The following is a 67,279-nucleotide window of genomic DNA, read 5'->3' as shown; positions in this document are numbered from 1 at the left end:
ACGAAAGAACTGTAACATCGGATGTACCAAAACAGGTACTTCACATCTGACAAACAGGCAAAATGTTCCCTGCGCTGCGGTGATTGTCGTCTATTGATGCGTTACATAATCGTTTCTCGTTCATTATTTTGTGCATACATTAGGCCGTACATTTTCTCGATTAAATTGTTTTACACTTGTCATTTGTTCTCTTGTGGAGTGTTGTTTCATTGGAAATCATACATTGTACTACATCTTCTTTTTTTAAAGTTAATTTTTTAAACCATTGCACCTTTACATGGAACAAATTAAAAAGGGACTAAAAATTAAAAAAAAATCCAAATACACACGGTTTAATTTTGTATCTTTCGGACCTCGTTGTGGACAAATTCAAAAACGAGGTTTAAAATCAAAAACTTAGTTCACATTAGATTCATCATATAAAAGAACACCATGAATTCAAGACTTTTTAAAAGCAATTTATACAAAGTATTGTTTGGGCCGTTCTTTTCTAAAAGGCTAGGACTTTAAACCTTAGAATAAATCCCAACCTTCCTTTTTTTGGTATGGAACCTTGTTGTATAATTTCAAAGAGAATCAAAGACTTTTACTAAATTTGTTGTATTGAAACCAGAAAATCCTACTTGATGGTCCCTTTTTCCTCAACGGCTAGTTACATAAACCCAAAAATTATTCCCAACCTTATTTCCTTTGTTATAGAACCTAGTGTTCAATTTCCTATAGATCCATACCCTTATACCGAAGTTATCTCCTGGAAATCAAATGTCTTCGGACGATGACAACGTCACAACATTGTACGGCCGCAAAAATATTGCGGTAGCATGCACGGATTTCTACAGCATGTTTATTCATTTGATTTATTGAAATAATTGATAAAAGGATTTCTTGTCACTAAATTGTTCATCTTCTCGCTTCTGTTCGCTTCTTGTCGGTTCATGTCATTAACTAGTTAAATATCTTCAATTATACATGCGTTCTATGGAATCTATTTTATAAACATCCAGTATATAAAGTTTCTAATGACGGTAATAGAATAAAAAATTATCACAAATAAAGGAAGATACCAAAACATTCGTTGAAACACGAGCAACGTTTGTAATTGTCTTTCAAGTCTATGTCTACAGTTGTTTCTCAGTGTTCGTTTCATAAAATGATGTCCGAACGCTATTTTGCAAACTTGCAACTGATTAAGCTTCCAAATCCTAGGTACTTTATTCATATGATTTGTACCATGTGACTTTGGCCCATTTAATTAAATTACTTCCCTTAGTTGTAAATAGAAAATATAAGTTATATCAAATTTGCGGATAATCAAGTCCTTTTCCGTCCTGGATCTAAAACTAATGTGTCTTTGAAAACTTCCTTCCATTATTTACATAAATTAATTATGTGAAATTATAAGGAAAAATGCTTAAAATTTGATTTTTTTTACGTGTAACAGGAGGGTCGGGTGTCTATGCGTCACCGTTCCCTCGTGAGTACTTATGTGAACCTGGAATCGCCAACAAAATCCAACACCAACAACCTTTGACCTTAAACCAGTGTAAATGTAATTTATTCCATTTATGGGTCATTTTCAAAAAATGTCGAATTTTCAGTACACCCATGCTAAAATTTGTATTTCTAATGGAAATTTCAGTTGTAATGGTTTAAATGAAAGCTTGTCGGATTTGTGATTCAGAACATTAATAATAAACACACCTTACATCTATTTTGATAAGATTAAACTGCATTTAAGTCTGATTTTGGGGGTATTTGTGTGCGTACATTGTCAGAAAAACACATTTCAAATGATTTTTTTCCGATTTTCTGATCGCCTTGATATCTGCAAAAGGGACTTTTTAAGAACCTTAATTATAATTCTAACGAAAAATCGTAGCTTCTTTATCATTGTATGTAACAGATTATCTACAAACTAAATTCAATCAGCGTACAGGAGGTTCATGTCTATCCTGTTACCGCTACTTAAGGTAGCACAATACAAAGATTTTTGTACTTCCAATCACTAACCTTTAAAATGCTGTAACTTTCTTATGAATGCATAGAAAATAATAAAAGAGGTATATATAGATAGATAAAAGATTAATCTTTTAAATGAATGCAATATTTTTATTATGCAATTATTATGTAATCAATTATTATCTAATTAATGGCAAAATCTGGGTAAGTTCACTTGAATGAATTTAGCTCTATCATCTCTTTAACTATACAGAAAATCTTAACGGAATCTTAATCGACACATCATGTGCTTCAAAAGAGTGTCTCAGATTGTCTCTATGGTGTTCCATTCTCTCATAAATCTCTAATTAGTGTAAACATCCTAACCACATAAAAGAAGATAATGTTCAATTAGATGTAAAATTTGTTCTATACATTCTATCTGAAATCTGAGACACCCTTTTGTAGATAATGGCCATAGGAACAACATATAATAAAATCATCCCTCTAGGGATACCTATGCAGAAGCTAATTTCATTTGAAAGTGGAAATTTGGTGAAAAATATTTTAGACACAGTTAACATTATAATTGGTTACATAATTGTTGCATAATACTAACATTGCATTTATTTGAAAGAGTAATCTGTTAGCTATCCAAAATTACCACTTTTATAAATTTTCAAGTATTATTAAGAAAGTTATAGCATTTTAAAACTTGGGAGTTGGAGTTATAAAATCTTTGTATTGTGCTACCTTAAATCAGTCGTTAAATTATTCTCCCTATGAATATTGAACCAGTCAGTGTTGATTTCAAAAATGCAAAGTAATCTTTACATTTAAAACGCCTCGTTTCTTGAACGACAGTGTAGAGAAAAGAAATTTCAAGACATTTAGTGAAAAAAATAGAGCGTACTTTTTTTAATGTCTGCTGTTACCAACTATTTTGATTAATTACACTAACAGTATGGTTGTAAAAAGTGCAATAACGTGTTGGAAACCAAATTCACAATAGAAAACCATAATCACTTCATCAAAGGGAGTAGTTATTTCACAACAGCAATCAAAAACGAAGAAATTTGTCTATCCTGTTATGTCTATCCTGTTACTATGGTTGCTATGGTTACAGTAACAGGATAGACAATTATAGACAAAAATGTCGTTAAATTTTTTATCTTAACATGTAGGTAGAAAACGAATGTAATATTAAAATGTTTGAACTCATCTTAAGGTTATAACGTCTTAATCTTCCCAATTAAGCATTTGCAGGTGCAATACTGATATCGGTAACAGGATAGACAAAAAGGTAACAGGATAGACTTTTATATAGTGATATATCAGAAACGTACGTTCCTGTTACCAACGAAATAAAGAGAAAAGTAAATTAACTTATGAGGGATTTACTTGATGTTGGGTTTATTTGAAAGGTTGAAAAAAGGCCGAACAATATAAATTGCTATCTTAGACTTGCATTACTGGTGGTAATTTTTACAACCTTTGAAAACCAATTTTTAGAGCCATTTTTCAGTACAACCTAGAAAATTGGCAATTAATCTATTATTTTACAGAATGAATATATATAGAAGTTTATTATCTTGAAAACCATCTAATTGGTAACGTAAAACAAGCTTAACATTTTATCTAAACCTTTTCTTAATAACCCAAAATTTCTTTTGAAAATGGTAACAGGATAGACAAAATATTGTACCACCGATCAAAAAATGTTTCAATATATTCTTGTATGACATCATTAAGATTGCATCTTTTAATATGTTGTTCTTAAAGTACTGTTTGGTTTGATTTGCTTATGTAGAGGGTTGTTTGAATAAGTAACTTTTAATAAATTTTTCAATTTCAAAATTCGACATTTTTTGAAAATGACCCTTATAACCCAAAATACTGTTAACGACGGATGCCTTTTATATTGGTCTCAATGGCAAATATATACCACAAACTTCTGAGTTAGCAATTCAGGTTTCTCGTTCGTTCCTCTGGGAGATTGTGTTTTGGTAGAGAAGACTCAAGATTTATTAAGTTCAGATACTTTATATAGAAATAACATCAATCAACATGTAACAATTAACAAGTGTAAACAAGATCCAAAATCAGTATAATTCAGTGGCGGATCCAGAACTTTTCCTAAGGGGGGGGCCCACTCCAGTCATGCTTCAATGATTTCCTATATAATCAACCAAATTTTTCCCACGAAAGGGGGGGGGGCCCGGGCCCCCCAGGCCCCCCCCCTGGATCCGCCTATGTAATTATATCAAAAAGGCAAAGAAAACTATAAACAGTTTTCTTCAATTTAACTTCAATAAATCGGTACTTTGTTTACAACAAAAATAGAGCACCAAACAACAAAATATGCAAAAATAAACTTATTTCTTTCTTTAAATTGAATTTATATAAAAAGAAGTGTAGTAGCTATCTAAATATTAGTGTTGAAATATCGGAACAGTCAACACCCTCTCTACGGAAAGTCGAGTGCACCGCGACACGTGGATGAATATGGCTAATCTATTTATAAATTAACATCGCAAAATTACTAAATAAATCTAAAATCAGAAGAACACACTGCGGTGAACGATTGAAAAGTTTTACCAAAATAAAATTCTACATTTTTATCTTAAACTTAACCAGTCTACTTAGAAAGGGAACAATATTTAATCAAACTTTTAGTAACTGACAAAATCTCGGCTATATATATAGAGAGAGGAGAGAGAAGTAGACCTTACTCAAGTCACTGGCCAAGAGACAAACTTAACTTCGAAACGGCCGCTTTTATACCACCGTTGACCAATCAAATTAATTATTCAAATTTATTTTCCTTAACCCATAATTAGCCAATGAAAATCGCGGTATCAGACATCATTCGGAATCAGTGCCAAAATGGATGACATAATAACATTTGAAGATTTCCAAAATGAAATATCGGAACTATCTACTTAAAACACAATTTACACCCAAAAATATGTAAGACAAAGTTAAACTAGATGGTAAGTGACAACGTCTCTCCCTCTTGTGTGAACACGAACTATAAAATTTAAATTATATACGAAAAACCGGCAAAAGTTATTTTTACAGGCAATTTTATCAAAACAATTAATTTGTATAATCCAATTATACACTCCTCCCCACTTAGATCAAATTATCTGTTATAAAATTAAAGATAATTTTATCAACTTATATATATATATTTCCAGATTAAAGGTTATATAAGACAAAGTCTTTGACTTTACTTTAAAGTTTCAATTTATCTTCTATAGCACCTATCAATATAACATTAAAACAAAACAATATAAAACATGTAAAATGGCAATCTCAAAACATTCAAAACAAAAATGGCAATTATTAAAATCTCAAAATGTTCAAATAAGGATAATAGCAATTTCCAAAACATAAAATTGGGAATTTCCAAAACATAGAAATGGCAATTTCAAAACATTCAAAACAAAAATGGCAATTATTAAAATCTCAAAATGTTCAAATAAGGATAATAGCAATTTCCAAACATAAAATTGACAATTTCCAAAACTTTAAAAAAATGGCAATTTTCAAAACACTCAAAACAAAAATGGTAATTATCAAAAAATAAAATTATTCAAAACTATAACAAAAATATCAAATTATAAAATAAACATGTATAAAACGCAAAATCAAACAAAGTTCACAATAAGTCCATATAACAATATCACAGTCGCAGGTACATTACACAATACGCTACACCACAGTCACTTGTATTCTGGGCACCATCCAGGCTTGGCCTTCAACTGTAACCTAGGTCCCAATCCCGGTACATCAAAAATGTACGCCACTTTGTCTCGAGGGACTGTAATGGCACCTACCAAATTTGGGAATTCCACTTTATGTTCAGCGGCATACAGTTCACGATGGCGACGTGCCGCTTCTCGTGCCTCCACATTAACACGGGGTTTTGCCTGTCGTGGCAAAACATCACCTGGATCCCGGTAATGCATGTTTGGCAGCTGCTCTGGTTGCACCTTACAAAGTATGGTATTTGTGTCTTCGACAGACAGGTGATGAAAGAATCTAAGGTGGCGGGTCAATTCACACCTTCTGCCGAATCTTGACTGGCATATTGAACACTGGTATATGGGGACAATTGGGATGTGTTTTGCCTTCCAGTGTTTGATGTAAATAGAAAGAGATGAAAAGATAGGAGTTTCACACCCCTCTACTTCACATCTCATTCCCTCTGGTAGCCAGTATTCCCTTTTCTTTATGTTAAAACTAACTGCTGTTAATTGAGCTTGTGCCATTTTGAAAAACTGAAAAATATAACACTTAAATATAATTAAAAAAATCAAGATTTACATGCATTTAACATTATCTTAATAAACATATCTATTTACTTAATCAGTTTTTTTTTAGGAGGCAATACATCTCCGGGAGATGCATAATTATCATTAATTATATTCCTAACAGTAACTTGAGCGAATTTATTTGCCAGTTGAGCGCCATTTAGTTTATGAACAAATCGAAAATGTCTATTGAGAAGGCACTTTCTATTGAATGTCATATTACAAATTTCACATTCACTAATTGAAATGTACTGTGTGTGTATCTTTTTCCAATGCTTAATATATGCACGATATGAGGTATATATATGCGTGTTACATGATGGCACATTGCAAGCCATTCCTTCAACAGGCCATGGTTGTCGGAGATCATCATCTAGTCTCATCATTTCATAATCCTGAACTTCTAATTCGTCCATTTCGATTTTCTACAAAAATTTATTTAGATATTTATTTCTCAATGTGTGTGTTGTATTTCAGGTTTGTAAACAGCAAAATAAAAGCTTAAAATCGCATTATTTCATCTTCATTATCTGTTTATATAACAAAAATAGACTAGACACCCTTACTCTATTTTCAGAAGTGCTATTTAAGTCTTCCATTGACATCTATTCCTATCCATATAACTGTTTATACTTTATACATGGATAAATCCTCTAATATTCTTATGTGCAAATTTCAAAATTAGACTGAAAACCCCTACTTTATCTTTCGGAAGTTTCATTTAAGTCTTAATATGACATCTAACCTATGAAAATTATACACTTTCCTTTATTCTATTTTTTTTTCTTTGGAAAATAAGCCTATTACTGTTGAGTTCACATTTCGGAAGTTATCACCCCTACTTGAAAACTGTATACCTAATTGTTTCACACAGAAAAATATATTTAAAAAAAGAAAATCTATCTCCTATCTAAGTTTAATTTATTGTATCGCATATACGACAAATACAAATAAAATATAAAAGAGTCATGATAAATGCTAGTACTAAAATTTAATTCCTGCCTTCATTTAATTCACTCTATTTATAGTATGTATTTTTTTCCCTATAATTCTCGCATTATTTACTTTACTCAATGTCACCCTTACCTAACGATATTTTTTGTTATCTGTGAATTACTTTGTTGACATATTACTGTATTAACATTTTTACATATGAACTATACACAAGACATATATCTGAACTTATCACTTAAAAAAAATATATATATACAATCTCTCCTGCTCTCTATAATGACGGAGAATACTTAAGTGGCTTATGTACTGTACGACCGCAGCGTGTTCTTCTAGGCGGCGTGACCGGTTCAACCGTGAACTCTCTTTCATTAAAAGAATTATCAAGAATGGGGTTACCAATTTCATTAATTTCTTCGTCTTCAAAATCGTCGGGTAAGAAATCTAACGTTTGCGTATCATCATAAACAGGCTCGTTTTCAACTTGTTCATCTTGAACTTGCCAGATTTCAGGTATTTCCCTCCCATTATAGGGTTTCAAATGATCGACATGGACAACAATATCTTTACTTTTAGGATCCCTTTGAATTTGATAAGTCACTGAAGTTATTTTTCTTTTAATTAGATATGGTCCTATCCAACCTAACCCAAATTTTATATTAGCACGAGGTGGGTACCATCGCCAAGCAAATTCCCCTTCAGAAAAACTACGCGGTTTTACACCGCGGTCATAGTGTTTCTTCTGACGGTTATCTGCTTTCTTTAAATTTTCATTAGCAAATGAATAGGTAAGGTCAAGGGTATATTTTAACCACTCTATATACTGAACAGGACATGTTTCACTTTTATTTTGTGTAGGGACTCCTGCAATTATATCAATGGGACATTGCATGTCACGACCAAACATCAATTTTTGTGGAGAAACTCCTATACTGTCCTGAATTGTAGCCCGAAAAGCCATCAAAAGATAGGGAATATGATCGTCCCAGTCATTTCTGTTTAAATTTGCGAAAATAGACAACATCTGTTTTAAAGTTCTATTCATACGTTCGACGAGACCATCAGACTGAGGCCTATATGGGCAAGTACGGGTCTTTTCTATTCCAAAGAGAGAACACAAATTTGCAAATAAATCAGATTCAAATTCACGACCTTGGTCAGAATGTATTTGACTTGGTAAACCAAAACGACAGAAAAATTGGGTAGCTAATTTATCTGCTACGGTTAAAGCGTTATGCCTTACAACAGGATAAACCTCTGTCCATTTTGTGAAATAATCCTGAACTACTATCATATACTCGTTGCCATCTTGAGTAATAGGACAAGGACAAACAATATCAATTCCAATTCTATCAAAAGGGGAACCTACTAAAGACTGTTGTAGAGGGGCCTTGCCTATACCGGGTCCCCGTTTACATCTTGCACATAAATTGCACTGTTTAAGCTATGTCAGAAGACATTCCAGGCCAATAAAAACGACGTCTTATAGAGTCTAAAGTTTTATCTCGACCCACATGTCCTGCGGTTCGTTTTTCATGTAATTCACTGAAAATCTTATCCCTCATTTCTTTGGGAGCAACTAAAACTAACTTTTCTTCCCCGAATGAAACTGGTAGATTAAAAGACCATTTCTTATTTCTATAGACTCCCATTGACTCCACAAAACCCTACATTCATATGATGCATCTTCAATATAATGTTTTGGGGGCTTATTATCGAACAAAGATTTCAAATCTAAAATTTTCTTAATATTTGGGTCTCTATTTTGCATTTCAGCAATTTGTTCATGTGTCCAAAAAGCCAACCAGTTACAAAACAAATTTTCATTTTGACTATTTTCGGTTTCCTCTGAAATATCTAAATCCTGTACTGAAGCATGTGGGTCTTCCATATTTTCTTGTGTGGCCATCAGTGGGGTCACAAAGAATGAAGATTTTGCATCTTCTCTTAATATATTTGACACCAATAAGCTTTCATTAGTACAATCAGGACAATCGGTCCTGACACATTTTCTGTGAGGACGCCGGGACAACCCATCAGCATTACTATGAAGGCTTCCTTTTCTGTGTTCTAAAGCATAATCAAAAGTTTCTAGGATAGTTATCCATCTAGCCAAAATTCCTTCTGGAAATTTTTAAGCCATATCAAAGAGGCATGGTCAGTTCGAACTTTAAAAGGTCTTCCCCACAAATAATGGCGGAAATGTTTAACAAAAGAAACAATTGCCAAAAGCTCTTTGTAAGTTGTACAGTATTTTCTCTGTACATTATTTAAAGTTTTACTGGCATAGGCAATGACTTTTTCTTCGCCATTTTGAATTTGGGATAAAACAGCCCCTATTCCGTTGTCACAAGCATCTGTGTCAAGAACAAATTTACCCTCCATATTTGGGTAAGCTAAAATTGGAGAAGAAATTAATTTCTGTTTTAACTTTTCAAATGCATGACTACATTTATCTGAAAACAAAAATTTCTTGTTTTTCTTTGTCAATTCTGTTAAAGGGGAAGCTATTTCTGAAAAATTTTCAATGAACTTTCTATAAAAACCCGCTAGCCCCAGGAAACTTCGGACTTCTCTTATATTTGTCGGTTCTGGCCAATGTTTAACTGCCTGTATTTTAGTAGGGTCACAGGAAATACCATCCCCGGAAACTAGATGCCCCAAAAATAATACTTGATGCTGAAACAGGGAACACTTTGAAAGTTTGAGTTTGAGATTTGCCTGCCTAAACCTTTCAAAAACTAATTTGACATTCTGCAAAGCCTTTTCAAATGTAGCACCGTAAATAATAACATCATCCAAATAACATAGACAATATTCCCATTGATATCCTCTTAAAACCAATTCCATCAACCTTTCGAAAGTAGCTGGAGCATTACATAAACCAAAACTTAGGACTTTAAATTCAAAAAGACCTTTATGGGACGAAAAAGCTGTTTTCTCCCTACTTTTTGGCTCGACTTCGCATTGCCAATAACCTGACGTTAAATCGACGGTTGTGAACCAATTATTACCTCCTAACGTATCCAAGGAAGTGTCTATTCTTGGCAAAGGATAGGCATCTTTTTTCGTAACAGAATTTATGGATCTATAGTCCAGACAGAAGCGCCATGCAAGCTTTCCTGAGGGATCAGAAGGGTCGGTCTTTTTAGCAACCAAAAGTATGGGTGAGGACCAAGGACTATTACTGGGTTGAATTATGTCTTCATCTAACATTTTCTGAATTTCCGTTTCAATTATTTCTTTCTGAAACATTGGTACCCTTCGCGGTGGTATTTTAATCGGCTTAGCATCGCCCGTGTCTATAGTATGCTGAACTAAATCTGTACGCCCAAGTTTTCCATCCGGTCCGGTAAAAATATCCCGATATTCCAACACTAATCCCTTAACTTCATTTTTCTGTGCCTCAGTTAATTTTGAAGATGTCTTATCAATTAAAGGTTGCAAATGCTTTGGCAGATCAACTTGTGATTCTATTTTATCTATAGAATTGACTTCCGGCCATTGTTTAATATAGTCAACTTTTTCTAAAACGCCTAATGTGGTTTTACGTCTAAGTTTAATTGGTTTGTTAGACAAATTAATTACGTTTACACACAGCTTAGTTTCTGGTTTACTTAATAAAGTCCTAGCAATAAATAAACCTTCCTTTTGTAATCTTTTACAAGGTTCTAACACACTCAAATTTTTATCTATCAACTCAGGAGTGGGAACTTCAAGTGTTATTTCAGACTTAGGGGGAATAACTGTTTCACTATTTAATCTAACAAAAAAACAAGAGTTATGTTCCTGTTTATATAGTTTAACTTTATGACCTGACAAGACCATTTCAGGTTTCGCAATTAGAACTTGTGTATCATTTATTTCTAAAAAATCCATACCAAGTATCCCTGAAATTTCATGAATCCCGGCTACTATGAATTCATGTTCAAACACTTTACTTGACATAATAAATTTCAAAGTTATTTTTCCCAAAATTTCAATATTGCTTCCATCAGCAGCTGATAGAGTTGTTTTAACTCTTTGTAACTTTGAAGGAGCAATCCCCATTTTATCAAAGATAGTTTTTGAGAGTATACTAGCTACTGATCCTGTATCAACTAAAATTTTAAAAGTAACTTTTTGACATTTGGCTGTAGCAAATAAACAATTTTGCTGTATTGCACTACTTCTAATTGGAGGCCTTTCTGTTTCAATTTCATTTTCAAGGTTTTCGGCTGAATCTTTGGCCCTAAGTCCAGCCCCTAATCGTTTCCCTTATCATTTGAACCTGTCTGGTCATTAAAATCAGTTACTTTATTAGTTGTCCTACAGTATTTTGCAAGATGTCCCCACCTGTTACAATTAACACAGTGAGTAGCTGGTGCAGCACAATTTCTATAATGATGACCAAATTTGTCACAATTTTGACATTCTGTTTCTTTTCTACAGAATTTAGCAAAATGTCCTTCTTTGCCACATTTATAACAAGTAACTTGATTGGGGTAATTTCTTGTTTTTCCTACTGTCAAATTGTCTAATTTATCAGACATTTTCCCAAAACAACTACTAATTACTTCAGTCAAATCTTTAATTTCATTTTGAGGACATGCTGACATTTCTTTCCTACTATTGTCAGTTTTCTCTTTATTTTGTTTATTTCTATTTATATTATTGACTGGCAGAGACAGAGGATTATCATCTTTTGGCTTTCGCGGCGGATTCATTTGTGCACCGGTAAATGCTTCAAATTCCACAGCACAAGCAATAGCAGCTTCTAATGTTTGTGGATGTGCAAATTGCACATGTTTTTCCATTTCTACGTTGGATAACCCGTTTATAAACTGATTTATCACTAACTGTTCTAATACAGTGTTATATTCTCCTTCGGGATAAGCCAAACGAACTAATCGTCGTAACGCGTAACCAAAATCGGCTAATGATTCTCCTCGCTTGCGTATCCGCGATCTAAACTCACATCGGTACGCGGTAACCCTTTCTTTTGGATTAAATCTCTGAGCTAAAACAGATTTTAAGCTATCGTAACTTTTAACCAATTCGGGTTTTAAATCCCCTAATAACTTCTGTGCAGTTCCGCGAAGACTCATTGAAAGTTGTTGAGCCTTTTCATGTTCCGTCCAACGGTTCCAAGAAGCACATTGTTCAAAGTGTACAATGAAATCTTTCCAGTCTACCGAACGGCCATCAAATTTTTCAGGCTCTTTCTCACGTCGCGTAATAGAAGTAGCACGTAAACCACCAGTGTATACCTGTGGTACATATGTAGCGGGTCTAGGTGGACCATAAATAGGCATATGATGTGATAAATCACGTTGAAAAGGTTCCCGTGAATATGCATACTGAGAAGGTGCATTACGATTGTAATTAAACAGCGGATCGAATCGCGGTAGTGGAGAATGTCTATCTTGATAACGACCAGTTGGTTCATATACTTGCGACTGTTGATTATTGTAATCTTGACCTATATCATACATGTCCGTATCGACTTGTCTACGCGGTTGTCTAGCAGCAGAACTTGTATGAATTCGTGTACTCGGAGCTTCATTCTCTCTACTTAATCGAAAATAATTTTCATTTTCGGCTCTCGGTCTAGGACTCGGAGCTACATTCTCTCTACTAAATCGAAAATAATTTTCATTTTCGGCTCTTGGTCTAGGACTCGGAGCTACATTCTCTCTACTAAATCGAAAATAATTTTCATTTTCGGCTCTCGGTCTAGGACTAGATGTCCTTAAAAAAGGTTCATGCAAACCTGTACTTTCAAAATACTGAGGGGGTCTATACGGTTCCCTTGACGGATATAAATCAGCTCTTTCACGATTACCCGCAATAGGAGACAGGTTCTCGGCTTTCCGACTAGTCTCATCATCCTGTCTTTTTCTAAAATTTAACTTTGGAGAACTATCTATATTACGATATTCACCATACCGTGGCTCGTCGACAGATATCTCAATTTCGGATCCGCTTTTTGCATGAGAACGACCATCAAAATCAGGGAGGCTATTTGCTAACCTTTGCGGACCTGCAGAAGGTATCTCTATCGTAATCGGGCTTAATGAATCAATTGGACTTTTAGGATCCATATGTTCGGCTCGTACTCTTTCAAAATCAAATTCTGATAACCGATAATCATGAGGTGGAACAAAGCTAACGTGTCTCCTATCATTGGTTCGTAATCTACGTAATACGGGGCTCTCAAAACTATGTACATCTATGTTTTCTTCAGATAGATAACCTGCATAATCTCTGTCAGCCATTGTCCTAATTTATTTAATTTTAATTTACAGAAATTATAAATTTAATTTATTCTTTTTACTTTTTAAATTAAAAAAATATACAAATTATCCTAGTCTTCTCTACAAATTTGAATCACATATCTCCCCACATTGGCCACCAAAAATGTAACAGGAGGGTCGGGTGTCTATGCGTCACCGTTCCCTCGTGAGTACTTATGTGAACCTGGAATCGCCAACAAAATCCAACACTAACAACCTTTGACCTTAAACCAGTGTAAATGTAATTTATTCCATTTATAACCCAAAATACTGTTAACGACGGATGCCTTTTATATTGGTCTCAATGGCAAATATATACCACAAACTTCTGAGTTAGCAATTCAGGTTTCTCGTTCGTTCCTAAGGGAGATTGTGTTTTGGTAGAGAAGACTCAAGATTTATTAAGTTCAGATACTTTATATAGAAATAACATCAATCAACATGTAACAATTAACAAGTGTAAACAAGATCCAAAATCAGTATAATTATATCAAAAGGGCAAAGAAAACTATAAACAGTTTTCTTCAATTTAACTTCAATAAATCGGTACTTTGTTTACAACAAAAATAGAGCACCAAACAACAAAATATGCAAAAATAAACTTATTTCTTTCTTTAAATTGAATTTATATAAAAAGAAGTGTAGTAGCTATCTAAATATTAGTGTTGAAATATCGGAACACCCTCTCTACGGAAAGTCGAGTTCACCGCGACACGTGGATGAATATGGCTAATCTATTTATAAATTAACATCGCAAAATTACTAAATAAATCTAGAATCAGAAGAACACACTGCGGTGAACGATTGAAAAGTTTTACCAAAATAAAATTCTACATTTTTATCTTAAACTAAACCAGTCTACATAGAAAGGGAACAATATTTAATCAAACTTTTAGTAACTGACAAAATCTCGGCTATATATATAGAGAGAGGAGAGAGAAGTAGACCTTACTCAAGTCCCTGGCCAAGAGACAAACTTAACTTCGAAACGGCCGCTTTTATACCACCGTTGACCAATCAAATTAATTATTCAAATTTATTTTCCTTAACCCATAATTAGCCAATGAAAATCGCGGTATCAGACATCATTCGGAATCAGTGCCAAAATGGATAACATAATAACATTTGAAGATTTCCAAAATGAAATATCGGATCTACTTAAAAACACAATTTACACCCAAAAATATGTAAGACAAAGTTAAACTAGATGGTAAGTGACAACGTCTCTCCCTCTTGTGTGAACACGAACTATAAAATTTAAATTATATACGAAAAACCGGCAAAAGTTATTTTTACAGGCAATTTTATCAAAACAATTAATTTGTATAATCCAATTCCGCTACACTCGAAATGGGAAGGATTACATCCAAACGTTTTTAAAAGCATTTGGTCGACAACTTAAAGATTCAGGTAAGATAAAAGTTATGAAACCTGAAAATTTAACCATCAAGGTGTTTCCCTATATGTCGACAAATCATGAACAGTATCGTCTTGTATGATCTTTATTTCTATTTTGAATTTTGCTTTATAACGATTTTTCGTTATTTTATATAGCAATTAAAGATGTATAATACTATTACGTTTCCGATTTTTAAGCTAAAGCGGTCGAAATTTTCTAAATAGACAAAATAATGATCATTTGTACACGGACAGACGCAAAAAAACATGCAAAATTCACCTTTATGCACACAGATTATTGATTCTACATAGAGAATGGCATATCACCGTTTATATTCAAAGAGCTTGTATAAACCTATTGTAATGGTTGTCGTCATGATAAGACAAAATGGCCGCTATGCAAATTTGCAAAGAACCCCAAATTTTGCCATATGCTGTGCACACATTGGTGTTGAGATGAGGCATTGAAGTATACAATTGTTAACTACGGAAATGGTAACGAAAACACTCCCGGAAACGATTTCTTTCTTTAGACATGTAAAGTGGATTTCATAATTTAAAGTCTTATTCTAGCAAAAAAGTTTGGAAATCAAGTTTGATATCAATACACAATCTTGTGCAAAATTTTATTTAAAAACTTACCCAAGAAAATGAAATACTGATGAAAGTCATTTATAATCCTTATCATCTGATTAAAATTGAAACATGCAGTCACTATTTATTGTAATGGTTATTGGGTTGTGGATTGTAAACTAGTGTTTGTGTGGTTCGTTCTATCAATAAAGTTTGAGTTCTTCAGACGTTTTTATTAGCCAAGCTTTTGTTGATATCTGCTAATTGTGGTGCCAAATAGGACCCAAGTTACTAAAGAAGAGACAAAGGCATCACACTGGTGTCAGAAGTAGTGATTGTTATGAATGTATTCGGCTGAGAAGTTTGGAAATTCATCGGAAAGTTGTCAGTTTGGCAATCCAGAAGCGGATCCCCGTCAAACACATTCCAAACATAAAAATTTTCCGATATAAAGATCGTATGATTTTCATACTCTTAACTACTGAAATTGTTTAAATTTTACAAAAGATTAGCTTTCAAAACGGTTGCAACAATTGATCGGTTTTAATGGAAAGTCGCATACAAGAAAAACTTGAAGATGATGTATCGGACTTGGAAGAGATAAGTGTGATTGATGTAAATCTACCACATAATTAAAACCGAGGACACAGGATCCAGACTCAGGTGGTAATGTGAATAAGAACGATAAGCTATCCCAGGAATTGGTTGCCGTAAAGAGATCTCATTATTTAAAGATAATACCATTAGTTCATTTGATAAGACTAAAAAGAGTTTGGATTCAGGCATCAACGTAAACGAAAAGATGATGAAAGATTCAACAATACAAGAAGCAGAATCAGAATATAAGGAGGTTATATGACCTGATTAGGGGACACAAAGTCCAGTCTCATGTGGTATTCTGACTGATGTCAACTTAACCAAGAATGCAATGGATTTCACTGATGCCATAAATACAGTTTACAATAAAGACCGATAATAGTTCAGATTCCAGTGAGTCGAGGACACAGGCTCCGGGCTCACATGAGACTCATCAGATGACCAAAGACGGACACACACCTAAAACCATAAGAAAGGGACGAAAATTGTTCCAAATATTGCGTTTCAAAGATAGACATTAAACATCAGTGCAAGGCAGGACCATCTAATCCAGTGGTTTTCGTTAGTTGATGTGTAACATATTTGTTTATCGTTCATTTTATTGTATATAAATTAGACCGTGCTCATCGAAGAAGGCCATAAGTACGGTGACATATAGTTGTAAATGTCTGTGTCATTTGGTCTTTTGTGAAGAGTTTTTCTATTGACAATCATACCACATCTTCTTTTTTTTATATTTAGATTTAAATATACTGTTTTGTAGACTGTTGTTCGTGTCTTCGTAGTGTATTTTCTGTGTAGGCCTTTGTGATGGTAATGTCTCCTCGATTTTCCTGGTTTTGAATGATTGGTATCTTCTATCTCCTTTTATAGAACACATTTGTAAACATTGGGGTCAGTAAATCTATCTAATTCACATCAAACCTTTTTGTAACTTGATCATAGATAAATATTTCGTTGGTTTTCCAGCGAATAAAACTGCCATTTCTCGTTTTCATTGAACACTATGACCATATTTATATTAATTTATTGTGAATTTAAATGACTCAGTTTCGTTAGCTTAGTTATGATAATGACAAAAAATAAAGATATGACCCTGATAGATAGTCTTATTCTAACCAATTGTCATCGGCTTGACAATTATTACTGGATTTCATACAGTATGAAAGGTTTTGACTACTCCATGTGGTTAGTATTTTGGGAACCAGATTATAAACTGACATTTTACAATTATAGCCACTTCAAAATTTCAGAACATTTAATTTATAGATACTATTTTTTTATCATCGATATAGGCATGTTAAAAATCTATATTTAATTCCCCCAAAAAAAACAATTCTGACATAGTGCGCATCAATGTCTTTTTATCAAAATCCATAGTATAAATTATTGTTTAGCTTAAAAATAAATTTTAGTCAAAGTACAAACTGAAATTTGTAAAAGCACTTTTTGGACAACCAATACAATTAGTACACAGTCAAAATTCAAATTATTATTTGTTCAAAATTAAAAAAGTACACAACATATATATATGGTTGGTAGATTCTTATAGAGTATATATATATGAAAAAAATGTTGATGGTAAATTCAGATGGGTGCTTGACTTTTAAACACAACTGTCTGGTGGTCTTTGTTTGAATCAAGTATGACAAAAGGTCCATATTTTTTTTTATCAAATTATAATCTCATATTGCAGATATTTTAAATACTAATTTTTGACATAATAGTATCAAACATTAATTCATACAAAAATATTTTTTCTCATAATACAAACACTAACTTGTATTTGTTTTCTGTAAATTTCACTATATTAAACAAGTAGAACCACAACACATTCATTGAATTGCGCTTCTTTATGTTACTGATCATGCTGATAGGAAAAAATAAAAGTTTAGTTTAAACATATTTCATTGTCTAAATAACTAAATAAATAGGATTGGATACAAGTTATAAAATCTTAACATAATCCTCTCCAAAATAAGTATAATATACAAACATTCAAGATGACATAAATTAAATAATATGAAAATGATATACTAAAATATATTATGTTTAAACAATAACATTTGGGTACGAGTACATTTTGAATACAGTAATATTGATTAAAGAGTCGTTCGTATGGCGTGTACAAGCTTCCTGTATGTATATATCTGAAAACGATTGTGTTATGATCAACACTAATTTCGTCTGTTCCAAATAAAACATATTCTATGAAAAAATAACAATAAAGTGTCAACCCCAACACTTGATAAGATATTAAAATGAATATTGCAGATGAATAAACCATTGTATATCATCACAATATCATCCTTAAACAAAATATCTTTTCGGATATTTTTCATTGCCAAATTTTTTTACTGCATTGTTAAATACTCAGGAATTATATTCTCTAAGTTTTCTTTGATATATTAATCTCTACTCTGGAATGTTCATTAATGACAACAAGTATGCCATTGTGTCCATTTTTATTGGCAATTTGTATGGGTGAGATACCAATAGTGTTACATTTATTATAATCTGACCCCTTCTCTAACAGCATTCTTACAATATCTATATGATTTTTCTTACAAGCTATATACAATAAGATTCTCCAGAATCTTCACACTTATTAATGTCTGCCTTTCTGTCAAGTAATATTTTAACTAACTCTATGTGATTATTATAACAAGCCACATACAATGGAGATACTCCAACATCTGTACACTTATTAATGTCTGCCTTTCTGACAAGTAATATTTTAACTACCTCTATGTGATTATTATAACAAGCCACATGCAATGGAGATATTCCAACATCTCTACACTTATTAATGTCTGCCTTTCTGTCAAGTAATATTTTAACTACCTCTATGTGATTATTATAACAAGCCACATACAATGGAGATTCTCCAGAATCTTCACACTTATTAATGTCTGCCTCTCTTTCAAGTAATATTTTAACTAACTCTATGTGATTATTATAACAAGCCACATACTCCAACATCTGTACACTTATTAATGTTTGCCTTTCTGTCAAGTAATATTTTAACTACCTCTGTGTGATTATTATAACAAGCCACATACAATGGAGATCTTCCACCATCTCTACACTTATTAATGTCTGCCTTTCTGTCAAGTAATATTTTAACTACCTCTATGTGATTTTATAACAAGCCACATACAATGGAGATATTCCAACATCTGTACACTTATTAATGTCTGCCTTTCTGTCGAGTAATATTTTAACTACCTCTATGTGATTATTATAACAAGCCACATACAATGGAGATGCTCCACCATCTCTACACTTATTAATGTCTGCCTTTCTGTCAAGTAATATTTTAACTACCTCTAAGTGATTATTCTGACAAGCAACATACAATGGAGATGCTCCAACATCTATACACTTATTAATGTCTGCCTTTCTGTCAAGTAATATTTTAACTACCTCTATGTGATTATTCTGACAAGCAACACACATCTGAGATGCTCCAACATCTGTACACTTATTAATGTCTGCCTTTCTGTCAAGTAATATTTTAACTACCTCTATGTGATTATTATAACAAGCCACATACAATGGAGATGCTCCAACATCTATACACTTATTAATGTCAGCCTTTCTGTCAAGTAATATATTAACTACCTCTATGTGATTATTCTGACAAGCAACATGCAAAGGAGATGCTCCAACATCTGTACACTTATTAATGTCAGCCTTTCTGTCAAGTAATATCTTAACTACTTCTATATGATTATTATAACAAGCAATATACAAAGGAGATACTCCAGAATTGTCACACTTATTAATGTCAACTCCATGATTAATACACCACTGAATCAAATAAATATCATCAATAACACAACATTTAAATAGTACAGTACATTTGTCATCAACATCACAGGTAAGAGCTAACTGTCTCTGGAAGGAACTATCAAGTGTATTCAAATAACGAAGAAATCTTCGTCTAAAGGTTGGCATCTCCATATTGATGTTATTGAACACCATATGCACTCTACCTATAGACCAGTCATCAATCATTCTCTGTATGTACATCTGGTGGTATTGAGGTGGTACAATAGTGATAAACTGATTCATTTCATCTCCTAATTCTAGCAAAAATCTCTGCATAATAACAAACGGGTGCGCATTCTTGATCAAACATTGGATCATTTTTTGTCCAAAATAGTATACAAGTAAATCAAATAATGTATCATGTTTTGTTTTAAATATACCTTGTTCTTTCTTAATGAATGTATGTTCAAGTGTATTTAGTTCATCAAGTAGAAACAGTCGTGATGTTCCTCTAGCCAGTCTACTCGCCTCACAAGTATTCTTTATTCTCTTTGTTTTTTCTTCGTTTATCTCCTCGGTCAACCATTCCTCCTTCAACGTGTTGTTGAACATAACACACAAAGCCAAGCAACAGAATTTTCCATTATGTCCGTTTTTATCAAGCTTGTCAATTTCAGCCGTGTAAACAGAAAACGGATTTTTAAAGAAATCTGTAATATTGAGTTCCGGATTATTTTTATACAATTCACAAAGAAGTGGAAAACAATCATATAAATCACAGAACTGAATTATTTCAGAAGCTTTTGTCTCCAGATATAATTCTGCTATAGACTGTTTCTCTGTTTGTAATAAACACATATCTTCACTTAATAGGCTACATACACATGTTCTAAATATTGATAAAGATTCAAACTTTCTATCTTGGTAAACTTGTAAACGACATGCAACAATAATTTTTGTTCGTTTATTTTGCAGCATTACTTTTACATGTTCAATTACTGGTTCCCAACTGTCAAGGTCTAACTGGTTTATGGAATAAGTTCCACAGAAGTCATCAATAACAAACAGTGTTTTCTGATTGGGATTACAAAACCGAAGAATGTCATTTGGATTAGTTACTATGAGTATACTGTAACCTTCTTCTTTCATTTTTAATGCCACATGTCGTAGAGTACATGTCTTCCCAACACCAGAACTAGCTGTAATTGTTACACAACTTCTTTCCAGAACACATTCAAATACAGCTTCCATAGCTCTGGTTTCAACTAAAGAATCCCGGTTATTCTGCCATTCATCCAACATCTTATTGATCAGCTCTGAAAAAACATAAGAAAATTGAATCATAAACATATAATCAGCTTAATTACTATATTAAAAAGTAAAATCACAAAAGTACTGCATCCGAGGAAAATTCTAAAAGTCCCGTATCAAATGACAAAACCAAAAGCTCAAACACATCTAACGAATGGATAACAACTGTTATATTTCTGACTTGATTATACAAATTATCACGTCCACTTTATTGGAAGTATTTGTATTTTATACATCTGATTAGATAATAGATATAGGAAGATGTGGTATGACTGCCAATGAGGCCACTCTCCATCCAAATAACAATTTATAAAAGTAAACCATTATAGGTCAATGTAAAGCCTTTTTCAACTGATTTTTATAGTCCGTTCTTATGTTGTACTGTTACAGCATTGTCCCAGATTAGGGGAGGATTGGGATCCCGCAAACATGTTTAACCCTGCCACACTATGTATGAATATGTCTGTCCCAAGTCAGGAGCATGTAATTCAGTGGTTGTCGTTTGTTTATGTGTTACATATATGTTTTTCGTTCATTTTTTTGTACATATATTAAGCCGTAAGTTTTTCGTTTAAACTGTTTTACATTGTCATTGCTGTGCCTTTTATAGCTGAATAAGCGGCATGGGCTTTGTTCATTGTTGAAGGTCGTACGGTGACCTATAATTGTTAACTTCTGTGTCATTTGGTCTCTTGTGAAGAGTTTACTCATTAGCATTCATACCACATCTTCTTTGTTATATTTGTAACAAAATTGTTAACAAAAGATAACACAAAGTAGAAAGAAACATTTGACACTACTCATCGGCTGTGTCAATATCCCTAATACGCCTCAAAGTGAGGAACTCAAAAGTAGTTTTATATCACAAGTCTCTGTGCAGTGGCAGCAAATATGGGATGGTTCCAATTTGATTAAAATTGTGGACGCAGGGGTTTTACCAGCTTTCCTGGAATATCCTTTATCCTAAAGACGTAATCTTTATGATATTTCAAATGACAATGTGTCCTTGCTTGTTCAATTACACTTCCAGTTACTTATTTGCCTAGAGAGAATTTAATTTCTCTGTTTACGTTTTGTGCCAGTCCTTAACTATCAAAGAATCATCTATCGAAACAAAATCAAATTCACCAATTGTACAAAAAAATGAGATTGCGCTTTTGAACGAAAAAAGACAGAAAAATGTCGACGTGCTCATTCTACAAGAGCCTTGGGCTCATCTCAAGCAAGAAGAAAAATGATAGAAAATGGAAAAAAAAAATTTTTTTAATGTATAGTGTTGTGTTATTTAAATCTGTGACGAAAAAACAGTACAGAAAGATTCCTCATCTGTGCATAGCTTAGAAATCTAATGAAATTACAGAAAGATTCTTCATCTGTGCAAAGCTTAGAAATCTCCTAATGAAATTTCCAATTACGTAAGTATTATGAATTAATATAAAGGTGTTCTCAAATTTTAATTTTATGATAGAATAATACTTGCGTAATTGACTCTTACCGATCGGCCCTTTCGAATCTTTTTTGACGAACACTTTCCAATCAAATCATTGCACTCACTATGTCAATAGTTAAATTATCACAACCGTAGCAAATTGGTAGCATGCATACACCTCGCCAAAAGTTAAGCAACACCTAAATGTTTTTGCTTCTATTTTTTGTTTTAAAATTAAATATTATACGGCTTTGTTTCCAAATATTTCGTTAATCTATTGGTAATCGACAGGCAAGAATTCAAGTATAAATTCTATTCCTAAATACCTTAAAAAACAGATTTTCTAAAGCTTCATACAATTTGTTTCCTTGCAAGTTTCGTGCAATGAAATGTAACTGTTTACCGCGGACTAAAATGTGCCAGTTTACGTGCCCGTAGACCAGTCAAAAGACCATTGCTGACGAGTAGGTATCGTCAAGCTCGACATCAGTGGTCAAATTGTCACCGCAATTGGACTTTGAGACGGTGGCGTCAAGTCCATTGGTTTGACGAGATCAGATTTCTCCTACATCATATTTATGTGCGCATGCGCGTATGGCGTCCTCGAAATTTATACAGAATACAGGAAATAGCACATCATTGGAACTACAGCGTTTGGAGTTGGAGGTTTGGCAGTTTAGGAATGCTTTTAATTCGACTGCAAAATTGACCTTTATGTTCTGGATGGGACTAGAGTAGGTCAAAAATATCGTGATAACATCAGCCGGGATATCGTTGTGCCATATTTTGACAATCACCATATTACAACTAGACCAACCTTTATTTTCGATAATGCTAAGCCACAGAAAGCAGGTATGGTTTCAGATTATTTACGGTAGGAAGTAATGACACCATTCCTTGGCTACCCATGTCACCGGATATGTATCTCATTGAGCATACCTGGGATGATATTGGTCGAAAAATCAACAACAGGGTTCCAGCTAGTAAGAATTAACAGTAATTACGAGCAGCCTTGATTAAAGAATGGCAAAGAATTCCTGCTAGAACATTACGACGCTTAGCTCAAAGCATGAGATGACGTGTGGATGAACTTTTCCGGAATCGTCGAATATATACTCGCTACTGACCTAAATTGTACTTTAATGTATTCACAAATGGTCACTCTTGAGTTCTAAAAGGAATTTTGTGTATAGGGCAGAGCAATTTTTTCTAAAACTTCAGTATAAGTTGAAACTTTATCTTGTATTTTATTTTGCCATTTTACAACCATTTGCCCAAAATGAAATAGTAAACCAGATGCTCCGCAGGGCGCAGCTTTATACGACCGCAGATGTTGAACCCTGAACGGTTGGGGCAAGTATGGACACAACATTCAAGCTGGGTTCAGCTGTAAATTTGGATTGTGATTAAATACTTGACACAGCATAGGTTTCTGACACAGAATGAATGTGGTGTAATAAACTTAAAATTTGTTTTTTGCCTTTGAGCAATTCACTATGCTGTTGACTATTAATCCTCTCAAAAAAATGTTTGAAGAACTTTTCTTTTTATTTATGAAATCTGAAATGAGAAAAATTTACCCCCCCCCCTCAATTTTTTCACATCCCCCTTTCCCTTATTCCAAAACTGATCTCAATTCAAATTACTACTGGAGTAATAACAATAACTACTCATTTAAATACATCAAAAATCTAAGTACATGTTTAGATTCAGCATATCAAAGAAGCCCAAGAATTCAATTTTTGTTAAAATCAAACTTAGTTTAATTTTGGACCCTTTGGACTTTAATGTAGACCAATTTGAAAACGGGACCAAAAATTAAGAATCTACATACACAGTTAGATTGGGCATATCAAAGAACCCTAATTATTCATTTTTGATGAAATCAAACAAAGTTTAATTTTGGACCCCGATTTGGACCAACTTGAAAACTGGGCCCATAATCAAAAGTCTAAGTACATTTTTAGATTCTGCATATCAAAGAACACCTATGATTCATTTTTTGTTAAAATCAAACTAAGTTTAATTTTGGACCCTTTGGACCTTAATGTAGACCAATTTGAAAACGGGACCAAAAATTAAGAATCTACATACACAGTTAGATTCGGCATATCAAAGAACCCCAATTATTCAATTTTTGATGAAATCAAACAAAGTTTAATTTTGGACCCTTTGGGCCCCTTATTCCTAAACTGTTGGAACCAAAACTCCCAAAATCAATCCCAACCTTCCTTGTATGGTCATAAACCTTGTGTTTAAATTTCGTAGATTTTTATTTACTTATACAAAAGTTATTGTGCAAAAACCAAGAATAATGCTTATTTGGGCCCTTTTTTTGGCCCCTAACTCCTAAACAGTTGGACCAAAAACTCCCAAAATCAATCCCAACCTTCCTTCTGTGGTCATAAACCTTGTGTCTAAATTTCATAGATTTCTATTTACTTGAACTTAAGTTATAGTGCAAAAACCAAGAAAATGCTTATTTGGGCCCTTTTTGGCCCCTAATTCCTAAACTGTTGAGACTAAAACTTCCAAAATCAATCCTTACCTTCCATCTGTGATCATAAACCTTGTGTTTAAATTTCATAGATTTCTATTTTTATTTAAACTAAAGTTATAGTGCGAAAACCAAAAGTATTCGGACGACAACGACGACGACGACGAAGCCGATGCCAACGTGATAACAATATACGACCAAAAAATTTTCAATTTTTGCGGTCGTTTAAAAAGTCATTCATGAAAACAGTCCTACCTTTCACTTTTCAATCGACGTTCTATATGTTATCTTATAACCAGATGCTCCACAGGACGCAGCTTTATACGACCACAGAGTTCGAACCCTGGACATTGGGGCAACTATAGACACAACATTCAAGCTTGATACAGCTCTGAGTTTGGATTGTGATTAAATAGTTGACACAACACAGGTTTCTAACACATAATGAATGTGGTCTAAGAACTTAAACTTAAAAACTTTCAATTTTAAATTAGACATTACCTATTATGGTCCAATATCCAAAACCTAAATACATGGTTAGATTCAGCATATCAAAGAACCCCAAGAATTCAATTTTTGATGAAATCAATTAAAGTTCCATTTTGTACCCTTTAGACCTCAATGTGGACCAATCTGATAACCGAGCCCAAACATCAAAAATCTAAATACATGGTTAGATTAAGCATATATCAAAGAACCTCATATATACAATTTTTGTTGAAATCAAACAAAGTTTAATTTTGGACCGCAATTTGGACCAACTTGAAAACTGGGTCTATAATCGAAAATCTAGATACAGATTTAAATTCAGCATATCAAAGAACCTCAAGGATTTAATTTTTGTTGATATCAAACAAAGTTTAATTTTGGACCGCAATTTGGACCAACTTGAAAACTGGGCCTATAATCGAAAATGTAAATACAGATTTAGATTCAGCATATCAAAGAACCCCAAGGATTCAATTTTTGTTGATATCAAACATAGTTTAATTTTGGACCACGATTTGGACCAACTTGAAAACTGGGACCATAATAAAAATTATAAGTACATGTTTAGATTCAGCATATCAAAGAACAACAAGGATTCAATGTTTGTTGAAATCAAACAAAGTTTAATTTTGGACCAACTTGAAAACTGGGCCCATAATCAAAAATCTAAGTACATATTTAGATTCAGCATATCAAAAAACCCCAAGAATTCAGTTTTTGTTGAAATCAAACAAAGTTTAATGTTGGACCCCAATTTCGACCAACTTGTAAACTGGGCCCATAATAAAAAATCTAAGTACATGTTTAGATTCAGCATATCAAAGAACCAAAAGAATTCAATTTTTGTTAAAATTAAACTTAGTTTAATTTTGGACCCTTTGGACCTTAATGTAGACCAATTTGAAAATGGGACCAAAAATGAAGAATCTACATACACAGTTAGATTCGGCATATCAAAGAACCCCAATTATTCAATTTTTGATGAATTCAAAAAAGTTTAATTTTGGACCCTTTGGGCCCCTTATTCCTAAACTGTTGGGACCAAAACTCCCAAAATCAATCCAAACCTTCCTTTAGTGGTCATAAACCTTGTGTCAAAATTTCATAGATTTCTATTAACTTAAACTAAAGTGATAGTGCAAAAACCAATAAAATGCTTTGTTGGCCCCTAATTCCCAAACTGTTGGGACCAAAACTTCCAAAATCAAACCCAACCTTCCTTTTATGGTCATAAACCTTGTATTTAAATTTCATAGATGTCTATACACTTATACTAAAGTTATAGTGCGAAAACCAAAAGTCTTCGGACGCCGATGATGACGACGACAACGACGCCAACGTGATACCAATATACGACCAAAAAATTTTCAATTTTTGCGGTCGTATAAAAACACAAATTCAGTTCATTGTATCGATATATCGATTAGTTATGAATTCAGTAATAAACAATTCTGGAAAATTGTCAGGTGTTGCTTAACTTTTGGCGAGGTGTATGAAATAAGATTAATTGAATACCTTTTCTATTTTTGGGTACATATTCCTCTTGAATGGATGCCAGCTCTTTTAAATGCTTTCTTGTTTGTACTGAATCACCTTGAAGTAAGTCATGTGATTTTTGAAACATCTCATTATCTAATTGTAAAGACAGGACATCCATCTTCGTGTCCAAGTGATCAAATTGAAGCAATTGTTGTGATTTTCCCATACTATCCTGCTCTATCTGTATTCTTGTCACATCTTCTTTAACCATTTCAATAGAGTGTTTTGATCCAGCCTGTTCAAGTTGAAGCACATCATTAGATTTTTTCATACTTTCGTTGTCCGATTTTAATGCTTTAATATCTTTTTTTATTTCTGTCTGTTCAATTTGAATCAAATCAATTGATCGTTTAATCGTTTCAATGTCTATGTTGGCTTGGTGTAAGTTCCGTAAGGTTTCTTGGCTTGACATATCCAATGGTATTGTTTTTAACTGATCACATTCCTGCTTCATTGTAATCCCTCCTAATCGTAAAACAGACTGCAAAAATATATAAAATCAATGGTCAAACTAGTCTTAGGTATTCTGGACAAATATACAAAATCAGTTGTCAAATAAAGACAACAGTAGTATGTCGAAAATCAAAAACCGATTGAGAGAAAACAAATCCCAGTTACAAACTAAAACCGAGAGAAACACATCATCTATGCTTGGGAAAACAAGGGAACATCCGGAACACAGATGTGCAAAAAAAATTAAACAGAAACATTAAAATAAATACATGAATGTTGAATGTACAAAATTCCGAGACACATGGTATAGAAATACAAATTCATAATCGGTATAATATTCATATTCGGGAATAGGTCACGTTTGATACTTGGCAGATAGACGACAGATATGTTAAACCACAATACAGGACGTGGTAAAAATGTCATTAGTTAGTTTAGACACAGACACATCGTATAGATCAGTGTGAAGTCGTCCATCTGTGTCAATATTGAGGAACCTATCAAGGTATGAAGCAGTCCTTCTTGTGTCACTAGTATCCTTAATTGCAATTTCACTGGGATATATGAAATGCAAGGACTGACTGAAATATGGGTTATTCAGTAATAGGAATAGGAAATAAGCAATGTATCTAAAGTAACAAACGAGTATTAAGTTTTCTTGGAAAATATACAAAATCTGCCTGGTACTTTTGATAACTATTGTCAAACTAGTTTTATGTGTTCTGAAAAAATATACAAAATGATTATGACTGATATGTCAAACTTGTTAAAAGTATTCTTGAAAAATATACAAAACATCAGTTTTCAAACTAGTCTTATGTAATTCTGAATAAATATACAAAATACGTTGTCAAACTAGTCTTAAGTAATCTGGAAAAATATACAATATCAGTTGTCAAACTAGTTTTAGGTAATCTGGAAAAATATGCTAAATCAATTGTCAAACTAGTCTTAGGTAATCTGGAAAAAATATGCTAAATCAGTTGTCAAACTAGTCGTAGGTAATCTGGAAAAATATGCTAAATCAATTGTCAAACTAGTCTTAGGTAATCTGGAAAAATATGCTAAATCAATTGTCAAACTAGACTTAGGTAATCTGGAAAAAATATGCTAAATCAGTTGTCAAACTAGTCTTAGGTAATCTGGAAAAATATGCTAAATCAATTGTCAAACTAGTCTTAGGTAATCTGGAAAAATATGCTAAATCAGTTGTCAAACTAGTCTATGTGTTCTGAAAGATATACAAAATCAGTTGTCAAACTAGTCTTATGAGTACTGAACAAATATACAAAATCAGTTGTCAAACTAGTCTTTGTGTTCTGAAAGATATATAAAATCAGTTGTCAAACTAGTTTTATGAGAACTGTACAAATATACAAAATCAGTTGTCAAACTAGTCTTATATGTTCTGAAAAACTCAAAATCAGTTGTCAAACTAGTCTGATGAGTACTTAACAAATATACAAAATACGTTGTCAAACTAGTCTTAGGTAATCTGGAAAAATTACAAAATCAGTTCTCAAACTAGTCTTATGTGTTCTGACAGATATATAAAATCAGTTGTCAAACTAGTCTTATGAGTACTGAACAAATATACAAAATCAGTTGTCAAACTTGTCTTATGTTTTCTGAAAGATATACAAAATCAGTTTTCAAACTAGTCTTATGAGTACTAAACAAATATACAAAATCAGTTGTCAAACTAGTTTTAGTATTCTGGAAAAATATAAAAACAAAATAAGTTACCAAACTTGTCTCATGAGAACTAAAACAATATACAAAATCAGTTGTCAAACTAGTCTTAGGTATTCTGGAAAAATATAAACAAATTCAGTTGTCAGTAGTCTTAAGTATTCTGGAAAAAATACCCAAAGTCAGTTATCAAACTAGTCTATGGTATTATGTAAAAAATAAACTAAAATCAATTGTCAAACTATTTTAGAAATTCTTGAAAAATATACAAAATCTATTGCAAAACTAGTCTTATCTACTTAGACCTATAATGGGTTTAATTTTTACAAGTTGTGACTTAGATGGAGAGTCGTATTATTGGCACTCATACTGCATCTTCTTATATCTAATTATGGTTTAGTTTATTTGTTTTGGGTTGCATATTGGCATTGTTACTCATCGTTGTCACTTTAATGGAATTTAAAGCGACTGTTATACAAGTGAGAGATTTAGCTAGCTTTAAAACCAAGTTTAATCCTGCATTTTCGTCATAAGGAAATGGATGTACCTAGTCAGTAATATGATAGTTTGTTTTCCATTCCTTTGATGCTTTTGAGATTTTATTTTGCCATTTGATTTTGTCATTTAATAAGGGATCTCCGTTTTAAATTTTCCTTGGAGTTCGATATTTTAGTTTTTTTTTCTTTTTTTGAAGATTTTACATGGTAGATTTTGTATTATTCTTTTTTTTTTTATTTTTGGAAAACATTCAACTTTTATATTATTAAAATCATTTAAGCCAAAATAGCTGGAAGGTTTGAAAAGAATTAAAAGTAGACCTGCCCTGAACATCCATTACTTATTATAGCCTACAAAAAAAATCTGTGAGAACCTTTAAAGTCATTATACTAAAACTTTATATTATTTGTTTGTTTTCCAGTTTTGATGATGGGTTTTTAAATTCTTCAAATACAATCTTAATGAGATCAGAGGTAGAATTGTTTTTCTAATGTTGAGAAGAAAATGTTTATAATTTGGCGGGACCATAATAAAGAAAATACATGGTATTTTGGGGGAGTGAATGGCTGTATAAATGTATATTATTTTTGTGGTACTCGGTATTGCTTGTTTGAGATGGAAACTAGCTGACGTTTGATTTTTTTTAGAGCATGGTGACTGATGCAAGATTTATCTCAAATTTGGTATTGCAGTCTGCATCGCACAGTCGGAAACCCGGTTGAAATAGAACAAAAGAATCGAAGCTCTTTGTTAGAGAAGGCGATAAATGTGTACTGTAATGTTTACTATAGTGACAACAATTTTAAAAGTTAATAGAAACAAACAAAATAACAATTTTCTTTTCAACAACGAAGTGTTTTATTTTAAAAACACCATTTACATAAGTTTTCAATTTATCTAGTACATAGTTAAGCAGAACAATTAGATATCAAGTCGACGACATGGGTATCTTTCAAGTTGGATGTAGAAAATGCATAACCTCTGATTGTTTTTAAAAAACTACCACGGACGGAAAACATATCAAGCTATTAGTTCAGTAATTTTCGTTTCTGCCCTTCCATTATGTGACTCAAGAAAAAAAAAGGGAAACAATTGTATCGAAAAGAGAAAATCGAGTGCACCTTTTTATGTTAGGGCGTGTTTGAGTTGAATATTTTGTCTTGATATCGTACAAAGCAAGAATATTTCATAAATCGTCTCGCTTCAGATTCTATCATTTTTATATATCAAAGCTACAGGTTGACTTTATTACATAAAAAGTACTAAAAGATGAAATATATGGGTCAGGTGAAATACCTATCTAATGAATCACAAAAACAGAATAGGTGTGTTCGAATAGCTATTTTTTAACTGAAAGTACTTGACGACAGTCTTTCAAGTTGGATGATGAAAATGCATATCTTCGAAAAATTATAATTTTTTGTGTATGATAACTAGGGTTTATAGTCTTCAACCACTAACAAAATCTAGTCTGCCCTTCCACGAAATATTTAATTAGAATTTTGTTTTAAATGTTTATGAATTTTCGAAAATTCCACCTGACAACCGATCAGACAATAGTTTTAAGTTCAATCAATGCAGACAAGATCATTAACTGATGCTCATTAGCTAGTTGATACATTTGTCTTTTAAAATACAATTAACATATAAGGATCGTAATGGTGCAATGTGGATAAATTTATCGGTTTCCAAGAGCAAAATTGGTAGCGCGTCATCCCTACAATGGCTTCCATTTCTACGGTTGTGAAAATGAACTGGCGTAATGGGGAGATAATTTTGACGAAGTAGAATCCTGACTGCGCATTCAATGACTATAATTATAATCAAAGTGCTGGATAGCACCTCTGGAAAGTTTGCAACTGTATATGTGTATTATTTAAAATAGGTTATAGACGTGTATTTTTTCAAATATGTATTTAATCACAGTTTTGATTTTTCAAACTAATCCATTGTCTCGCCAGCAATTTCAAAAAATCACTTTTTATGCCTCATTTATGAGCATTATGTTTTCTGGTCTGTGCGTCCGTTCATCCGTCCGTTCGTCTGTCTGTCCCATTCAGGTTCAAGTTTTTGGTCGAGGTAGTTTTTGATGAAGTTGAAGTCCAATCAATTTGAAACTTAGAACACACCCGTCATATTGCGGGTCCGTGACTGAATTAAAGTATATAACTATGCGTGAGCCTTATTTTAGTATTGGGATTGTCATCTGATAAAGTCATGCCGATTATAAGATGCACAGTTTTCTCTGCTTTCAAAATCTTTTTGTTTGAACCCGTCGACCTGAAACTTATCAATTATTGGTAATATTAATTATTCGGAAAACAAAAGGTTTGGAATGGAGTATTTTTTAATCAACAGCATTGTCCTATATTTATTAATTTAGTTATAAATAAAGTTGAATTCTTTGATTCACTGTTTCATGTCATGCCCCCTAACAAATTGAAAACTGTACCTATACGCCTTATTTTAAGTCCAGATTTTTAGTATTCGTGTTGTCATCTTAGAAATTCTTACTGCTTAAAATACTACAATGAGGAACAATTTGACAATGATTGAATTTATTTAATAGTGTCAACCCTGTGATTATAACCCGTGTACATAGCAAAATCCGAAATACACAGTTTGGTGGTGCAGCTGTCAGATGAGAAACGTACAGATAAGGTAATAGGTAACAGGTGAATATACTATTAGTATCGGTATCGGATTCCATTTTCACGGTCCACTGAACATAGAAAATGATAGTGCAGATGGGGCATGCGTGTACTATGAACACATTCATGTTTTATATATCTATACTTCTAAATCTAAAGACCGTATTATGTTCACCTGATAAATGTATAACCGAAAAAGCTACAAGTCAAACTTATATATAAGGGTATATATACTTGATATGGTATACTGAAAATTTCACCCCTTTACATCTAGAATGGTAAAAGTGACGCCAACAAAATTCAAACTTGACTTGTGTTTTGTGGTTAATATAAGCATTGCGTATAAGTTTCATAAAATTTGGTACAGGCAAACTAAAGTAAGACAACAGAAATCCATTTTGGGATGTATGGACGTACGTACAAGTAAGGGATGCACATACTTACAGAAAAAACAAGGATGATAACTCAATATGATGGGGCATAAAAATAGTAGTATGACCTCAGGAATAAAAAGTTTATATACACTAGATTCATACAATGTTGATCTGATGTGCTTTATAACCATGTAACACATTTTAGTTGCTGCTGTGTAATTACCATTGAGGCAATGATATTTGAGATTTTTGTTTTAAGCCATTTATTTGATATACTAGTAATCATTGCCTCTGTGTAAGGACGACACATAGTTAATTATAGGTCAATCTTAAAGAATCATACTGCCCCAGGAATAAAGTGTGAGGATAAAAAATTCAGGATCCGCCATTGCATTATTAAGCACTGAGAAAGCCATTTTGCTAGTACATGTCAGTAACATGTACAAATGTTATTAAATCACTTGTCTTTAGCTTGATCACAGTCTTGATATGATGACTCGGTTGCTTTTAAAATATACGGATGCTATGATACTAATTGTCATTAAGACAATATTTTTCTCTTTCAGTTTGACCCACTTGAGCATACTGAACGAGTAAAGGTCCTTATATCCACAATAATATTGGAATTTGAAACAGCTAGTATTTAAATAACGCAATTAAAAGTTTTCAAATGATTTTTGGCATCAAAACTTTCAGATCGATGTCAGTTTGACAAAAACGATGCACTTTTCTATTAAAGCCGGTATTTACCTTTACTCGTCCTTGGCGTGAGACACAAGCCATATAAATATCGATTATTTTATATTCTATCACCTGTGTATTGTTAAAATAAATCAAACCATTATCACTTGTCAATTATCCGACAACTTGGTCAAATATCAACTTGTACTCGCATACCGGACTCTCTCGGTACACTCGGGCTATTACTTATTCAATAATAAACAGCTGTAAATATCGTACATAGTAAAAAATAGTGCGGGAAAATGTTCATTCATGAAATATTTGTGAATGAAACGCTGTTTCGCGTAGATTTCTTTTGATTTTCTCTTCAGCCAATGGCCGATCCGCAAAGTAGTGTTTGTGATATTTATTTTCAAAATGAAGTTAAATTCATCTGAATTGTCGGTGAACATTTATTCCTTTTTTATTCAAGCTGTAATCTTTTAAAAAGAGTAGCAACTCAAAATATCCAAGAATCAGAATTCGAACACTAGTACATTATCTTGGAGCAGAACATTGCAATAGTCTGTCTCACCGGAAGTTAAGGCCGACGCCTAAGGAAAGTAGCTATAGCAAGCTATAGCAAACTTTCCAAAAAGTATTTCCCAAAAACTTGTTAAGTTTTTCTCTGAATAGAACTTTTCATGCATGGAATCACAAGAGTTTCACATTATTTAGCCTATTAATCTATTGTAATAAAAATTCATAATATTTAATAAAATTTGTAGATTTAGCTAACAAGGTCTTTATATTTATAAAGTAACATTTGTTTATAGTGGAAAGTTGTTTTAATGTTAAATAAGCTACAACGAAAAATTGCTTGCTAGTCTCTTTCTGTGATTACCTTTAGATAACTCTGGTTCATTTCCCAATCAATCTATCATGAAGGGAAGATAAATAATACGAAGTTCACAATCGGAACAACTCGGCCTTTCTGGTTGCACGAAGAAATAACCTCGTATGCATTAGGCGGAGGAATCATTGTCCGGAAAATTTTCCGATTCGATTCAAAATTATATTTTTTCGACTGGACTGGTACATTTTTTTTACCACTACTGATTTAACTTGCTCCTGTCCGGAAAATTTTCCGATCCGATTGAATTTTATATTTTTTCGACTGGAATGGTACAAATTTTTTACCATTACTTATTTACTTTGCTCCTTCTTTCGCGCCAAAATATTTGGCAGAGTTAAAGTTCTTGATTACTGTGATATGTAACCAAATTATAGCGCCACCTGGAGGATAGAACTTCTTTGTGTCGCGGATCACTACAATTCCGGCCAACAATTTAAGAAGAATTTCTCCGTAGTGCATACGAGGCTATTGTACTGCGTAGCGAGAATGGCCGAGTAGTTACGATTGACGAAGTTCAATCATATTCTTTTTAAAAACTGATGAACGGTTCTTTATATTGGTATGTAATCATTTTAAACGTTTCAAATTTATGAAATTATATTCGTACATCAATGTTTTTGATACACCAATAACAAAAACTGAAATATATTGAATTGATACATTTTGTAACTATTCAAATTTATATCAGAAACCTAAACGTAATTATAAAATAATGAATATGTTAAAGGGAGACAATAACTTATTCGAATTGGCAACGGAATGTCACTCTTGCATACAAATGGCACATCAATATAATTAATTAACTGTGCAATCGCGCTCCACCTTCAATGATGATTCTAAATTATAAATATAACCAAAAGTTGTTAATCTATAGATAGTAAAGACTAATGAAATTTAACCCACTGTTTAAATATTTCTTTGCATTTTTTTTAAAACTTCCTCAGTAAAATGCTTGAGCCACTTGACTTTCATAGCTCATAATTAACGTTTTTACACAATGTAAATAAAGTAGCTAAAGATTGTTCGCTTCTCAAAGTGTAAGACGCAATAAAAATCGTATGCTTGCACCATCTTACCCAAAAACAGATTTAATTAAGTTCTGAACATTTCGACATTTCTTCGTTAAAACCGGTTTTAAACAAATCATAAGTACGTGTTAAGATCCGACTAAATACCCATATCCAGATATCGTCAGGTAAATTTGCTACATTATTATAGGGGAAAAGGCACAGGAGGTAAAATAGTAATATTGGATTTAGCTCCAGCTTTTACTTACTTTACTTATATCGTTCCAAGCTGAGGTGAATAACGTGCCATCTACCTTCCCATCATGAAGATGCGCCAAGAGGTTTCTATAGTGTTTTATTCTCGCTAAATCTGAGGCAGGTGTTATTTCTATAGTAACAGGTAGTTGGTCATATCCATTTATAGGAGGCACCAAGGGCAAGGTTGTCAGGTTTCTGAGCAATGCTATCATCAGTGTCACATCAAAAGTCTTAGAATCAGTGATACCTGAAAACAGAAAAAAAGGAAAACGTTGGTACATGATTTACACTGTTAAAAAAATTCAAATCATATACTTAGATGGATCTTGCGTAGGCAAATATCTGATTAACGTTGTCATGCCTTGCCAAAATGTTTATAACTGTACTGTAAAACAAAAGTCAATGCGTTATTATTTTAGTTAAGTTCCGATTACTATTTAACTTATTCCAAACACTAAGGCTTCTACAACTAGGTTTATCAATATACAAATAAGATGTGGTATGATAGCCAACTTTCTATAGGACCATAACCTAGTCCGACTGACTTCAAAGCCAAGTCATGTCGCCATGAAAATCGGTATAAATGAGACAACCTGTGAATTACAAGTCATACTGGACAACAAAAAGGCGACTGTTGTGTCTGCTTTGTTGTACATACTTGTCTTTCCACAATTAGGAAACACGGACCTATTCATACACATGGAACTAGAACACACCCGTGATATCGCAGATCCGCGACTGAATTAAAGTATACAACTATGCGTATGCCTTATTTTAGTATTGGCATTGTCATCTGATAAAGTCATGCCGATTATAAGATGCCTAGTTTTCTCTGCTTTCAAAATCTTTCGGATTAAACCCGACAACCTGGAACCCATCAGTTATTGGTAATATTAATTATTTTGAAAACAAAAGTGCCTGGAGTATTTTTTATTCAATGGCATTGTTCAATATACAGTTATAAATAATGTTGAATTCTTTGATTCGCTGTTTTACGTCATGCCGGCTAACACATATTTGAAAATTGTACATCTTCTTTTTTTGTACTATACGCTTTATTTTAAGTCCAGATTTTTAGTATTCGTATTGTCATCTTAGAAAGTCATACTGATTAAAATACTGCAATAGGGATAAATGTGACAATGAGTGAATTTAGTAGTGTCAACCCTTTGATTATGACCCGTGTATATAGCAAAATTCTAAATACACCGTTTGGTGGTGCGCTTGTCAAATGCGGAACGTACAGATAAGGTAATAGGTAACAGGTGAATATACTATTGGTAACGGTATCGAATTCGACCCTGAACTTGTTAATATTGGCAATATTAATTAAATGGAAAACAAAAGGGTCTGGAGTGGTGTATTTTTCAATCAACACCATTGTCCTATATTAGCTATATATAAAGTTGAATTCTTTGATTTGTCGTTTTTACACGATGACGGCTGATAAATTGGACCTCGTTATTTTAGTATTATAGATGTTACACATACTAACTTGCATTTCTTTACACTATCTTATCGTGTTAATATAATATATCCTAACTCGTCCGGTACAGCCTACATGAACGACGTGGTCTGACTGTAGTGACGTTTAAGGTTTCCAACGAGAGTAACTATGTACTGCTAGACTATTAAGTTTAGAAATTCGTTACCACAAGACTACTTTTGAAAAATCGTCACCAAATTATTTCATTCATGCATAGAATTGGTTTGTACATTTTACTATTCCTGAAGAACATTTACCACAAGCAGGATAGCAAATCCTAGTCAGTCTTACGGTGATGAAGTTTACCAAGTTCGTCTATTTAAATACAATCTTGATTAACTTATCGATCTTTTTAATAAACTTGTTACAAAAGATTACAAGTTCTACACTAATCAGAAAATTGAAATTGTTTATATGGTTGTTTTTGTTATCAATAAAATAAAACCAAACTAAATATAATTTTTGTACGCATATGTACGTTCAGTCCTTAAATCTGTTAAAACATAGATTGTAGCAATGCATAAATTCATGATTTTCTCCGAATGTTAATTACATCTATGCACTAAATCAATTGGTTGTTTGATGTGTTCTAATTGATATGTTAGTCTTAAATACATGATTTTTTTCCAGAAGTTTTATATATGCTTTTCACTGTCTTTCAGTAGCTATGCGTACTAGCTTTCAGTAACCGTGAGTAGTTTCAGATCAGTACAGTATGTCTTTTGTGATTATGTTACTTTTTTGTGCTTTACAAGTATGGATCTGAATAGTAAAGCCCATATCAGGTTGAAATCAAATATGTTAAACACTGTTACATTCTGAATGTGCCTATCCCAAGCCAAGAGCCTGTAACTCCGTGGTTGTCGTTAGTTGCTGTATGTCATATTGTTTTTCGTTTATTGTTTTGTTAAATCAAGCCAGTATGGATTTTTGCTCATTGCCAACTTCAATTTCAATATCAGTTCATCTCTGCTGCTAAAAGAGAGGCGAAATATATCAGAGGGTCATTCAAACTCATAAGTCTAAAATAACACGATAACACCATTGTAAAAATAGAAAAAGACAAACAGACAAAAAGAAAAATATTGAACAACAGGGACATCTGGGGTGATCTCTTCACTATATCTCTTATAAATTTGAAACAAACAGCCAACACCAGGGTTTTCGATATCACAAACTGGTCAAAACATTTACTAAATTTTATCACCGGTATAAGGAAATAATTCGTAAATATAACTCAACATGCAGACATCTTATACGTTCAGGTATTTCACATCCAAAATTTTATGGAAATATTCTTTATAAAACACAAAAATGTCAGTATTCTCCTCAGAAACTAACAAAACCTTTAAATAGACTTATTAAAAGGGGATATAGTTACGATACTGTTGTCAGGTCATTAAAAATTGCATATTTTGGCTTTAACATTGATTCACTGATAGGGTCTTTGCATCGGAACTAAACACATTTACTTCTAAAAAAACAATTGTTGGCATGACACGGGTTATGTTCCTCTCATATATTTTATGATAGTATGATACTAAACCCCTAACGGGAGGGATTGTACCTGATATTCATATGATGAAGACATAATCTTTCAATCAGTTTAATTGAGGTCTGGAGCTGGCATGTCAGTTAACTGCTAGTAGTCTGTTGTTATTTATGTATTATTGTCATTTTATTTATTTTCTTTTGTTACATCTTTTGACATCAGACTCGGACTTCTCTTGAACTGAATTTTAATGTGCGTATTGTTATTCTTTTACTTTTCTACATTGGCTAGAGGTATAGGGGGAGGGTTGAGATCTCATAAACATGTTTAACCCCGCCGCAATTTTGCGCCTGTCCCAAGTCAGGAGCCTCTGGCCTTTGTTAGTCTTGTATGATTTTAAATTTTAGTTTCTTGTGTGTAATTCGGAGTTTAGTATGGCGTCCATTGTCACTGTACTATTATGCATATTTTGGGGGCCGGCTGAGGGACACCTACGGGTGCGGGAATTCTCGCTACATTGAAGACCCATTGGTTGCCTTCGGCTGTTGTTTGCTCTGTGGTCGGGTGGTTGTCGCTTTGACATATTCACCATTTCCTTTCTCAATTTTATCCACCTAACATACCGGTATTTCATCAGATTTTTAAACTGGGCCTGGTTTATAACATGGAAACAGGACGTCCTATTTCGCCCTGGTTTATTACATATATTCACCACTGCTGGGACGCAGGAGATCCCACTGGGCCAGGTTTATAACCTAAACTTACAACTGCTCGGAAACATGAGATCCCATTAAGCCTAGTTAATGACATGTACTCAACACTGATAGGAAATAGGAGATCCCACTGGGTCTGGTGTATAACATGTATTTACCACTGCTACGGAAACAGGAAATACCACTGGGCCTGGTTTATAACATATACTTACCACTGCTGGGAAACAGGAAATTCCACTAGTCCAGGTTTATAACATATACTTACCACTGCTGGTAGACAGGAAATTCCACTGGGCCTGGTTTATAACAAATATTTACCTCTGCTAGGAAACAGGAGTTACCACTGGGCCTGGTTTATTTTAAACGTACACTCTCAATATCACTAGCAATCATAATGTGTATTTTATAGTTATGTCTCTGCTGATGGACTGTTAGTCCCCGAGGGTATCACCAGCCCAGTAGCCAGTACTTCTGGCATGAAAATACGGATTTTTTTTGTGTTATTAAAATTTGCTGTTACAAAATGTTAGAAATTATTATAAATTAAGGAATGTATCTCCCTCATGCAAAGCTCTGATTCCTTTCACGGATTTGGCTATACTTTTTGGACCTTTTGGATTATAGCTCTTCATGTTTTATATAAGCTTTAGATTTCAAATATTTTGGCCACGAGCATCACTGAAGAGACATGTATTGTCGAAATACGCATCTGGTGCCGGAAAACTGGTAACGTTAATGTTATTATATTATTTCTAATAATGTATTTGTTGTGTTTTGCTATAGATCTATTTTTGATAACATATACTTACCACTGCTAGGAAACAGGTGATCCCACTGGTCCTGGTTTATAACTTAAACTTACCGCTGCAGGGAAACAGAAGATCCCACTGAGCTTGGTTGATAACTCGTCTTCCTCTTAAGTCATTCAGCTTTTTCTTTGCATTCTTATCATTCACAGTAAAACTTAGAGATGCTGGAGGAAATTCTTTATCAAACAGGACACGAACTGCACGAGGAGAAATTCCAGTGAGTAACAATGCCATTCGTACATAATTTTCCTCTTCTTGTGAGAGAGCATTAGATGCCATCTTGGTAAGTTTTTGAATATGTCCGTATTATAGTAACTGAAATCTAGGGATTATATGGACTGTAATCAACAAAGAGTTGGTTTTTACAGACGTCTTGTGAATTGCATACTTGTCATTTGTTTAACTACTGTTTAATCTTTCAGAATTTAAGTAGTGTTCCGATCTTTCAGATGGCACTGTTTTATGTTTTAGGACCAAAGCATTATGGTAGTATCAATATTGTCATCCATGTTTTATATATATTTATCATTTCTCACATGCTTTCTAACTGCAACACGTTTCGGAAGTTAATATGACCTGAAAGATAAAATAGTTTTTTCCTAAAAAATTGAAATCAATCACAAGCATGTCGTCTTACAAATATCAAAGGAAATAGTCGTATTAAAATGCCCCATTTTACTCGGCCTTCTCCGTTCTTTGATGAGCCAAATGGTTATCATCTTAAATACATAAATACATGTACAAGAACATATGTTGAAGCTTTACAAACCCACTGTTGTTTTTCAACTGTTTCAATTAATTATTAGAAAACATACAGGTTTTTTTTTTAGTTTGACAGACGAGGAATCAGTTTTATCTGCTTAAAACTTTGTCTTGTTCGATCTGGATCTTGCGTCACACATATGGCTACGAACATAGATCTATCTACCCTAAATTACCAGACAACCCGTTTTTGGGTTGCTACCCATAAATTGGTAATTTGAAGGAAATTTTGCAGTTTTTGGCTATCATATTGTAAATCATCATTTATTATATATATAGATAAACTATAAACAGCAATAATTTTCAGCAAAACAAGATCTACAAATAAGTCAGCATAAAAAAATTTACATGTTACTCTATTAGTTCTTTCTTTCTCTTTCTTTATGATATGGTACAAAAATCAACCAAAAATATCAATTCATTTTGGAACTAGATGACTTTTAAATTGATAGCATCATTGAAAATGCTCCAAATTATCTCCCTTTGGTAAAAAAACGTTAAACAATTGAAAAAATTAAGGATTATGTACCCTTGTGTTGATTCAATGCTAAGCATATGGACATTTTATAGAAAATCCACAGCCGTTACCCTTGTACTCCCATATTTGGCAATTTGATGGCTGACAGATATAGGATTATTGCATGCAGCGCTAGTATTGATTTCCCTAAAACAAATTTATTAATGAAGTTGTTAGTTAAAACAAATAAAAATATGGACCAAATCAAGTACACCTTTTAGGGTGCGCTCGACTTTAGTGACCCAGCACGAGGTATTTTGGAATTTACAGGTTGGTTAGAACTTTTTGTGAAAAATAAACACTAGCACATCATAGAAAATCAAGTGAGTAATCTATGTTTCAAATCTTAGAAGAAAAATCTCTGTATTAAAGGCTGTGGATTTTCTATAAAAATCTTGGTTTATTTGCCACAAAGTAGTCTTTTTCTATTAAATGTAATGAAGCAGTTAATAATAATGCTTTGCATCAAGTTTCTCCTTGGTATATGTTCAAAATGGCCTATCTCTATTATTTATTATATCTGTAGTTTTGATACAATTGAAGTTTGAAAAGTTCGTAAAAACATGGCTACAGAAGGGGTCATCAACCTAAAGCGACTTCTGTAATTAACATGCTTTTTTCGGAGGACCCCATATTTTTACTTTATTTTTCTAATATTTAAGTAAAGGTGAAAGTTCATTTATAGATAAAAATGGTGAAATCCTATATTTAAAAAAAAATATACTCACGAGCCCCCTTGAGGAGTTATTTGCATTCATAGTCAATTTTAAACGAGTTCTCGTTAATTATGTAGTCTTTTACAAAACTCTTCTACTCTGAAACTACATGGACAAATTCAACAAAACTTTGCCACAATCATCATTTGGGTATAATTACTTTAAAGAATGTGTCTGATGACACCGGCTGGCAACCAAAATGGCCGAAATGGTCAAAAACAAGACCATAAGGGTAAAATGCAGTTTTTGGATTATATCATTTAGAGCATGGCTGACCGGGGTAACAATGTTCATCAGGTTAAGATCCATATAGATATCAGAAGATGTCGTATAAGTGCCAATGAAACAACTTTTCATCCAAGTCACAATTTGTAAAAGTAAACCATGAAGTACCGTCTTCAACGCGGAGACTTGGCTCACACCAAATAGCAAGCTATAAAAGGTCCAAACAATGACTAGTGTAAATCCATTCAAACGGGAAAAACAACGGTCTAATCTATAAAAAAAAAAAACGAGAAACGAAAACGCTTATGAAACACATTAACAAACGACAACTAGTGAACATCAGATTCCTGACTCAAAACCGGTGCAAACAAATACAGCGGGTTTAAACGTTTTACTAGGTATCAATCTTCACTCTTATCTGAAACAATAGTGTTTCATCACAACAAAGAAAGACACACTATTACATAGTTATATTATCAAAGCTACCAGGTTTAAAATGTAATACACCAGACGCGCGTTTCTTCTACATAGGATCATCAGGGACGCTCCGATCAAAATAGTTATGAAGCCAAAAAAATGTTCAAAGTTGAAGAGCATTGAAGAACAAAATTCAAAAAAAGTTGTGCCATATAAAGATAAGGTAATCTATGGGATAAGAAAATCCTTAGTATTTCGAAAATTTCATACTTTTGTAAACAGGAAATTTATTTTAAAAAAATGATATTTATGTCAACACCGAAGAGCTGACTACTGGGCTGGTGATACCCTTAGGGACGTCCACGGGCATCGATCCTGTGGTGTAAATAGTATTTAACTTACCAAGCTTATAATTGAATTCTCCAGACGTGCGTTTCGTCTACATCAGACTCATTTATAAAATAACTATTTAAATGGCTCAATCAAAAGACATATGTTAACACAAGTAAACATACACTGAACGAGTAAGTTTGATCTAGGACACAATGTAAGTACAAAATCAATAAACTAAGGGCTAGACAATTTCAGAAAACAGCCATTACCTTGAACAAAATACCGCCAAGTAGAATAATGGGTAAATGAAAATATTATTTTTTGTTAGGCATACAGTATACAGTATAAACGGAGAACGGATTTTCTTTTTACAAATAAAATAATTTTATTGTTCATAATACAAGAACAGAAGTGAAAATTAATGGTCTGCCAAACATCAACTATGGTATATATTAAAAATAAAGAGACGAGATATAATCCTAAATAAGTAAACATTTAAAAACAAAATAAACATTGCGAATCATATTAACAGGTCAAATTTACACGAAAGTACGATTTGAGGTTACTCGCAGTTATTATATGCCCTTAAATGAGAATAACTAGACAACCCGTATTAAGTTTGCTGTCCCTAAATTGGTTATTTTAAAGAAATTTTCAATTTTTGTTTATTATCTTGTATATTATTATAGATATATATAGATATACATAAACTGTAAACAACAATAATGTTCAGTAAAGTAAGATCTATAAATACGTCAACATGACTAAAATTGTCGAATGTCCCCTTAAGGAGTTATTGTCCTTTAAAGTCAATGTTTTATCAACTTTTTGTAAATTTTGTAATCTTTTACAAAAATATGCTCCTTGAAAACTACTGAAACAAATTTAACCAAACTTTGCCACAATCATCATTACGGCATTTAGTTTTAAAAATGTGTCCGATGACCCCACTTGCCATTCAACATTACCGACATGTCTAAAAACAGAACATAGGGTAATCATGACTTTAACCTCTGAAACTAAAGCAAAAGTATAATGATTTCATTATTTTATGCATCAATTGTAAACTAAAATATCAGGTGATAGACACATGCTCCTTGTAGCATCTAGTTTGCTGTTTGTGCCTATTTCAACATTATTTAAAAAGTAAAATCACAAAAGTACTGAACTCCGAGGACAATTCAAAAAGTCCCTAGTCAAATGGCAAAATAAAATGATAAAACACATCAAACCAATGGACAACAACTGTCATATTCCTGACTTGTTACAGGCATTTTCAAATGTAGAAAATGGTGGATTGAACCTGGTTTTATAGCGCTAAACCTCTCATATGTATGACAGTCGCATCAAATTCCGTTATATTTTCACCGACGAGTGAACAAAACAGACACAATAGGTAGATATCTATAATAGTCAAAATATGGGTACAGCAGTCATCACTGTGTTATAAATTTATTACATGTATCGATTGCATGATTAGATTGCTGATCCGCTGGCTTTAAACTAATCATCTTTTTATGTTACATATATCTTAAATATTAGTTTATGAATATTATAGTACTTGAAGTGTTGGACACCTTCCCCCTTTCCTAGCTAACTGACATGCAACAACACTCTGTTTTTTAGAAACAGTGAGCAAATTAGAAATATTTAAAGATTATCAAAGAACAAAAAAAGTCTACACTGTGAAATATAAGAAAAGGGCAACCTGAGCATACTAGTTACAAAAGCAAGAGTGATACCTTTCAACCCTCTATTGCTATGGAACCTAAATAATTGATTGTGTGTTAAAAAAACTAGTATTATAATGTCTTGAATTTGGCTGAAAACTTGATATTTGACATGAAAAAGCAACTGCTAGATGTCTATATTGAGGTGAAATCTGTTTTATTTACATGCCACCCATCAAAACTTGGGTTTTCCGAGTAAACAGCACGTCGGTACTTTGATTAAAGTAATCAGTACTTAATTAAAGTAACTTTAAAACACAGCTTTTGCTTGCATAATTAAACATATTTATCTGAAATCTTGTTATAAAATTGAGAATGGAAATGGGAAATGTGTCAAAGAGACCGGCGTTTTGCATTTGCGCCGATTTTTTCTTTCATTTGCGCCGATTTTTGTTTTCATTTGCGCCGATTTTTTACAGGTAAATTACAGGTTAATTACAGGTGAATAGATATAAGAAGATGTGGTATGAGTGCAAATGAAACAACTCTCCATCCAAGTCATGTTATTTTTAATTTATCATTATAGACCTCTTCTGTCATCCAGTTGTACACTATATTCACATACTTTAAAATCAAGAAGTAAAAACTTTAGATAAAAGCACTCTGGTTTATACTAAAATGACGAATTGAAAATCTATTTACAGCATTCAAATCCATAAAAACGGAATACATTAAAATCATAAATCTGTTCTTGCTGAGTATTTATAGGCAATATATCTAATATATTCCTTTCTTGTGATTTCGTCTCTTCTATATTTGTTGTAATTGTCAATAACGAAATCCATCTTTTCTTTGTCTTGCTATTAACGTACTTATGTGTATGGCCGTCGATGGTTAAAAAAAATTGACTCCTCGGCTCGTTGCAGTGTGCAATATGTCCATCAATTACAGCAAAGTTCAGAACAATATGAATCAAAATTAACTAAAACCTTTGTTTATAAACAGATTTTACCAATACACCTGCACGGTATAGTACATGTACAAGTATTAACTTACCTGTAAATCCAATTAGGAGCAAATATAAAATCGGCGCAAATGAAAGAATGAAAATTTTAAAAATCGGCGCAAATGTCATACGCCCAAAGAGACAACAACCCGACCATAGAAAAAACAACAGCAGAAGGTCACCAAAAGGTCTTCAATGTAGCGAGAAATTCCCGCACCCGGAGGCGTCCTTCAGCTGGCCCCTAAACAAATATATACTAGTTCAGTGTTAATGAACGCCATACTTGTTTCCAAATTGTACACAAGAAACTAAAATTAAAATAATACAAGACTAACAAAGCCTAGAGGCTCCTGACTTGGGACCGGCGCAAAAATGCGGCGAGGTTAAACATGTTTATGAGATCTCAACCCTCCCCCTATACCTCTAGCCAATGTAGAAAAGTAAACGCATAACAATACGCACATTTAAAATTCAGTTCAAGAGAAGTCTGAGTCTGATGTTAGAAGATGTAACCAAAGAAAATAAACAAAATGACAATAATACATAAATAACAACAGACTTCTAGCAGTTAACTGACATGCCAGCTCCAGACTTCAATTAAACTGATTGAAAGATTAGTTCATCTGATTACAAATTTATAATTACGATATTCTGGCAGAAAGCTGTTGACATTTGTCCATGCGTTTTATATATATCTTGGAGTTGCTGTACCTATACTTTCTCAAAAGTAATACACTATGTTAAGAACCTCAAACAAGTGAACTTACAAATTACTTTATTCTTAAATAAAACTGGACTCATCTAAAAGATTCAGTCACCAGTAAAACGTTTGTTTTCCCAATATTTTCCTCTTGGTTGGACAATGCTCATAAAACACACGAAACCCAGTGTACATAACTGAAAATGTGCCAATCCTGTTATATTAAAAAAGTTGGGCGAAAAATACCAGGGACAGTCAAAATCATAGATCAAAAATAAACTGACAACGCCATCAGGCATCACTGAATTTTTATTTTCTAACAAACTTTCGGAATTAATTGAAAAGAAAAAACAAAATGTTCCGCACCAAAGATTGATAGACAGTTTTAAGGGGATCACCATTATTGATCTTTTGATTTAAGGTTCATGTGGACTCAATGGCTAAAATGGCTGTATTTACCCCTCAAAATTTACTCTGAGTCCAGACAAACCTGTGCATCTGGGAAAGTTTTAAAGCATAGTATGCCCTAGATAAAAAAAAATGAATTGTATGATTTAGAAAATTCATAACTAGATTATGCAGTGCACTTTTTTTCGTCCCTGCAGAAGATGATAAAATTAACAAACAATTGAATTTCGCTTGATATGGTCCACTCAGATACACAGTTAAAATTTCACCCCTTGATATATTTTTAATTCAAAAAAAGTATCAATACCAGCGGCACGTCTGTGTATACCTAACTGTAAAAAAAACATTCCTGTACAGACACACCCCTAGTAAAGATAAATAGATTAAATAAAAAATATTGATTAAAATTCCAAAATTGTCCATACCATACCATAAACATTGTATACATATATAAACCACAGGCGCTTGGGTATATGATACTGATATTTTTGGGAATATTTTTATTTTTTGGTTGATTTAAATATTATTTTTTTATATTCATACTATATATCTATTACTACTGCGCATGCTTCATCTAGTTTCGAGGGATTCTACCAACTCTGAGACGACCCACATTTTACTATCCACAATAAGAAACGGGGGTTGTGTCAGAGTTGGTAAAATCGCTGGAAACTAGGTGAGACATGCGCAGTAGTGATAGATATGTAGTATTAGTATAGAAAATTTAATATTTAAATCAATAACAAAAAATCCTAACAAAATATCTGAATCATATACCCAAGCGCATTTGAAATAAACATAGTATACAGTGTATATAAATTTGTATATCCCCTCCATATTCGAAAAAATATACATCAATATATATATATATATATATATATATATATATATATATATATAGATATATATATATATGTGTGTGTACAAAATCTATAATCTAATCTCCCGTGAGAAACCCAAACTGAAAGTAAAAAAGAAAATTTAATTATTTAAGATTTTGAAAAGTTTATTCACCGCTGTTTCTTTACTCGATTTACCAATTATGTATAAGCTATTCTTTAAAATAGAAAAACAAAGCAATAAAATACATGTATATACTTTTTAACTTATAAATACTTTACACAGTCATTTCCTTGTTAGGTTTGTATGTTTACCTGTTAGAATACACACTTGAGTTCAAGTTGCATCACGGCAAACTAACCAACCAAACACTTTTTCGTCACATCTCTTTTATAGTTTTAAATTGCAGTCGTTTTAAAATCCTGAGAACTACTTTAACATGTTAAAAAGGTAAAAACTCTAAATCTATAAAAGAGATGTGACGAAAAAGTGTTTGGTTGGTTAGTTTGCCGTGATGCAACTTGAACTCAAGTGTGTATTGAATTGCTAAAACCTGGAACAAACTACCAGATAAAATAACAAAGTCACCATCGATAAATTCATTCAAAAATCGACTAGACAAATATTGGTCAGACGAAGAATTATACTATAATGACTATAGAGCAGAAATATCCGGAAGTCACGGTCAAAATAGTATAAGAAATATATTAAATTACGAGTCTGGTGAAGAGGAACCTTGAGGGATCCTGTACTGGAAATCAACTATAAGTAACTATAAGTAAGTAAGTAAGTATTCTTGTGTGTGTGCTGTCTTGTTTGGCGTCTACGTTTCACTCGTACACGGAACGACAAATGCCAAGTATACTCTTTAACAGGGTTACCCTAAAAATCTCTGGTAGCGTGATTAAGGGAATCCTGGTCACATAAATAAATAAATGGATCCTGGTATAGTCTGAACGAAGTCTTGCAAGTTAACATAAACACAAAGTCAATTAAAAGTTCAACACTGTATTATTCAATAATCCAAACTACATGTAACAGTAATATAAGTTTACAACATCTAAACTGCAGGCTCAACAATACGGTGGTATAATCATAAATCGTAAGTACACACCTCTCGTACACAAAATCGTCTCCCCCGTATATCGTATCTCGTCCCCTTCTCACTATCTATTTCTCTCTTTTATACTACTCTAGTAACCTGATTACAATATGGTTAAATGACTCTGAACAAAGAAATATTCTACAGGAGCTATAATACAGGAGCCCGGAGCCCGGAGCTAAGGTCAACCGAAACTGAGGTCAACCGAGGCACCTGTATAAACAAAGCAACGGGGCACCAGCTGATTAACATGATTGATTTGACATTTAACAATGTAACAAGTGCAATCTGATCGAAGGCGATAAAAATAGATTGTAAGGAATTACTTTATAACGGTTAATGAGAATAAGTAATCTAATTATACCATGATAATAAAACCCAATGATGCATGTAATAAACGAAAAACGTTACAGAGATAATAATATCTTCTTTGGGGAATGTGACCCTATCATCTCTATTTAGTTACACTACTCAGGATACACATTAAAAGGTCCATAAGTCACATGAAAGTTACTTTATTGTATAAAAACGATTAAACGTAAATACACTATACACAGAAATCTACCATTTTATGCCATATGTCCGACCTTTTGAACTTGGCAAATGAAGATATTCTTCGCTCATAGTAAATTGCATTGCGCTACACGTCATGCTACAGTGAATAAGAAGTAACTTTCTAAACCTTATACGATCTTATACGTCTTGTATTCACTCATCATAAATAGCAATTTTCGGTGAATAGGATATCATAAATGAATTAATGACCAGCGATGAACATTTGAGTCATTTATTAGTGTTGATTGCTAAAAATACACTTTTTTTAGTGAAGACACAAAGGAGAGAATAGAAGCATTGAATTTTTCTCAAAGTTCGGTATTTTTGCAATTTTACTTTTTAATTTCAGGTCTCTGTCATAAATTATTTCAACAACGAGCAATACTGATAGAACAGCAATCATTAATCTTAAAACCCTACTCTTTATATAGCTGAAAAACTGTCTATTGATAAGATCGATGATATCAGGAGAAATTTTGTCCGTCTCTTAATCATGTTAATTTCCCGCCAGGTTTAAGGGGCGACAACCTAGAACAAATACTTTTATTTATTGTTTTATTCGTTCCATTCCCTTATCAAATACTACTAATGCACGAATGTATCGCCAAGATGTGCCTATATAGATTAGACCGTTGGTTTTCCCGTTTGAATGGTTTTGCACTAGTAATTTTTGGGCCCTTTATAGCTTATTGCTCGGTGTGAGCCAAGGCTCCGTGTTGAAGGCCGTACATTGACCTATAATGATTTACTTTTATAAATTGTTATTTAAATTGGATGGAGAGTTGTCTCATTGGCACTCACACCACATCTTCATATATCTATATTGGAAAGAAATATACGCAAATGACTGTCAGATAATTCTACAGTATCATCAATATCTTACTGTTGCTGTCGTGATTGTAGTAATCTCAGGACATATTTAAAAAAATATATAGAATTTAGGTACTTACACAAAATTTGGAAAGTGCAATTACGTCCACATTTATCTTTTTTAGATACGTAGAAAGGGGCGTTTTTATTGCTCTCTTATGTGCATCTACAGAATCTTCGAATTTTGGTGAAGAGTTTGACAAATAAGAGGCTCTCAAGAGCCTGAATCGCTTACCTCATATTTTTTTGCTTAAATCTTTCATCAATGATTATTTTTGCTTTTCAATATATATAAATGAGTGGCTTAAAAATTTCATTTAAATGTTCATTGGATCTGTCATATTTTCTTTAAAAGCAAATAAATGCATTTTACCTATATGTTCCTTTTTAGCCATAGTGTCTATGTTTTTTGACGTACAAGGAAATAAAATACAAAATTTATACAAGATTCATTTGAAGATTTTTTAAGTTCAAAAACATTAACAACTTGTGTAAAATTAATTTAAAGGGCAATAACTCCTTAAGGGGTCAATTGACAATGTTGGTCATTATAAACTTTTTTGTAGATCTTACTTTGCTGAACATTTTTGCTTTTTTCAGTTTATATTTATGTTCCATTATTTTCAAGATAATAACCAAAAACTGCAACAATTCCTTAAAATAACCAATTTAGTGGCAGCAACCCAACAACGGGTTGTTCGGTTTGTCTAAAAATAACCTGGATGATAGATCTTGAACTTTTGAACAATTATACCCGATGATAGATTTGCTCTAAATGCTTTAGTTTCAGAGATTTAAGCCAAAAACTGCATTTAACCCCTATGTTCTACTTTTAGCCATGTTTGTCGATGGATAAAAAAATCGGGATAATTCATAAACTACATTATAAAGGAGCATTCTTTTAAAGTTAAGAAATATTAGGCACAATAGTTTCAGAGGAGACATTGCCATATAAGCGGGAGGTTTTGCTAGCTACAAAACCAGGTTCAACCCACCATTTTTTCTTAAAATGTCCCGTACCAGGTCAGGAAAATGGCCATTGTTATATTATAGTTAGTGTCTGTGTGTATTGCATTTCAGTGTTGTGTTTCTATTGTGTCTTTGTTCTCCTTTTATTTTTGATGTGTTTACCTCAGTTTTAGTTTGTAACACGGACTTGTTTCTCAATCAATTTATGAATTTCGAACAGCGGTATACTACTGTTGCCTTTATAAATTTATGACGTCTTTACCATAAATCCGTTGGTTGTTCACCGATTGATATTTTAGTCTGTGAGAAAATGATTATCTATTTGTTGTAATTGGCTAGCTTTCAGAAAATGCGAGTACTCTTATTCGCATTGTTTCTTGTTTTGCTGTTAGTTGGTTTTGTGCCGCATACTGATCTTTTGAGTTATGGCAATTGCAACTGATTTTTACAGTTCGTTTTAACATCAATGTTCCAGGTTATGGATAGGTGTTTGAGTGCTCACAGACATGTTATCTTCGACACATTCTTAATGTACCTTCCACAGTACAAGGTTTGATCTTAAGTTTTACCAGTTTAAAGATGAATCCAAAATTTCTAATAAATCTAAAATACACGCTAGCTTCTTTTGAGGTATGATACTATTTCATACAGATCCATACAATTATAAACACGTTGTTTTCTTGAAACACAAGAAAACTGCTTGTTTCGGGATCCTTATTCCTAAACAGTTCAGTTTCCATCAGCAGAGGGATTGACCATGTACATACCCCAGTCAAATCAGTTTGATTTATATAAGTAGTGATATACAATTGCTATGTACTTATATAATATAAACTAATCTTCTTAGGATGTAAAATAAAATAAAATGTATGACCATGATCATATTCGTGAATTATATTTCAAATGTGTCGTTTTGTTTGTGAACACCAATAGATGCAATGTGGTTGTTTTTTCTGTCTATTCCATCAAAGTTCTCTATCTCTCTTGTTGATTTACTATCATAAATTGAAGGAAACAAAATCCACTTTTTCTGTAAATAAAATCAAAAGTTTCACACATAAATTGGAATGATAGTTTTAATGTAACATAAAATAAACAACTAAAACAGTTCGCACTTCTATTACATGTTATAACAGGGGCAATCTACACTAACATTCACTGCAAGAAAACAATGAATTCCCATAAACTGCCAATGAATTTCCACGGAAATTGTTATTATGTTATTAATTCCTGACGTGACGTCATATATAGCCCGGTGAAGATTATACATTATTCTGTAATTATTGAACAACCAGTTCATATTATAAATAGAAATTAAATAATTTGATTTTCTACGGGTACTACATGTTAACACATATTTTATACATATATTATAATAGTTAGAACACAAATACTAGATTGAGGATGTACTTAAGACAAGTTTAGAAATTTGTGTCGGATGTTCTGAGGGTAACATATTTCCCCCTAAAAACACAATTTTTATTATCAGAAGCAGATTCTAGATTTCTTTTCTTTCGATTTGAGACCCAAATAGTACCAATGCAAATATAAGGTAAAAGGCCGGGTCAGCCTTCAACCGCCACATTCTAAATTTTAAATCGTTCGAAAAGGAGCTCCATAACCTTTTTTTTTAGTTTATTTAATGCTCTTGCGACTTATACATGTTATAGTACCAATTCTAAATTGTATTTTTTTTTTTTATATAATTTCACCAAAGTACAGGTTTAACAGTCCTTTAACAGTGAATAACATTACAGTATTTAATATGTTCATGGATAATTCTGTCATCCGCCATAACATTCAATAGACACTGGTTACTTAAGAGTCTACAACAAGCTGATTAAGGAAAATGATTTCACACTAAAACTAACTAACAGTTGTCAATATTCAGATGTGAGAAACATGATATCATTAATAAGAAAAAAACAATTTCATTCTGGTTTTAATTACACCTTATGTAAGAATCCGGGGTTTTGATTGGTTAATAGCCAGTGTATTTTTCACCAATTTACCGTTATCAAATGAATATCGTTCATTTTTAACGCCACCGGGGTATTTGCTAAAAGGATATGTCTTTTTTACCCTCTCTGCCGTGGTATTTGCCAAAAAATACTCTATCCGACTGCACGCTTGTAACGTAACGATCATCAATGCGTTTTAGTACATTAACATTCGGTGTAATTAAACAGATATATCATGTTATTGAGGGGTATTTGCAAAAAATACCAGTCTTGAGAATGAATTTCCCTCGCCTTACGGCTCGTGAAATTTAACATTCTCTCGACTGGTATTTTTCGCAAATACCCCTCCTTAACATGATATATCTGTTCAAAATCTATATCACTGGGAAAGCCTTTTCACCGGATACAATTCAAAATTCAAGTACAGTTAAAATGTCAACACTTAGTGAACAGCAAACTGATAGAGTTTTCTTTACAAATGTCGTATGTTCATCAAAGAATTAAATTGCATCTTTATGATACCTGATTACAATAACATTTCTGAGTTCAAGATGGATACAAAGAACATTCGGCGGAATTCAGCAATTATATCAGGCTTACAAGGGGTGTTTACAAAACGGCTCCTGAAATTTGTTAACCTCTTAACCTGTATTTTGGGCAAATCCTCCTTGTTAGCATGATATATTTGTATACAATTTCACCTCTTTACCTCTATGCCTATCAAAACTAGTTTGTTTTACAATATATAGTTCCTTAGCCAGCGCACTCTTCCCGGAAAATAGATTTCTTAAACACAAAATTCTTAGTAACATTATTGTTATTGGATCGAAGATGTGACCTTGACTTATCCTTGGATTTTGTGCCAAGCTGTAACTTGTTTCCTTGGCAACTGAATCATTTCCATCCAGTGTGCATGAGATTCAGCATCTAAATTCGGCCCAATATAAACTCGACCCAATAGTCTATGTTCTTCCTTAGTCTTTCCAGCGTGTAGCAATGACACTCGGAAATAAACGCTCCCAAGCTTCTGACTTGGGACATCGAATGCAAATGTTTCATCAAATTCAGGATTAAGATCTCCTTTTTTGATAATTGTTTTACTTTTCTTAAGATGTCTACCATCGAACATTAAAGCGACCCTGGCATATGCATCTGAAAGAAATACAATTAGTTAGTAACTGGATGCATAGCTTATTTTGCGATCAAATAGTACAAACATATGATTCAAGAAGTCACATAACGTCCTATTTTCCACTAACGATTCCATAAATAAAAGTTTAAGATTCAGGAATTGACTTTATCAAATTGAATACTAGTTTCGACCTCTAACTTTTCTAGAATCTTGTAAAAATGGGATAACTGCAATAAAAGAGATAATTGGTTACGAAAGGATTCAATTATCATTACTTTAATATTTTTCGACAAATAGTATTCAATATACATGGTAATAATGTTTGATATAGCTGCGCAAGCGTCAAATGAAATAAACATATCAAAAATTTTAAGAAGATAAAAATGTATAAACAGGCAAGTTGAACAGATAAAAATAAATAAAAAAAGTCTAAGTTACTTATTACTAATAAACAACATGTAACTAAATCATCCTACTCAGAAAAACTGAAAACTCGTTCTTCTTTCGTTCCTAAGACAACGGTTAGAGAGGGATATGGTATGTTTGCACAAATCTCTTGATAATACTAATATAAACGTACCAGTTGTATTATCTTGTTTATTCATTGGTCGAAGCCCACGGATTTTTACAATAGTCAGATACAACTTTTCTGCCGTTGGTAGATAATTAAGTCCTATAGAGACATCTCCTATATCTTCCTGTTAAAGATAATAATATTATTGGATTATATTGAAGCAGATTATAGGGGAGGGTTGATATCAAACAAAACATTTAACTCCGCAGCATTTATGTACCTGTCTCAATTAAGTCGGAACGGGGAACATCTAGCTTTTGTTAGTTTAATAAGGGCTTGTTTGGTTTTTTTTTTTAATTTTTTTTAGTTCATTTGTTTCGGAATTTAGTGTGGCGTGGTTTTCGTTGAAACTGTATACATACATTATTGTTTTGGGGCACGCAAGATTGTCTCGCTGTGTTGAAGACAAATTGTCCTTGGGCTGTTTTCCGCTCTTTCGTAAGGTTATTGTCTTTCACACATTCCCAGTTTAAATTTTCCATTATCCTATTTCTAGATTATAATACTTAATTTTCGTATATACATATAAAAGATCTTAAATCCGATATTATTTAAAACTGGGTACTATGTAAATTTATTGTTTTGTGTGAAGTCCCATTGGTTATTTTTATCAATATCGTTTTCTCCGTCGCTTTCTCGTGATAAGAATCGGAGTTTGTATTTTAATAGAATCGCAGAGACTTCTGATGGTATTAACATCGTTTTACATAACGTTATTTCTATGATCTTTTATGTAATCAAAAATATAAAACAAACAGATACGTGCAGAAGTTAAAAACAAATAGAAAGTAACTTGAAGTAGTCTTCCTTTAAAGCTTGTCGTTCGGTCGAGTCAATTAAGGCTCCGTGTTGAAGACCATGAAACTTTGACATATAATAGTTTTTTCTTTTACAAATTGTAACTTGGATGGAGATTTTCCTCAAAAGTATATTTATATGTAGCATTATATCATCAAGTTCTCGAGTGAATCGAACACGTCCTCACAAGAAAATATTACAACCATGGAAACACAAATACTTTAAGATACCACTAGTATTTAAAACCGACCATGATAGATAGATAGATACTTTATTCTCTAAAAACTAGATACAAGTTTACAGAGAAACATACAATATAAATAAAGACACAATAGTTAAGGTAAACAAATACAAATATGCTTATGAGATTACATTTACATGGAGGGACAAACTTTTTTATTAATACACTTAATAAATAAACACAGTTTCCTTAAGACAGATTGTTTTTTACTATTAAATAATGAGCAAAATGAAATTATATTTGGATTATTTGAAAACTTAATTTGTAGAAATAATTGTCTTTCGTTATTCAAATGCGAACAGCAAAACAAATAATGAAATTCGTCGCCTATCTCACCGGAACTACACAACGAACATGTTCTTTCATTTCGGGCAATGTTTTGCCATCTTCCCTTTTCTATAGGTAACGCATGGTTACCTGCTCTGAATTTACATAATGTAAACAAATGTTAATCTACAAGAGTATTCAAGTAGTTCTCAAACTCCAATGTTTTTTAAACAGTCTATAGTTAATGCATTTTGGTGAGTCTTGTACTGAAGAGTACCACGTCTGCTTGTATTGGTCGATTAGCCTCATTTTGATGCTCTGATTTAGCCACTTTGAGAAATGTCCATTTTGTTGTTGAAAAATATTTGAAAACCCGCTCATGTTAAGAATATTTTGAACATATTTGATCCATTTGATGCTTTGATTTTTCACACAATGTTGGTAATATGCAGTCTTGTAAATTAATGAAGACAGTTTGTTTTCGTCTGAACATAGTTTGCACCAGAACGAAATAGTTCGGCATTTTATGTTGATGTCAAGTGAGTATCTGCCTGTTTCACCATACACAATTATGCTTGGTGTCGATTTTTTCAAGTGCAATATATGTTTTAGAAATTTCAGGTGAACTTGTTCGATAACATCATTTTTCTCAGATCCCCAAACTTCACATCCATACAGAAGTATGGGTTTAACTATTTTGTCGAACAGATCAAGTTGGCATTTTATTGAAAGGTTAAATAAACGGCTTTTTTGTATGACGCCATACATGGCTTTCGTTGCTTTTTCTGCAATTTTTTTCTTTGCTTTTGTAAATGTTCCTGTCCTGGCGAGATTTATACCCAAATAATTGAACTCGTTTACTATGTCTAGTTTGTTTCCTTTGTACAAGAAATGTACGTTACTAGGAGGTCTTCCCTTTGAGAATATCATAACTTTTGTTTTTGCCACATTAACTTTTAATTTCCAAATATCACAGTATTCACTAAATATATCCAATTGATTTTGAAGATCATCTCTATTCTCTGACATAATGACTGTGTCATCAGCATAAAGTATTATGAATAATTTTAGGTACACATTTAGATCATTTTCCAAACATTCAGATATAGACGATAAGCCATTTATATTTTTGCTATTTAAATAATCTGTTAAATCATTTATATATAAAGAAAATAATAATGGTGATAGGTTTTCACCCTGTCTAACGCCAATATTGCAAGAAAAAATATTGAAGATTCATTGTTATATGTTATCCGTGATTTGATACCATTGTACATATTTACTATCACATTATACATCTTACCATTGATGTCATTCAAGTTCATTTTATACCAGAGTCCATTTCTCCAGACAGTATCGAATGCCTTTGCGAAGTCGACGAAGGCGCAGAACAGTTTTTTTCTCCGATTTTTCATCATTTCAAAAAGACAATGTAATATGAATAAATTATCAGTGGTGGAGTAATTTTTCCTAAATCCGCTCTGGTTATTATGAAGTATAGAAAAAGATTCAATAAAAGTGGATAATCTTTCATTTAAGACAGACGTGAATAATTTCCCAAAACAGCTCAAGATTGTTATTGGTCTAAAGTTATTCGGATCCTCCACATATCCTTTGTTTTTGTACATCGGATTTATATTTCCAAGGAGCCAGCTTTCCGGTATAATTCCAGTATTAAAAATTATATTAAACAATTTCACATATATATTTATCATTTTGTTAGCTGTTGATTTTATGTATTCATTAATAATAAGGTCATCGCCACTAGCTTTATTGTTTTTAAGCTTCTTTATACATTTCAATATCTCTTCTGCTGTAATTACATCATTAATAATTTCGTTCGACTCTTTTTGTACATTGGTATCATCATGCTCATTTTGTTGTGTGTTTCCATTTTCATCGTTGCTTGTTGTCTCGTTTAATTCCTTAAAGAAGTCATATAATATTTGTATAGGTATATTTGGTTGTTTTTGTTTTTGTTTATGTTCACCATTCAGTAATTTCCAATATTCCTTTGGGTTTTTTGTTTTCATATTTTTCATTTTATTTCTCATTTCGATCCTATATTTTTGAATACATTTGTTTAAGGTCTTTTTATATTCTTTTTCGCTTTGATTTTTAATTCTTTTATTTTCTTCGGATTTACATAGTCTGTATAACCTTTGGGTGCGCCTCGTGTTTTTCCTTTTTTGCCTGCACTCGTTGTCAAACCATGGTTTATTCGATTTCTCTTTTTGCGCATTGTAGGTTCTTTTATCAGGTTTTTTTGGATTGTAAGTTCCAAACGTATGTTTTGCGGCGTCGACAAATATATCACCAATATTCTTTACAGTATAATTAATATTATTCAGGTTAACATGGTCATCTGTCAGTACATCCAAAGCATTATCAATAGTTTCAATTTTTGCAAGATCCAAGTATTCATTAAATTCATCCGCTTTAGCTAAATTCCACTTCTTGACCTGTTCTTTTTTTGGTTGGATGTCCGTTCTAGGGTTACATGCATTACAGGTACATGTAGTAGTGTTGATGTTTATCGAAATGTCCAAAGGACAGTGGGCGTCAGAAAATAAATTACTAAAATGTAGCACATCAGAGTTTGAAATAATATTAAGGAGGTCTGGGGTTGCTAAAAAATAATCAACGGTAGCTGCATTTTTACTTGTTAGTTTACCGGTAATGTTATCACCTATTCTTCCGTTCACAATATATACACCAGTGTATCTACATAAATCTAGGAGTAAATCACCGTAATTATTTTTTGTTTTATCCATATTTTCCCTAGTAGTAGGACATGTGAGGTTATCAGGTATGTGCAGACTATTTTCTTCAAAAATGGATGATTCGATGAGAATATCATCAAAATCGTTGTCTTCACTTGATACATGATCTAAGTCTATCGATGTTCTGTTGTTAAAATCACCGGCTAAGCATACATATTTATATCGAGAAGAATATTCTAAAATATCATTTTCAATTTCCCGAAAAGAATCGGAAGAACTGTATCGTGTATTTTCAGGTGGAATGTAAACCGAACCAAGAATAAAATCGTCGTCTAATTTAGTGTATTGGGAAGAAACATTTATCCACATGACAAAATTGCTCTCATTTTCTATAAGTCGGACATATTTTGAAATCTCATCTTTATAACAAATTATTAGGCCGCCTGATCTTCTATTTGATAAGCTGAATCTGTTTTTCATTTTGAAAGTATAGCCAGGTAGGGATTGATGGTCGCAGTTGTCGGTTTTGGTTTCTTGGAAACATATAATATCGTATTTGGTTATAAGGTCAATAAATTCGGGAAATTTCATTCTTGTCTTAATTCCACATACATTTAAGCTTAATATTTTTAAATTTCTAATTTCAAGTTCACGGCAATTTAGCTTACACTGTTTATGATTCAAAGATTTTGTATTAACATTTGTACCTCCTGCGATTTCCTATGACGATGAGCCAGTTCTGAATCTCTTGTTTGGCCTAATTTCAGTATCATTATTTTCTTTTGGGGATGTCTGGTTTTCCTCTGTAATCGTTTTAGAATTATAAACTTTGTCTTCGATAATTAATTTGTCCCGTATCAGACTAACTCTTTTCCCATTTCTTTTCGCGTCTTTCATGACAGGATATAATTTTCTTCTCCGTTCTTCGATTTCGACAGGGAATTGTAAGTTCATCCCAAACTGCGGTTTTTCTTTTAACTTTGGCCCTGCTTCTAAAACTTTTCGTAGGTCAGCAAAATATACGAATTTCGCTACAATAAGCCTCGGTTTGCCCTTATTTTTGTCTGCCCTACCAAACCTATGGATATTTCCAAACTGTATATCTTTTTTAATTGAAAGTTCATTTGAAATGAAGTTCTGAATTACGATTTTGGTATCTTCCTCGGGTTTCTCCTCAATCCCACTAAAAACAAGGTTATTTTGCATTGACCTGCATTGCAGGTCTATAATTTTCTCCCGCTAATCGGACACATTTACTTTGTTAGCGGCGTTACATGCATCTTTCATTTCATTAATATCTCTCTTAGTTTCCGTTAGCTCTTTTTTAAATTCCCCTGCATCTTTCTCTAATGTATTGGTTCGTTTTTTTACATTATCAACTTCTTTTTCAATGCTTGTTACTTTACTTGTAAGCTCGCTAAGTTTTCTATCAATGCTTTCTATTTTATCCGTCCTTCCTTCAATAACACTTAATCGATGATCAATTTTAGTAAGTAGTTCAACAATATCTTCTTCCATATTCCGGCTGATTACCAGCATTGGACTCCATCATTTTATTTTGACGTTATAACACTATTGCGGGATTTTTGCAAAATTATAAGCAAATTGTCTTACGTTGCTAAGAAAACTTGATAGAACAATAGGAAAATGGCGGCGTTCGATGGCGACGTTGTCGGATTAAAAAATAATTTCAGTATATCTCGAAAGAACTAGGTATAAATGTCACAAAAAACAATCATATTGATAAATGCTTACTTTAAATTCCTTCTGCCTCTTTTCTGGATCTTCGCATAGCAGTTTTAATACTTATTTTCGTAATTTTCGGCAGAGCAATTTTTTCGCAGCTGCTTGGTTACCTCTCTATATATCGTCTATGCGAGTGCTGTATAGCCAGTAAAGACCGTTAAAAATTCCATCACCATTATTGAACAGATTAGTAAACATAATTTGAATGATATCATACAGTGGTCATCGTCAAATTCATTGATATAAAAAGCCGAATACATAAAAAGATGAAAAGCAGAAATCAGTCTAAAATATATTTCCGTAACTTTATGTTAGAAATAATTCTATGATATGAACAACAAACGAGTTTTACTTACATCTATAGGAGGTTGTAGACTTTCAGAACATTCTGCTTCTTCGTTTTCTGCCAGATTTAGTTTCTTTAGTGTAAACGTTGCCTCACCCAGAACAATATGGCGGGAATATTTATCTAGGTCACATAGTTGTATTTTTACAGTATATAATTTTAAGTCGTCTTTATCTATTGGAATCACAAAAAGTTCATTAAATGTGGGATTGTCATTATGTTTCTTCATTTTAGTTCGAATTTCAATATGTAAATTATTTATCACGTGATCCTTGCTGAGACTAAAGAATTGATATGGAACCCTGTAAAAGCGCACGCGCACATAAGGGGAAATCACTGCTGCTGTGTCACTCAAGATCATTTCGGTTACTTTTAAAATGTTAACTATAAGTTTACGTTCATTTTTATCGTATTTCATGGTAAAATCCAGGCTCCCCTTGAGTAACGTTACTCTATGGTCCATGGAGTCAACATTAGGAACACTCAAGCTTCTCTTCTGCATCAAACCGTCTTTCCATTGTGCCTATAAAAAAATCGATTGTTATAATTTTGTTCAATAGTTAAGGCAAATAAAGGACATACTTCGTTTGGGGACGTATCCTATCCTTTTAAAAAAAAGAAATTATTTGCATTATTTGGCTCAATTACGCCTTATATAAGCTGTATTTTAATTGGTAGATAGCCATGACAGCATCCTTGGCTGGCGAAGATGCCATGGCAGTGAATCTAGCATGTATTTGTTTTTTTAATGCATATCGTTCATATTTCACCAGCTCAGGAAGATATGCACAAGGACTGTCGTGTTATTTGCCAACAAGAATTACGTCTTTTTAACTAACAAGGAGACATGCATGTGCTCATGGTTCAATAAATTAGCATTATTATATTCATGATAAACAAAATGGAAAACATAAAGCCGGAAAACAAATACGATGTAAATACATTCGCGTAGAAAATATGAATGACAAATCTAATTTACATATACCATTCAAAATTTATTTATTAGCTTTCTTAAATTTAAATAATTTCTGTTATTTTGATAGTTTTCCTTTTCCATTTCAATTGTTGCGATTTCATTTGTAGATAATAATATTAACAAGTTTCAACAAGATAGCTTAAAACATACAGAATAATCATTGATTGGTCTAGGCATATTCTTTACAAAAAATGAATTAAAAAAGAATGGGTTTGAAAGGTAAACAGTCTTGTAGGGCATAACACGAAAATGATACACAAGCATTGCATAAAACAAAGTGCAATACACTGTACGCAATATAAAACTCATATCCGTCCGTGACGGTAAGTAGTTCATACTCCATTTGATGCTCACATCTAATGAATAACCAGTAAACAGTAAGAGGTTCGTCACATTCGACGAATTATGAATAATAAACGATAACCGGGAAAACAAGTACGAAAAAATTAAATAAATCATGTTAATATGTGACCTAGATACTCCATAACATGCATAACGTTCAACTTTATCATGACGCCATTCGAAGAGCATTCATAAAATTCAAAAACTTGTTCATGACGAACTGTCTTCAAAGCATACTGACTCTTTCAAGACAATTTCTAGTAAGGAATTCAATTGTAGTAAGATATAAAATGTCTGGGGAAAAACAGTTTATAATATTATAAAGGATTAGAGAATGTAAGGACAATACTCAATTTATTTGGCCAAACTCTGCGCATGTCTTTGGGATTTCTCTAGTAATATGAGTTATTATGTGTGTGTCTGTCCCAAGTCAGGGGCCTGTAATTCAGTGGTTGTCGTTTGTGTATGTGTTACATATTTGTTTTTCGTTCATTTTTTTATATAAATAAGGACGTTAGTTTTCTCATTGTTTTACATTGTCATTTCGGGGCCTTTTATAGCTGACTATGCAGTATTGGCTTTGCTCATTGTTGTTGTCTTTGCTCATTGTTGAAGGCCGTACGGTGACCTATAGTTGTTAATTTCTGTGTCATTTTGGTCTCTTGTGGACAGTTGTCTCATTGGCAATCATACCACATCTTCTTTTTTATAAGTAAGGACAGTCTGTATCAATGTAAAACAGACAATAACAAGTATTCTTAATTGTTTACCCTTTTCATTTCTATCATGCTAGGACCACTAGAGTCGGAAAATTCTGACGATTCTTTGACGGATCCAACACGCATGCGTGGCGATAACGGCATACACTCAGATGGAGGGCTTTGACTTCCAGTGGAAGTTGATCCATATCCTTGCGCTGGATCATGACCTTGAAAAAATATACAACAATATATTGAAAATAAATAAAATCAAGGTCTTAATGATTCATCTAAAGATTTTTAAGGACATTGAACTCGCATCGAAATATTATATAATTATTTGAAAACATCTTATAACTGATTTAACCATGCAGGTTACACTACGTTAGAGAGTTTAACATTACTTGTGTTGTAATGATATTAAAGTCAAACTAAAAGCTTCAACAGGCGAATTCATATGCAGATAAAACAAATCAGAATGTGATGGACTTTTGAGATCCGTGGATCTCATATAGTCAAATAAATATGAGGTAAAAGGTTTTATGATATTTGTTCGAACAGGAACAGGTATTATGGCAGGGTGTATAACGAAGTTTGTAAGCCGGAAATATACGTTTACAAAACTCTAGATAGTTTTGTGAGTAAATTGTATTCAATAATACATTTAACATAGGCAGTAAATGAACTGCAAGTGCAATCCAAAATCGAATGTATGCCGATAGAGGACGTGATATTAGGTGACGGCACTGGTGAGTCAGTGATATAAGGGGGCCTGAATAGTAACGACATACTTAAATAAATAAATTTGGTGTATTTATTGTCTTTTGATTGGTTAAAATTATTAGTTTTATTTTCAATGTTGTCAATTTTGATGGCGACACGCCCACTCTGACGTTGTGTATTCATACGCCAACATGTGTGTACGTTGTTATTGTTTATATAATTAATATAGAACGTTCTTTGAGCCTTATTTTTGATAGAAATTTATTTATAATGAATGGCAATAATTTATTTTGATTTTATTGAACCATAAAACTCATTTTTGACTCTTCACATTTGACATAATCCGCTTCGCGGATTATTCAATGTGAAGAGTCAAAAATAAGTTTTATGGTTCAATAAATTCAAAATAGATAATAGACATTCATTAAGAATTGTTATAACAAAAAAGCAAACTAGTAAAATATTTACTTTTCCATTTTTGTAAGTCTAATCTATAGTTCGTGACAAACCGTTTAGAACATGTGAGAACTGTACTGTCCCAAGCCAGATGCCTCTGATCTTTGTTAGTCTTGTAAGTTTATTAACTTTAGTTCATCTATATGTTTTATATGTCATTGAACTAGTCTAGTCCCCATTTTTGATACTCCGGGTGTGGGATTTTCTCGCTTTGTTGAAGACACGTTGGTGGCTTTAGGCTGTTTTCTGCTCTATGGTCGGGTTGCTGTCTCTTAAACAAATTCCCTATTAGCGTTCTCAATTTTAATTTAATAAAGTTAACATATCCATTGCGCTCCAAACAAGATATTGCTAAACCGCACACTAACTTTTCATTAAAAAAAAATAAACCAAAAATAGTTAGCTGTGCAGCATCATGAACACATTTGTTAACTTTTGTTAACTTTTAATGTTTTGTAAGATTTAAAAACTTTCGCCAAAACATCTATATAAACTAATTAATACCTTTGTTTAATAAGTGAAATCTGAATAAATCAATGCAAAATACTGCATCGAATATTCAGTTCAATTGTTGACATTGTTGTATGTATATTTTTTATATATACAAACTAACTATTTATTAAATCAATAAATATCACGGTTAACAGTAATGGTATTTATTAAACCTTAACTGTAAAAATTGATATTAATATTTTCATTTTTGTTCATTTTCATATTTTAAAGAAATTTGAAAACTATCCCCTTATTTGTAAGTTACTAACTTATTATAACAACAACAAAAATATTAAAGTGGTTAAATGTCCAAAGACAGAATACATACAAATACGATGAACAAAGACTTGCTATAAAGATCTCAGAACTGTTGACCTTGACTTCTTTCATGTACAAGTCAGATTGAACTACATGTATTTTGTATCAATGTCTGTGTAATACTAACTCTTTTTTAAGTAATGGTGTTTGGTAACTATTTCCGGCATGCATTTACGTTCAAAATTCCGACGACGGTTTATTTTTTATTGTAAATCTCTGAAATATTGACTTACCTTTGTTTTTGGTAAACCATTTCTTTAAACAACAAAACATATTTTACACTCATCTAAACCATGTCAATAATATCCAAAAAATATTTTATAAATAAGGGCCGGATATAGTTAGGTGATAATTGGCCAATTCGCCATATGCTGCATATTATTTTTGTATAATAATACCACGTGGGTCATGTCAATGAGAAATCAACACGTTTCAAATATGGATTTATAATCTAGGTCTCACTCTGGACGTAATCTTTTATAGATACATATATAAATCGAAAATTGTTATATTTTAAATAAATATGATTAAAAAATGAGACAATAGCACAGATTATGATATGACAAAACATTGTATCAAATGTTAAAAAAAAAACTAGCACGACAAAACATTGCACACCTAAGGCAGATGAGTTTATGTTATATATAATGTACCTTTTACTGGTGCATGGGTCTGGAATGGACAGTAGAGGTACAGCTAACAGAATGGAGACAAGACACACATGATACAGACGAGTAGAAGCTAGATATAAACGTACCTTTTACTGGTGCATGGATCTGGAATGGACAGAAGTGGTACAGCCAACAGAATGGAGACAAGACACACATGATACATACGAGTAGAAGCTAGATATACACGTACCTTTTACTGGTGCATGGGTCTGGAATGAACAGTAGTGGTACAGCCAACAGAATGGAGACAAGACACACATGATACAGACGAGTAGAAGCTAGATATACACGTACCTTTCACTGGTGCATGGGTCTGGAATGGACAGTAGTGGTACAGCCAACAAAATGGAGACAAGACACACATGATACAGACGAGTAGAAGCTAGATATACACATACCTTTTACAGGTGCATGGGTCTGGAATGGACAGTAGTGATATAGCCAACAGAATGGAGACAAGACACACATGATACAGACGAGAACAAACAACAGAAATAGCCCAGCGCTGGCGATGATTAAAAGTTTATCCCATGGATCTAATGTAATAACAGCTGCTGATGCTTCTGTTGTGATAGAGAACATGATAGTTCCATCAATACGTGATATCAAACCTGAAAAAAATGAGATAAAATTAGTTATACGAGATATCAAACCTAAAAAAAAAGATTATACAATTAGTTATACGTGTTATCAAACATGAAATAAAGAGATACAATTACAAACCCGAGATATCAAACCTGAACTAAAGATTATACAATTAGTAATACGTGATAGCAAACCTAAAATAAAGATTATACAATTAGTTATACTTGATAGCAAACCTGAAATAAAGATTATACAATTAGTTATACGTGTTATCAAACATGAAATAAAGATTATACAATTACAAATACGAGATATCAAACCTAAAATAAAGATTATACAATTAGTTATACGTGATAGCAAACCTGAAAAAGAGATACAATTACGTGTACGTGATATCAAACCTGAAAAAGAGATACAATTACAAATACGAGATATCAAACCTAAAATAAAGATTATACAATTAGTTATACGTGATAGCAAACCTGAAATAAAGATAATACAATTAGTTAAACGTGACATCAAACCTGAAATAAAGATTATACAATTACGTATACGTGATATCAAACCTGAAATAAAGATAATACAATTAGTTATACGTGATATCAAACCTGAAATAAAGATTATACAATTAGTTAAACGTGACATCAAACCTGAAATAAAGATTATACAATTAGTTATACGTGATATCAAACCTGAAATAAAGATTATACATAAGCTATACGTGATAGCAAACCTGAAAAAAATATTATACAATTATGATACTTGATATCAAACCGGCAAAAAAGAGATACAATTACGTATACGTGATATCAAACCTGAAAAAGAGATACAATTACAAATACGTGATATCAAACCTTAAATAAAGATTATACATTTAGTTATACGTGATAGCGAACCTGTAAAAAAGAGATACAATTACAAAAGTCGTGATATCAAAACTGAAATAAAGATTATACAATTAATTATACGTGATTCCAAACTTTAAAAAATACAATTAGGTTTACACGATATACTACACAATAAGTAATACGTGATATCAAA

General features: G+C 32.7%; 2 protein-coding genes across 6 annotated transcripts; both read right to left on the bottom strand.

Annotated features, from left to right (window-relative positions):
* Positions 1-19,183: 19,183 nt before the first annotated feature.
* LOC143056362 (uncharacterized) lies at positions 19,184-48,165 on the bottom strand. Its single transcript, XM_076229451.1, has 5 exons — positions 48,008-48,165; positions 40,153-40,675; positions 35,611-35,846; positions 27,067-27,571; positions 19,184-21,141 (listed from the first exon to the last, which is right to left on the bottom strand). The coding sequence occupies exons 2-5, from the start codon at positions 40,376-40,378 to the stop codon at positions 19,184-19,186; spliced, it is 2,925 nt and encodes a 974-aa protein (XP_076085566.1). The 5' UTR covers positions 40,379-40,675; positions 48,008-48,165.
* Positions 48,166-53,903: 5,738 nt separating this feature from the next.
* Positions 53,904-66,260, bottom strand: LOC143057791 (synaptotagmin-A-like). 5 transcript variants are annotated; one of them, XM_076231194.1, is made up of 5 exons: positions 66,052-66,260; positions 63,066-63,223; positions 60,988-61,500; positions 54,863-54,980; positions 53,904-54,302 (listed from the first exon to the last, which is right to left on the bottom strand). In XM_076231194.1, exons 1-5 carry the CDS (start codon positions 66,233-66,235, stop codon positions 53,995-53,997), a joined length of 1,281 nt encoding a protein of 426 aa, XP_076087309.1. In that variant the 5' UTR covers positions 66,236-66,260; the 3' UTR covers positions 53,904-53,994. The 5 variants fall into 5 exon arrangements, with proteins under 5 accessions (XP_076087309.1, XP_076087311.1, XP_076087310.1 ...); XM_076231196.1 differs by lacking the exon at positions 66,052-66,260 and adding an exon at positions 65,948-66,028; XM_076231195.1 differs by lacking the exon at positions 66,052-66,260 and adding an exon at positions 65,844-65,924.
* Between the last annotated feature and the right edge of the window lie 1,019 nt (positions 66,261-67,279).

The sequence above is a fragment of the Mytilus galloprovincialis genome, chromosome 13 (genome assembly GCF_965363235.1).
Source record: "Mytilus galloprovincialis chromosome 13, xbMytGall1.hap1.1, whole genome shotgun sequence".
Taxonomy (NCBI): Eukaryota; Metazoa; Mollusca; class Bivalvia; order Mytilida; family Mytilidae; genus Mytilus; species Mytilus galloprovincialis.
Note: the sequence above shows the minus strand (reverse complement) of the source record. Positions and strands in the feature narration are given on the sequence as shown.

Excerpts from the sequence above, each read along its gene's own strand:
- LOC143057791 (XM_076231194.1), bottom strand. The coding sequence starts at position 66,235 with ATGTTCTCTATCACAACAGAAGCATCAGCAGCTGTTATTACATTAGAT. Across the intron at positions 61,501-63,065 it reads GCATGATAGAAATGAAAAGG|GCACAATGGAAAGACGGTTT; the intron begins GTAAACAATTAA and ends ATTTTTTTATAG. Across the intron at positions 54,303-54,862 it reads TAAACAAGATAATACAACTG|ATGCATATGCCAGGGTCGCT; the intron begins GTACGTTTATAT and ends TATTTCTTTCAG.
- LOC143056362 (XM_076229451.1), bottom strand. The coding sequence starts at position 40,378 with ATGGCATCTAATGCTCTCTCACAAGAAGAGGAAAATTATGTACGAATG. Across the intron at positions 35,847-40,152 it reads TCTTCTGTTTCCCTGCAGCG|GTATCACTGATTCTAAGACT; the intron begins GTAAGTTTAAGT and ends TTCTGTTTTCAG. Across the intron at positions 21,142-27,066 it reads TGTACCCAAAAATAGAAAAG|AGCTGATCAATAAGATGTTG; the intron begins GTATTCAATTAA and ends ATGTTTTTTCAG.